At 45.7% G+C, this 72,089-nt stretch overlaps 1 protein-coding gene across 1 annotated transcript; it reads left to right on the top strand.

Annotated features, from left to right (window-relative positions):
- The first annotated feature begins 13,035 nt into the window (after window positions 1-13,035).
- LOC120841457 (palmitoyltransferase ZDHHC17) lies at window positions 13,036-70,661 on the top strand. Its single transcript, XM_040212349.3, has 16 exons — window positions 13,036-13,142; window positions 19,395-19,537; window positions 20,703-20,906; window positions 26,370-26,440; window positions 29,544-29,682; window positions 31,549-31,711; window positions 33,738-33,863; window positions 37,527-37,666; window positions 40,601-40,701; window positions 42,550-42,674; window positions 46,483-46,639; window positions 49,581-49,664; window positions 56,026-56,177; window positions 65,454-65,551; window positions 67,038-67,223; window positions 67,933-70,661. Exons 1-15 carry the CDS (start codon window positions 13,083-13,085, stop codon window positions 67,165-67,167), a joined length of 1,893 nt encoding a protein of 630 aa, XP_040068283.2. The 5' UTR covers window positions 13,036-13,082; the 3' UTR covers window positions 67,168-67,223; window positions 67,933-70,661.
- The last annotated feature ends 1,428 nt before the right edge of the window (window positions 70,662-72,089 follow it).

Here is a 72,089-nt window from a genome sequence, read left to right as displayed (position 1 = left end):
ATAAAAAGCCACGTCTACAAAGAGTGAAGTCCGAATGGCGGGTGCGTCGTCGTCGACTGGTGCAGAAAAGTGCAGGGCGGTGCACTTCTGCTCGTATAATAATAATAATAATAATAATAATAATTTGCATAACGAAAGTACACTGCAGAACACTTTTCTGCATCGGTGCAGGAAACGATTCAGGTAAATCGAACGAATCAACTGTCAAAACTTCAAAAAACTCGTATAATATTATAACGTGATAATTTTATTCTAGCACTTGACTCTATTAATTGCGCACTTTAAGCATATTTTTTTTCTTCATACATTTTTTTTGTTGTTATGTGGTAAGTACCGAATCCACAACGGTGCCCACATCGCGGCAGTTTGATCGTTTCGTATTCCATATGTATGGTCACTGTGCATCTTATTGTCGTGCCGCAGCCAATGAGAGCGCGGCATTAGCCGATAAGATTCCTCAAGAACCAATCACAGAGCAGGAACATGATCCCGGAAACAAGGTAAAGGTGAAGTTGCACCTTTGACATATTTTCTCGATTAAACGAAACACATAGAAGGATCAAAGTCGGCGCGCGATGCCCCACTGACTTTTCTGTGTCACCTAACATTGCGACTAAAAAAAAAAAAAAAAAAAAAAAAAAAAAAAGGCCATATTTACAACAAGGAAAAGAAAACATTATAAAGAAAGAAAAAGAATGTCCCCTCAGAGCAGCCCCGTAAGATAGGCCGATAAGACGTACAGGTAAAGAATTAAAAAAAAAAAAAAAAAAATAGTTCGCCTATTCCCGTGAGAAGGCGAAGTATATCTTTCCTCATACCGGTCATGATTCGCGGTGGGCGTACATTCTATAATGTTTGCTATTCGAATTCGAGTGCAGTTCGGCTTCTAGCAGGTGCGGTGGTAAGTGTCGTAAGACTTCTAACAGGACGAAACGTTTTCGCGCTGAATCCGCCGCAACGCCGTCTCCCATTGGCGCACCTTGCGGTTCGTCTGCTATCGTTAGCTCCGATTGGGCAGCGACGCGCGCAAGTGATCCAATAAACGGGCGGCAGAACACAAGTCGTTAACGGTTATTGGCGCGACGATAAAATTCCTCGGTCTTGCTGGACCCTTATCTCCAATCGTAAACTCAAGGTTACGACGCTTGCGCACAGCTTCGACGCTCCATCCCTGAAAACCGTCTCGCAGAAATTGCGTGGGAGTAACGGAGCAAGTGCGCAAATAAACGTCTTTATAAAAACAAATGCCGAGTGTGAAAACCGGAGGCCATATGCGAATGTTTCTTCCATTCGCGGCTATCATAACTAATCGGGTGGCCTTCAACTCCGAGATACGACCAAATAACAGCGAGGGCAAAATGTAAAACGACGGAGCGATGCGCGACAATGCGCGCGAAACATTCTCCTAGCAAGGTAGCCAAAACCAAACGGCGTTATATTGATCGCCTTCTGGCGGTTTAGAGTAGAATGAAAATGACGCAGTTTCGACGACGTTGCGCGAGACGTACTTTTTCCAATGCGTAATGAAAACCTATCGAAACGAGATCGACTACGGTTCTCTCGTATGTTGCGATTTAAAATCTGGGTGATGACTCGCGGCGACAACGACCATTGACCGCACCGTGTTCTTGTGTTTGGAGAAGCAAGCGGTCCTGAAGTCAGTTGGCGATGAAGAGCAAACAGAGAAGACGTCTGTACTCACCCGCTTCGTGTGGGGCTCTGTCAGACAGCGAAGCGCAGGAGATGTTGCTCGTCTCGACAGCTCTAGCGCACTTCCCACACATTTGCCGCCGCGCGTACACAGACGAGGCGAGCGACCGTTTCTCTCGCGGGCGTTCTTTTTCTTGTTTTGTTTTCGTTTGATAAATGGATCGGATTGGATTGAGTCGTTGTGTAAAAATAACTTCGGCTTAGATGAATGAATGGATAAATGTTAACTTTTTTCTTTGTCATGGGGCGTAGCTTGCGCCATCTACCCTAAACTTTTTTTTCGCTATTTTTAGGTTGTTGTACAGCGTGGCTAGCATATACCACATTTTCGCCAATTTTAGCGAAACAATTGAAACAATCACATTTTGCGTAGGTATCGGTCGCATTTGACAACGTTACTGTAGTCATTGAGAGCTTGAGAAACGCAGGGCATGGTTTATTATGATCAGGCTTCTTGTTGCGTGATTTGCCCCTCATCGTTCTTGACGGGGCCCTGCAAGGACTTCTTCGCTGGTTTTTAATTTGCACCAAACCTGAGCGCACTCCACGCAATAACTTAATGAAACTCTTCTTTTCTCGGATTTCACTTTACTTTAAAAGTCATCAACAAATAAAAATTACAAAAAGAAGCAAAAAATAACCTCCTTCATGACGTCCTTGGTCGCTTGAGTGGCCGTGAACTAGAGGAGGAGGGGTAGTGAGCTCACCGTGCGCTCACGGCTGCCACACTCTGTGTTGACGGCTCGAGAGGGCGCCACTAAAGCATGTTCTGGATAGGCTGTATGAAGCGGGCAGCCAGGGCGGCTCGCATTGCATTTGCTGCAGTCATTGGCCACAAACGACAGCAAACACAAGGTAAAGATCAATTCAGAACGGGAGCCACTTCGTGCTGCCATACTGCCAAACGGCCAAACCGCAAGCCAAACTTTCTCGCTAGAGGCCTTCGGAACACTCGGAACCGGTCGGATCCTTGAGGTCGTATACGACTGCAGCGCCGCCGCGTACATCCGGGACCTTTCTACGCTTGCCACTCGTCGGTGCCCGATCCCACTACACCTTTCTAGTATACGCCGCCTTTTCTACCGCTTGGTGGCGGGTACGTCGACGGGTACTTTCTTGTTTCCGTACTTTATAAACTGCATTTTTTTTTTTGGATCTAAAATACTGAACAAAATCTACTTTCATAAATAATTGAAATGGTTTGCACCACTTATATTTTGTATTTCAACTAAAAAGAAGCTTTTAGCGGCTCTGACCAGTAGTAAGCCCAGGACCAAAGACTTCACATATTGCGTGCTTTTGGCAACGTAGGTCGCCCCCGTACGTGGATCAGGTTTCCGCATCATCCGGTTAAAATATGACGCACTGATATTTACCCAAGCGGCACAAGAATATTAGGTATCTACACAATATTGTTGGCAAGTACTCCAAATATACGGTTCTTCCCATCCACACGATGTCCAGACAATATTATTTCAAAAGCGGGGCCGTAACAGCACAATATCACTGGGGTACTGCCAGCGTCAGCTGAGCATCTGCCAGGCATTGCGCGTCAATTGAGTGCCGTCAGTGTCGTCCGTGTAGCTGTCAGATATTCTTTGTGTATCCACAGAGTACTAAGAGAGTCGGCTGAGTATCCGCCGGGTATCGCGTATGTCAATCGAGTACTGGCAGTGTCGTCTGAGCACCCGCAGGATATCGCACGTATATCTACAGAGTACTTGGAGCGTCGGCGATATAGTCCGTTGCAACTCAAGCTGGTAGGGCGAGGGTAAGACGGGCCGGAAAGAAGGAAGCAGACAGAATGCTGGGGAAGCAAGGGGGAAACCTCCTTCTCTCTTTAACGTTTCATCTGCTTCCTCCTCCCCGGCCCTTCTTACGATCGCCCTACCTTTTCGAGTTGTAACGGACTATAGATACCGCTCAATTTATGTGCAACAAAAATATTTTTATGTGCTCACACCATCATTACGCTTCGGGCTTTTTTGGCACCTTTATTATATATACACACCAGATAAATTACGCATACCACACGTATCAGCTGATCATATACATTGAGTGCATACACATACACGGCACATACAAACATCAGTCCAACAGCACACTAACCAACACCTCCGAGAAATAAAGCCGTAGCGCTCTTATGACGTCGCAATGGAATGCCATCAAGAGTGTGCGTCGAAGCGAATGCAACGTGTGTGGATTGAAAGTCGTAACACGCTTTTAGTCACATATGCGTGTCTTATTAGCTAAAATGAAAGCTGCACATAGCAACGGGTTTAGAAAACATTTCATTGCACGGGCAAAACATTACACCGCTAAATAATTGTATGAAATGGCAAGAGGTATGCGTATAAGACGTCTATAGAGAAATGTGATTGTGTTGAGTCGAAAACATTGAGTCACGCAATTATTACTGTAGAAATGCATGATTTATACAGAAATATACTTCGGCAAAATGGCGAAACACGCAGTGATTTGACAAAGCAAAACAGATCACAGCTAAAAATCAGGTAGACATAGTCAACGCGGACACGGCTAGACAAGTGTCACTCACGATCATGTATAGTGACTGTTATCGCGTGCAGTCACTGAATTCTTGCATTATACCCAGACCACATGGCAAAATAATGTAATTTTGAACGAATTACATTTTGGGGTCGACAAATCAGCTTGCGGTGCTCGTATAATCACTCAAGACCGCGAACTGGTTAAATCTCATATCATTTAATGAAAATATATTAACTTTCCCGTGTGGCAGGGGTGCTAAATTTAGAATCTAGTCAACTAATTTACACCTCCCTATGGGCTCGAGCTGCCTTAAAGCAAAATATAACTTATTTTTTATACAATAATACTATTATCTTAATACCGTTAAGAGTCTAGTATAAATGCGGTAAAGACAATAAAATAACATTGGTATAAATAAACACATAAGTACCAACAACTCACTTTCAATAATCACAAACTTGTTATTCACCTTCCAGTAAAAGCTAGAATATTACCACACATATTTACAAATGTTGACACAACAGCACGTGGATAACAATGCAGACCAACACTCCATTCTATCACGAGATTTAAAAACAAAAAATCGACTGCAGCACTTTACTCGCATTCTACATGACCAAGAAAACTCATAAATAAGTTGTTTCTCGCCTTTCAATCATATCCATACGTCCCGCTCTATTCGTCACGAAAACATTTGAACACGAACTCCAAGAAGTCTCTTGGTCCAGACTTCTTGGAGTTTGTGTTCAAATGTTTTTGTGTTTTCGTCAATAATGACCAGTGTCATCGTTGACTAGTTACCACACGTCACTCGAACCGTAGCAGGACTTGTTCCACGAATGCACGTAAATGCCGTAGTATCAAGCAAAAAAAAAAAAAAAACTAACCGAGACTTTGGTGACGATGGAAGAACTACAGAAAGGAAACAAGTCTCAAAACAACCACACACGAGAGCGCCAAGCACTGATACTGGCACGTCGGGGACCGAAGACAAAAGGAAGACCATTGGGACAGGTTAGTCAGCGTGCGGACGAAACTCGTAAACAACACGTGATCACTCTCTGTCTTATTATGCCTTCTTTCTCGCTCGAGTTGTCCCGTCTCTCCCCTCTCCCTTTCCAAGTTCTCTATTTGGGAGGAAGAAAAATAAACAATATTCGTGTCAATCGTGGTTACTGTGGAGACCGGTTATAACGAAGTCAACGAGAATCGGAGATCGCTTCGCTATATCCGCTATTTCGTTATAACCGAATTCGGTTATAATGAAGTGCAAAAAGGGAATGGGAAATCGTGATTGCTTCGCTGTAGCCGCTATTTCGTTATAACCGGGTTCGTTATAACCGGTCTCGACAGCACCCGGTTTGCGTAAACTATATATCAGGATTGCGTCGGTGCAATAAAACAGATATTCCGTGGACATCGGCCATGTCAAAATGGTACCGGTTTTCTTTCAATCTCATTTCCGAATCGGCCGAAAATGCCTAATACTGCGCAGTTATTGCCGTTTCAGAAACGATATTCAGGAAAAAACATGGTTCGTGTATCATATATATCATGGTTGCGTCGCCACAATATAACAGATATTCCGTCGACATCGGCTGAATCAAAATGGTACAGGCCCAATTTTTCCGATACAACGGAAAAATCGGCAATACTCGCACGACTTTCCCGACCCGACGCGAATATCGCCTCAATATTGTGTGCTGCCTGGGTACCTACTCCCTCCGTGCCCATTGGCTTGCCCGAACCCCAAAAAAGGTGGAAACGGCAAAAAAGGTAGACGCTTAAATATGATCTCAAGGCCCCTTTAATGGCTGATGACACAACCCGATTGGTTGTAGAGCGATAATAAGATGTTAGAAACTCGCCACACCCAGAGTTTCTGAAGTTGTCGGTATGGTGCCTGGAATGCGTCCGACTGTTGTGTTTAGCGTACTATGCTGCCCATGCATCAAAAGTGGTTCAAAGTGGCAACAAATGACGTCACAGAAGCCGGAGAGTCATGACGTCAGATGTCGCGATCCTGGCGGTTGGTTGTAAAAACGCAGGAGGCGTCCGCCATCAAATTTGAAACACATGGTGTGAGATGGACCCTCTCTTCAATCTAGGCTCCATTTAGCTTACGAAGCTCCGCCACGAAGCAGACTCGCAGAGTAGTGCGCATGACGGTCGAGAGTGAAATTTTATGGTAACAAGGATGAGGTGATAGTGTTGGTCATTGTCTACAGCCCTGCAGTCTAGTCTTGCTCCTAGGGAGACTCGAACCATGGAGAGCATGTGCTTGCAATTTAATGGTGGACAAGTTCTGTACAATGCATGCATGTGTGCATTGTCACATTGCAAGAGGGAATACAGCAAGGAGAGAAGCTGTTCACCGTTTGCAGGCATTTAATGCTCTCCTCACACATGGTATTGCAAACACATTCATCTTGTATGTAGTGTGTCGCTTACCTAGCACTCTTCGAGGCAAACAATGTTTCCTTTTGTTTTCCATGGGCCAGTTTTATTAAACCAAGCCCCTCAGCCTCATCAAAATGTTAACTCAAGGAGACACATATTAGTGGGGGGTGTCACATATACTTTTAGCAAACCTTCAAACTTTTAGCAAAGTTTATCGAAGCTCGACTTGTGGACAGTGTTGTCAGACTTCTATGCAAAAATTTTGAATTATTTCTATATAAGTAATTTATAAAGTAGCTAATTTTATATTTAAAAAAATAAACAATCTTCAGAGAGCAGAAAAGTAAATGTGTTTTTAGTATAATGCTCTAATGAGTTTGTTCACATCAACGAATATTGCACTTACCCCTAAACTAAGTGGTGTCAGCTCGTTCTCAAATTTGCACACATGTGCACAAAAGTAGAACTTTTGACGAACCTTTGTCAAACTTCCGTGTTGAAAGTTTGGAAAAGCTGAATCTATTCAAACTGGAACTTTGGCGGGTTCGTGACATCCCTACACATAAGTATGAAGTGCGACCAGAAAGTTCAGACACCAGTTTCATAGTGCAAAATAAGAGGGCAACAAGGTGATGAGTGTGGCAGAGCCATATATTGGACTGCGGCAGTGACCTTCCTATGTCATTGTGCCAAGGGGTTTCGTTCTGTGAACATTGGGAGCTGCTCTACACAGGTTTTTGTGATCATGTGCACGAGCAGACTGGCGATTTCAGCAAGAACTGGAAACAAGAGCAAACATCAAACTTTGCATCAAACTAGGCAAAAATGAAATGGGGACCTTTCAAATGATTCGGCAAGCTTATGGAGAAGCAACGAGTCATGTGAGGTGTTTAGACTAGCATGACAAAACTTCACTGGAAGACGAAGAGACCTTTCACGAGCACAACCGCCAAAAATGTTTCCAGAATTAAAAAACTTCACAGCGAGGAACGTCGGGGAACCATTCAATACATTGTTAACAATGAAGATTAAGCTGAAGGATGATCATTTTAAAACAGTTTGGCGCAAATTGCAGGTGCTTGACACGCTCCAAGACTAGAAGCTTTTCAAAAGCGGCTGAAGCACTGTATCGCTCCACAGGATAACTACTCCAAGGGAGACAAGGGTTAACCTTACATAAATTAACTATTTTGTTGTACCCAGAACTTATGGAACTTTTTTGAGCTCACCTCGTATATCATCAAAAAGAGAAGAGATACACTTTTGATAGCATGCATGGAACGAAGCAACAATTCACCATTATAGAAATAACTGGAGCCACCTGGCTTTGAGGATTCTAAGGATGAAACCATCAGCAGATTAGGAAGGAGAGGGAAGAAGAATCTTAGAACTAACTTGGGGCTAAATAGATAAGCCACAATAGGTATAAAAAAGACTTTAGGGGAGCTCAATCTAGGTAAAGCAGCTCAATAGAGCCAGCAGGACCTTAATTCGTTGGAAAAGGGAGTGCCAGCACTACCTTGATTGCATGTTGACATAATTTTAAACCAGAGCCTCCCAAACCGGCAAATTTTTTAAAATGGTTCATTATGCCATTGTCATTTCGTGAGCCTCTCCGTTCCTATTGAATGCCTCATCTTTTATTTGATGTCACTGAATAGTTCTTGCACCTACGGTGAAGCTATCGTCTACTACAGCAATAAGGGTTTCCCTGCAAGGCGTACACTTGTGCCACGACAAAGCAAGGTTTCTTTGCAGGTGGTACTGCGGTTCTAGGAGAATTCCACACTCTGAGGGATGACGATTTAGTGATACACTTATAGGGCAGATGGCATTTCCTCACCTAAAAAAGAAAAAGCAACCAGAAAGCCTGGGAACATGACGAATGTGCTCAAATACTGTGGTTGAACAGGTCAGACAAGCCATGTGAATGTGGTTTTCTAGCCACTAGGGGAGAAACCTGGTCACATACCAGTTGTGCAGATGTCCCCTATAAGAGCCAGCGCTTATTTGTAAATAGATGGATGGACTGTGCCACACCTCGCTCACTAGGCAGAGTTTGGCGACTCGGCATGTCTCAAACTTCGTTGGCCAGTTTAATAAACTTCTGGGTGGAGTATTTGATACTAAAGAGAACTGCATTCTTTTCTCTATATCTAAAATTAAATAGTGTTACCCTTTAATATCCGTGTCAAACGAATCGTCCAAGGCAGTGGCAGCATTTTGAGACCATTTAGCAGCTTGCGATTCCGAAAAGCATGAAGTGGAGCAAACCACTCTGCACTGCAAGACAGTAAAGAGATGGAAGGCCACCTAAATATTTCTCAATGCAAGCCACTGGTGACTTCTGGTGTTTCTTCTTCAGGTCCAACACCACTTCCTTCTTTTTCTTGGGAGCCACCACAGCTCGGAGCAACAAAACTGTTTTCAGGTTGCTCCAGCTTCCAGGCATTCCTCCTTTTGTTTGATGGCAGTGCTTGCCACAATTTTCAAAGCAATTTCAGGTTACAAGGATAGATTTTCTGCGCCGACAGAACCAATTAATCTTCAAGGTGTGCTTGCACTTAGCACAAGTGGTCTGTGTTAACGGCTTTACATATTTTCAGTTTGTCCACCTGCTTCAGTACGCCTTCGACTTCAACAGCACCTTTCACGATACACAACACTTCGTGCAAAGCTTGTCGTAACCATTCATAAAAAAGTCTAAGTGTTCGTCAAAAACTAGTCTTCTGGACGAGTAAGTGACCATGAACCACGCGACGAGTGTGATATATCCCGCAACTCTTGCCCGTTGCCTCAACAAAACTTTCAAATGTTCACAGCCCTGACAGTAATGTGACGGCGGAGGCATGCTGTTTAAAGAAGCTCATTTTAGCGAATGCTGTTTTACCAGCTTGTTTATCGAATCCCTTTATAGAGAAACCCAGTGTAAAGAAAATGGTGACAAGCGTCCTTTTATCGAAATCGGCTGCCGCGAAGCGGCGTGTACGGATGGGCCAGATGTGTTAACATTTCTTTGAGTAAAGCTATACGCACTTTGAAATGCGCTTCGGACAGAAATGGCTATACGCACTCCGCTAAACTCGTATAAAACAAATGGTCACTAGTTTTCTCAGCGATGGCATAGCATAGGGGTTAAAGTGTCCGCTTTATATGCAAGTGGACGAAGGTTCGATCCGCGGTAAGCCTACTTTTTTTTTTTTCTCAAACATTTTGTTTTGTCGAGGCATTTGGCGATGTTTACGACATTTCTTTTTTGCGATGAACACTAAAAAAACCGAATGTTGTCGACGAAACTTTGCAGAACTAAATGGTATGGGACTCCCTTTCCGGAGGTGCGATCGGGGACAGCGGGGCTTGGGTTGCCGGCTGGATGCCGCGAAGCGGCGTGTACTGGTTAAGCTTTGTAGTTAGCAGCCGCATACTGTCGCCGCGAAGGGGCTGTGTTAACAAGCTCCCCAGTGATACACGCGCCGTTCGAAAAGGGTGGCCCGAGCGGCATGACCTCTCCGCGGAGTGCGTATAGGCCTCCTGCACTGAAGCTTTGAACGTATTGTGGCACCCTCCGGTGGCGGACAATAAATGTCTGAGTAGTACAAGCCTGCCAAGGCCTGTACAATAACAAACCTGTTCGGGCGGCTTTTTGCCTCTGTGCGCTGCTATTTGTGCGTTCTCGTGGTAGCGATTTAAAATATGTAACCAGTAGTCGTCACCGCACAACGTTACCGCGGGGACCCGCTCGCCCCAAGCTAGTAATTTCTCCTTCGTCCAAGCACGTCGAAACCTATGCACGGCCTCGATGCGTTCAAAACGTCGCCGTCGACGGTACTGTTGCGTCGTCAACTGTCAAGAACAGAAAGAGCCCCGGAGTGAACTTTTACAGATTCCCATCGAAACTGTGCGAAGTTGAGTGAAGGGAACGATACTAGCCGCCCAGCGCACTGAGTAAGCGAGACAATTGTTTTTCTCGCCCTCCAGGTGCTAAGGCGCGGCCACCCGATCAAGCGGCCGTGGCATGCATCGAAACGTGCGTCATGCGAATTTTACGAACAGGAACACACTATACTGTCCGATCAGTTGAGCGATCCGATTGAACTATACTTTGTTTCAGCAGCCGATGCTACAAATGCGAGCTGCAGGCTTTCAGTGACCCTGTCAAGCACTGTTCAGGGCCACATGCTCGCACTTGTAGCGTCGGAAACGAAGTATACATCGAGCATGCGCGCGCACCAACACACCACAGAAATCAACAAGCATGTGCTGGAGGCGGAGCTCCTACTGCTGATCTTATGTTGCGTGAAGCTTACATCGCAGATAAGAAAAGCTGCAACAGCTCGAAAGGCAGCTTACAGTCCTTCGTTTTTCTCCTGCCCCGGGTGGTTGGCTAGCAGACGCACAAGCGTACGGGCTTTCGCCTTTCTGTCCTAGCCGAGCAAGCCACTCGGGGTAAAACTTCTGTGCAAATAAAGATTATTATTATTATTGTGTTCGATGCTGCGCTGGCCTCCCTCCCTTCTTATTTATTTATTTACGTGTGCGAGTGTGTGGTGCCACAGATCTACGAGTACGTGCCACTGGCCTTTTGGTGTGATCAAACTCTTCTCAAGAGTTAAATAAAAAAATATCAACGATGTGATCGGCCGACAGACAGCCGGTCGACGCTCGATCGCTTCCGTCTGCTTTCGCGCATTTTCAAGGTTGGTCATCAGCTGATAGCGTTGGCTGTACGGAGGGGCTGCAGTTTGGGAGTTTTTGCTTAAAAGATGCGTTAATGTATCTCGTAATGCTCACCTCAAGCTCGATATCATAAGAAGCTCGCTGTTTTTGCGAGTGACAGAACGCCGACACCAAATTTGCGGCTTCTTGTACAGCGTAGACGTAACTTGCATCGCTGAGTTTATTCTCTTTGCGAGGTGGTTAGAAATTGGCTCGATTCCTTGCCGTAAGACAATTGCACGGAAGGAATTCATACCACCGGCTACAATTGCACGCGGGACAAATTGGAATGAGCAAGTTTGTACTACCCAATACCGATAACCAAATCGTAGGGGGCGCTGCCAGCCGGTTTTTCTGCAGCGCCTCCTGGGCAAAGCAGAAGGCCTATAGCCATTTCCGTCCGAAGTGCACTCGGGAGTGCGTATAGCTTTACTCTTTCGATAAACGGCGTTTATCTAAATTGAAGCTCCGTTCTCTCTAAACCAAGCTTCAATAAAACGTGCCCGTTCTCTAAAACGTGTTTCCATGAAATGGTGTTCGATCAGCGTCGACAGCGTAGAAAACATGCGGTATCACACCCGGTGCCAATAGTGCCACTAAATAAGCTACGCTTCGACACTTGCCTATATTGTCTTATAATCATGGTTGCCGGTTATCTGAAATCGCAGCAAACACTTTTCTGTCCTTCACGTATGTGTAAACAGTTCGCAACAGAGGAAAGCAATATTACATGAGCTTCCTAACACCGAATATAATGCTGCGGAAGTCGCACTTTTGAATCATGACGATTGGCAGTGGCGTCTGCTCTGCACAAGCACCAAAATGGCGGCTCATTTAGGTGCCAACATCCACCTGCCACGGGGAACTAACACCTCTTTGCCGCCGACAGCGAGACTGTAGTGCTTGATGTCGTCGTACTCGAAGTGCACGTCGCACACTTTACTCTGTGTGGTGAGCTTGAGGTCTCTTCTGCGCAGGGTACGCTTCCACTTTTTAAAGATGGCAGGGTCTTTCGGCGGCCCGAAAAAGTGGCGCCTTGGGCACGTAGCTGAGGCATCGTGGGGTAGCCGCTCCTGCATCCCGGTGCAACACAGCTGGGCATGGCACGCCCAAGCAGAGAGCTCAAACTAGGCTACACAGAGCACATCATTCGGAAAACTCGCAAGACGAAATTAAGCGACAACACCTGCTAACACAGAGCACAAAATGAGCAAGCGAAGAACTAGAGGAGCAGAGGCGGCAGAGGAGCAAAGCAGACGTCCCCACCAAACACTCAAAAGGGGGCAAAACGTTACGCAGGGGGCTATCAGGCTATGCCTCAGCTGATCGACTCGACAAATCCTTGGCAAATCCAGAGCTTGGGCAAACAAATAAACAGTGTTACAACAAGCAACGTTCTTTACAAGTAAAGCAAAGTGGAGCCAACCGCGACAACGTTGGAAACGTGAACGCCGCCGGAAACGGAAAAAGAAGGATCGTAAATATTTCAAGGCTAGGTGCTAGGTAGCGCAAGTTGCCGCCCCATACAAGGATTATAACCAATACCATATATCCACGTTTTTCTTTGGTATTTGTTTTCACCATGGTTTTGCTATTCTTGAAACCTTCTTGAAAGTATTTTATGTGTTTCGGGTAATTCGTATACAAGACTACGTGACAAAACCAAAAAATTAAAACGTATTAAAAAAGTCAGAACATTACTGTGGTGACGCACTGCGGCCGCTTGGTGCATTAGTTTTCTCATCATGGACGGCGAAGCGGATCCGTCCTGTGCACCGGTGTATTACACAGCGACCGCCGGACAGGTAGTCCTTTCCATTTGCATTTCACGCGCTTTGAAACGCGACGCAACATTCGTTCTTGTGTCTCTCCAACTTTGCAACACACCCCCGTCGTGTCAAGACGCGTAAAACTGCCATCGATTTTGCGTATACCTCGACAAACATCACGTCGGGAAAACCTTTAAAAATCGAGCGAGAAAAAAATAAAAACAAACAAACGACAAACTAGCTTTCTAATCAATTGCTACCTTCGATTACGTTCGGATCAACCAGGGGCGTTTTATTTCCTTTTTGACCGCCCATCGAAAACTGCGTCTCGTACGTTTTGCATTCATAATTATTGAAGGTGGCTTGCATACTTGATTACTCACACACACACACACACACACCTTAGTCCCTGTCGAAACCGTATTTGTCGCGTTTTTTTTTGTTTGTTTGTTTTGTTTGTAATTAAGTAGTCAGGATGTTCGGCGTCACTTTGTTTTCACCTTCTGCAGGAGTGCCCGAATAATTTATAGTAATTAATAACACTCGCATTGCATCCTCGTCAACCCCCAAATGAGCCCGGGATATTTAAGTTCATAAATGAAAACATTACAAATAAAAATGAGCAATGGAATCACTATAGTTTCTATCTTTAGTCTTTCAATCTTGGTGATCGCACACATAATTTCTTTTTAGAGGAAATTGAAACAGGATATCAGGAGAAACGTCTGAAAGTCAAGGTTTTTGCCTCTAAGGAAAAAGAAAGGGGGTGGAGGGGGGAGGCATTGTAGGAATCTTGTTTCGAAAATGGGCTAGGAGACGAAGTGATTATTTAGTGTTAAGTTGGCTTTGGTTAGTTCAGGCTAGGTTAGGTTCGGTTTACCGCCGTCATTTTATCTTGGGAAAGGTTCGCATCCTACACTTGAGAAAAGATGCTCTGATATGTGTCTATCTTCACTATTAGAAGAAAATTATCCAATGCCTAAGTGAACCCAAGAATGAAGTTCCTCCTGCAGTTTGTACTTGAAGCGCGACATGGCCAAAACAAGAACTCCTGCACATCTTATTTTGTGGGCGGCTCCACCAAAATTGCTGCTACGTAGCAGCAACGTTGAGAACCCCCAGAGAAGGTCGTTTTGCCTCAGTCGTCTGCTTTTGCTACTTGATTCTCGTAGGCAGCACAGCTTTACGCGCTTGTTTATTGGGATAAACTAAATAATTGCGATTCATCAGCGCTGCAACAAAATTAGGAATGAACAAGGACGTAAAAACGTGATGCGTTTTTCTTTTCTTTTTTTTCCTCTTTTTTGTTCTTGTCCTTGTTTTCGCAGGAAAACGCGAGGATGCAAAGATTGCACAAAAGTCAAAAGAGAAAAAATTTAAATGAATGTTTAGAAACCATTTAGCTCTTTCTGTTTTTTTTATTTATTAATCAAAAATAATGTTAGGATCATCCTGATTTAAAACATCTGCAGCCAATTCAAGTGTCTTAGCACACATTACCAAATTTGATGATGGCATGTTGATGGGTACACTCCTGCCAGATACTAATTTACACAAAGACTTAGTACTAGTTTCCACTAATCACCCACCTCTCGAAAAAATTTGGTCATGCTAACAATTGTCAGGCAAAATGTGAATATTCTGCGAGCAATATTGCGGTTTCGTTCTTCATCAGTTTATATCGCACAAATGCGGAACCATAGGATTTCCGCGTAGGTTCTCTATCAACAGTATCTTCAACAATAAATTGTAAGTCATAATTGGCGCCTATCTGAACAGCTGTATTTCAACCTTCGTCGCGATTTCTTGCTGAAGTGTAGTGGCGTCGTATTTCGTCTTCACGCTCTTGAGACTCCTCGACATAGCTGCTACAATCTCGCTTTCACTTTGTGGGGATTCCTGTGGTCTCCCTTCCCCAATGGCTGCGATAACGGCCGCGGGTTGGAACACTCGGCTTTCTTTGCCGTGAGCTCCGATCTGTTCGTGAGGCGGAGGGTCCCCTGTCTTGGGGGGGGCCCTCCTCTCACTCTCTCTCGGGGGGACCGATTTCCATTCCCCCGCTCGGATGCGGATCACTGCTGACAGGCGAGGAGGAGCCTCTTGTTTTCCCGCTTTCGGGAAAGGGAGTCGGGGACTTGTCCGGTGACCACGAAAGAGATAGGACGTGTATCGGCGAGTTCTCCAACGCTTCTCCCGTCTTGGCTCTCCGGAACCCCGCGTCTGGCAGGTAAGGACCTTTTCTTACCTTGCCGGCGCGGGGGGCATTTTGGATGGGGACATCGTAGTTCTTTCAGAAGAGCATTCTAATAAATGCTCTTGGACTCTGTACTTACTCTGGTACATGTGTCTTCTCTTCTGCTATATTCGAGAGAGTGAGACAAGGTAGTCGATCATTGGCACTGACGGAAGTAATTTATCGAACCGACCCGCCGTAATTTAGCCCTAAACATCGTCTATATTGCCGCGAATATGTGGGGACCGCGCTACTAGGTTTGACGTCTTCTTTGAGATTGCTGCCGCTGTTGAGATAACCTTTTGGTTACTCTATCGGTACCTGTGTTGGTAGCTAGCAAATCCCACAACTTCACCTGTCGTAGGGTGCAAAGTAACATTCCTCGTGAACTCGTAATCGTGTGGATCTGGTATGTGGCGGTATGATCGCAACCAGCCGCAACGCCCGGATTCTCTGTCTCTAAGAGGTGTTGAGCTGAAGGTTACAAGAAGTTTGTATCCTAAAATCAATTTTACCTGGCTTCAAAATTTTACTAACCTTTTGAGGTCATTCATTGTTTTCTTCAAACATAAATTCGAGGATGACGTTCGAAACACTTAGAATAAGAGCCAACGTGAACCCTTATCCGCACTTTGACGACCTTCCGGAGGACAATGCTTAGTTGTGTTACGATAGCTTGTCCCCCTTCGAAGAGGCTTTGCAATTTCCAACATCTTACACCTGGCAAAGTTTAGTACTGCAAAAAATAATCCAGATGTCTGGCTTTGGCTAAGTGTGCAAATCAAGCTAGTGAGAAAAAAACCAACAACATTATTTTCAGCTATTATTTTTATGCTTCCACCGTGTCACTCTTGCAGAATATTTAGACAAAGGTTTTTACGATCCGAAAAGCACCTTGCTTTCATATGTTATACTGATTCTGAGCTGCGACACAAGTGTTTCGCTTGCTGAACTATGAAAACGACCTTCTTTTGTCTGCCAATTTGCCTAACCGGCGTGCCCCGCATTGTTTGTTGCAGTCCCCAGTGGAGTTAACAAATGAAAACAACTTTTTGATTGTGGATTTCGTCAAAAATGAATGTGGAAAGCCATGGAATTTTTGCATTGGAGAGAGAGATAGGTACAGTCGAACCGAGCAGTGGCTCGCACAACCCACGCATTGTTTCACTTTAACTTGGCAAACTCTGGAAGCTGTGTCTGTAACAGCACTCCACTTGAGTGCACATACGACTGCAGCAGTTGTTGAGCTAGCCGTCGTCTGCTAGTCTGGAGTCTTTTGCGAAATCAACAAACTTCAGAAGAACCTCTACCCTGGCTAAGGTACTCTGCTTGTATAGACAATTCCAAGCATGGCACCTGACTGGTGCCCCTTGCACGCAAGCACGTGAAGCTTACACCTGAATGTAGCTTTGGCAAGCTTGCACTTGTCTGGGCTTGTCCGCACGAAAAGAAACATGGCGGCGGCCAGTCGCCTTGCTTGCAATTGTCTATAGTGATATTAAATCATTTTAAAGGATGCTCCATGCATCTGTGGTACCATAGATCTTGTGTAATCTAAACTGTAGGTTCTGACTATCCCGCTCCAATTTCTCAATTCTGCTCTTGGAGTTTTTGCTGAACGGAACCAAAATCCTTCAATGTGTTACTGGTCAGGAAAGTTTGGCCATAGTTTGTTACAGGGTCAAGAACAGCCACTAGGTGTGCCACTGTCCCGGAGAAAACATTTTCGTTTGGCCACCTCATTCTCTGTGAGCCACCCCAAATCCATGATTACATGTCGATTTAAAAAAAACAGTTTCTCATACACTGCCATCTTTTAACGCGAAAGCCTTACTTGGGGTGCTAATGAGCAAAAGAGTGTTGAAAAGGCTGATAAACATATGATTGAGTGGCACGCGCCGCTCAATGGGCGATCCTATTTGGCCTATTACCTTGGCGTCGTCCTTGCGTCGTCCTAGACCTCTAGGATGACCTCACTTGTCACATTACGTGAAAAACAAGTGTCGCCGTTGTGTGCTCAAAATACGACCATAAAAATATGTCATCAAGCGTCATCAGTGTGTTGTCATCAACCGTCATCATACGTCATCAGCGTTATGTCACCACCAGAGTGCCGTGTGCAAAAGGTGTGCTTCGGACTTCATTTGTGCTCATTGTGTGCTTTGTGCGATAGACTGTGAGGCAACTGCGTCTGCGTATACGGCCTCGACATCGGCAGCAGCGTCTACATCTATGGTGGCTTTCACAGGCAAACGTGGCCACCCACGCAAATGCGCCACAGCCTCCTTAACTGTCGTCCTCTAGGCGTCGTGCCTGACATTGTCCTAGAGGTCGTCATAGGCGCCATATTTGGCGTCGATCTGCAGGACATTGTTCTATATGTCATCCTAAAGTTTAATACGTGTAGAAACATTACTCAAAAACATTTCTCCCACAGGACTATAATGCTCTATAACGCTTTTGCCTTCCTACACATAAGCTGTCTTAAATGTACTCCTCTAATTTTTTACACGCCTGCAATTGATCACTGTATGCAAGCACGAATAATTTTTTATTGATCTCTAATAACAAAAGCTAGAAATAAGCTTATTTGGTTTTTGTTTTAAAACAAAATGGTGTTTAACGACCTAAAAAGAGCCGAACCATTGATTGTATGGGTTTGCAGTGCCTCTGCTTGATGGTGTTATTTGTGGTGCTGAAGTTTGACAGCGATAGCGGCTAGAGAATGGGGCAGAAAAGAGTTTGATCAGTTGACTGAGTATACAGAGCTGAAGACAGATACATTAGTGAGAAACACTGTCGGTGCAATGATGCGTCACCACATTCTGTCGGTGGCTCAATCAGAGTGGGTTTGAAATTTTTAAACTCCAAGACCGCTTCCTGGCCAGCAGTGCCTGCTGATTGGCAGTTCCTAGCTCTCTTGTTGACGCCAGTGCCGCACATGGTCGTGTACCAAGCTCTCCCATGGTGTGACGGAGAAGTTTCGTGACAAGTAGCATGTTGAAAGACTGAGAGAACTGAAGCACATATCAACCAAACGTGCCTACCTTTTCTCACTATTGTATTTTTTGAATGGCATTTGGGAAAGTTTGCGTTAAATGGGAAAGACCAAAAAGCAAGAATAACTTATGACATTGCGATGCAGTGGAACAGCCAGGGCAGCAAATGCATATGTGACATCATTACTTAAAAGTTAATGTGAATTTAGGGGTATCTTTGGTAAAAGTAAAAAAAAAGTTGATTATAAGGGTCCAGTTACTTTTTAAAGATAAGCGATAAATGTACGGACTACTTTTGGTCCTAGAACACTTTTTGCTACAGTGGTGATGATGTCCAGTTGCTTTTTACATTTTCCCAGCTATGCAAAATCCCACTGCAATGGATGGATGAATACGGCTGAACCCTCGAATTGGGCGGTGGCTTGTGCCACCTGGGCGGTGGCTTGTGCCACCTAATGACTGTTGCGCAAGCCGCCATGCTTGCTGTGTTTTCCCTACGCTCCGATGTCGACCGGCGGCAAACACGCTAGGCGAAGAAAGTTGTGCCGATTCATATGTGGAACAAGAACTGGGGCACCCTTGTGGCAAAAATGGGAAACGGGGAGACGTGCATCAGCAAAATACTTTGTTGAAATCGCAAATGTCTTTTTTTATTTTTTATGTGTTAATTTTGGACTTGGTGTGCCATCAGGCATTATTGTAGGGAACAAACAAACATGAAAAAATGCTCACATTTTTGCTCACATAATTTGTGGATGTGGTGTTTGCATTGTGAAATACAGTTGGGAGGTACGAAGTGTGACAAACTATTAACACCAGTGGTTTTGTAATATAAAAACTTTAATCATAAAATTGTTTGTCGGAGTGCCAATGAACTCTTTCCTAATGGTTTAGTCTCTTCGCTCCTCATAAAAGTCAAAGTCCCAGAAAGCACTGTGACAAACAGCTACGAATGATGAAGCAGTGGTGAGTTTTAATTTGATAGGTGGATAGAGAATGCAAGCTGGTTTTGTGTCAGACAACCAGTTTAAGCTGTCCAATGTTTTGCGACTGCAGGGTTCTTGCGGCGGCGGCTCGTCCGGCGGTGGTGACGCAAACGCGGGCCCGCGTCGTGCCCCGAGCTCGACCTCGCAACATGTTGGCCCGGTCTCTCAGCCCGGGGAAGACTACTCTTCCTACGACATCGTCAAGGCTACGCAGTGAGCGGATGCCCACGGGCTGTCTTGTTTTCGTCGTCGTCATTCGAAACCCAACCTTGTGCATCCTCGGAGAAGTTGCAGTAAAAGAATGAGCATGCGTCTGCACCTCCGAGCACATTGGAGTGCGTATAAGCGTATAAGGTCGAGAGTGCATATAAGCCGTATTATATTCAGTCTATGTAACCGAACTAACTTCATTAGCAGTTACATACAAAATACCGCCAATATTAACATTTAGCCAAATCCCTTGACTCGATGCTTAGTGGCAAGACTGTCATTTTATTCTTTCACGATAAACATGGTGTTTATCAGGTGGCTGTGGAACACTTGCGGTTTCCTTATGTTTCCTATTCTTTTTATGCATTATTATTTATTTGTAGACCCTTTTCGAAATTTAGTTTTACAACTTTGGTTACTATTATCTTCTTAGTGCATGGCATCTGTGCCAAACTCATGCCGGCCTTCTTGAGGCTGATGAAGTAAGTTGAAAGTACTGCCAAGCGGAAGATATACCGGTGTAACACTACGCACGAATTAGATACGACGGCTCCAGAAGCGTTTGTTTCTGAGTGGGGTTTAATCAATCTCTTGGCACAAGTTTGATTTCAAAGCCTTTATGATGGTGCAAATTTAATCGAGGAGCTTAACGGGTCACCACTTTGTATTGGTTACCGTAAAATCCCGTAAGGGCGCCCATCCAAAATGAAAGGATAAATGGAAAAAAAACATGAGGTGGGCTACCTGTGGGGATGGGACAGCAAAACTTCATCAATAATGGTCAACACAGGGCCACCCGCTACAAATCCACGTGACACGAAGTTTGATACCGCAGACCGCGGACACGTAAAGTTTGCGTTTTACAGCGCAATAAACACGCTGGAATTTGCTACAAACTCCTGTGTGACGAGAAAAGATACCTCAGACTGTGGATGCAGCAGATTTGTGTTTCAGGGTGCGAACAAAAATGCGGGAACCTGCTGCGAATTCGCTTGTCACACATATCGGTACCGCAGATCGAGTGGTTGGTGCGATTCCCGCCAAACGCCGCGTGATGTCCGACGAAAATTGGGGGGTGGGTCCCCTCAATGGCCACAAGCTTATTCATTGATTTACTTAATTTTACGAACCTACGCTACATTTTTTTGTTGCTGTTGTTTTTTCTCAGATATGGAGTTTTTGAACGCTGCCGCTACCTGGTGGAGGTGGAAGGCTATGACGTGAACAAGCCTGACGCTGAAGACGTCACGCTGCTTCACTGGGCGGCCATCAACAACCGCCGGGAGATCGTCAACTTCTACGTCTCCAAGGGGGCCGTGGTGGACGCCATTGGCGGAGAACTGCGCTCCACCCCGCTCCACTGGGCCACTAGGTGATGCTGCTGTCTGTCGTTTTAAATGTGCAGAATTTATGTTGAGCAATGTGATATTGGGGTAAGCCTGCGGTCACAAAGATAGAAGCAATACAAAATCAAAGTGCTGGATTCGTTTTAAATGACTATCATCTCAGTCAAAATGTTTAAAAAATGAAACAAACTAAATTGGCCATTACTAGCTATCCAACAAAAAACCTCAGGCTAAAACTTTTCTATACCCTTTCGACGACCGGACTATTATCCAGAAGGAATCCGATGACATCGTACTATCTGCTCCAGAGACTAGATCAACCGAGTTGAAACTCTGTCACACTGTCACTCATCAGTTTTCGTTTGTACTGCGGGAGACTGGAGCTTGTTGCCATCGTTGAGGTGCGATAGCCTTATTAACATAATTAATTGAGAGCGCCACTGTCACGCTGTCATCGTTGTCTACGGTGGAATACATAGAGTGTTCGTTCTCTCGGCAAAACTTGACGCATGAACTTCGTGTGCTCCTTCACATCGGGGGTCTCTACATGGTGTCAGAAGTGGACAGCTAAACGTCTGCCGCGGGGAAGACCGCCGTGTCGGAGGAAACGAAAGCAATGGTGCCGGCGGTCAGTGCTCTTAACCTGCGAGCACTGCCCCAGTTCGACTTTGCCAACCCGGACAAATGGCGGCAATGGAACCGTCAGTTCCAAGACTATGTCTGTAATCTTGAAACTGCGCATAGTTTCACATTGGTAGTCTATACAGCCATCTTGATGATTTCCTGTATCATATTTCCCATGTTTATTCTTCGACTCTTTATGTACCCCTCCCTGCTACGATGCCCCAAGGGTCATGGTGGGACCGAGAGGAAATAAATAATTGAGCACCATTTGCCCCAGACCATCCTCGTCAGTTTAGTGGCAGCGACTCATAAACAATGAACAGAGTGTTCTCGAGTGCTATTCGGGCATAAAAATTGAATTTCTATGAATGAGCCATCGAGCAGAGTGCAACAAAACCACAAAGGCGTCTTTAAAAGGCAATTTCGGTTCATTTTACATATTAAGAAAACTATTCAATTCTCTTTAGTATCGCCTAAAAAGACCACACACCAAATATTTCGATCCAATTCCGCCTAAAAGGTAATAAACCGGCAAACAAAGTTTGAGCTGCTCGAAATCACCAAAATTTGCTAATCCTAGTGGGCGAAGTGCAGCGTAGGCAACAGCAAAGGTCAATACCACCGTGTCGGCGCAGTCTGACCTGTGCTGCCTAAGTCATGCACGGGGCCCTCGGGGAGGTCTGTTTGCTTGTTTTGTACTTTTTTTGAGCAGAGCCTGCAGGCGGCGCTAGCAGTGCGCCCATCGTTGGCCACGTGATTTGCGGAACACGCATGCGCCAGTGTGCTCCCATGCGAGCATGCGTCGTTGCCAGCAGCGTCCGTCGCGAGCAGGAAAGCCATTTTGCGACATTGAGCACGGCATACCTCTACAGTCGAACTCGTTTATAGCGAACCTGAATACAGCGAATTATTGTCTGTATCAAACACCCAAATATTTAGAACAAAATTGCATGTAAAAAAGTACCTTTATAACAAACAACCCATTGGCTTTATCGCACTAAGAAAAACGTGGGCTTCGAAAACGTGCGAGCACCCATCTTGTATAAAAAGAAAATTGAAAATACACGGGTGCTCAGTTTCACTTTAAAGAGAAACGAAAATGGAATGCATAAAGTTAAAGCCTCCCTAACAACAAACAAAGAGCGATCGCAAACAGCACAAAGGAACACACACAGACAAAAATAAACGAGCAAAAAGAAAAGTTTAGGTCGGGACACGCTGTTGGGAGCAGTCTCCACCCGAAGTCCGTTTTTCTCCTCAATTGTGAAATTTCAGAGACCACGTCGGCTGCTTTCTAACCATCGCTTGCTTATGTTTTGTTTGTTAGCTCTCTTTTCGTGTGACTTTCGCGTGCTAATCCGGTTCGCACAGGAAATGGCAACTGTCTTTGTCGTTCTTTGAGAAGCTAGAAATGATTCCTTGGTACAAAGTACAGTAAAACCTCGTTATAACAAAATGGGATATAACAAACTAATGGATATAACAAAGCAATCCTAATTCCCCTTGCTTGCTAATAATGGGAAGAAATAGACATTGGCTATAACAAACTAATAGTTATGACGAAATAATTACGACCGCTCCTTCAACTTTGTTATAACGAGGTTTTACTGTACAGATTTGGGCGATCATCCAACCTCTTCCTGCTATCATGGGGCATTTGCAGTTGGATAGGCGAAGGCATTCGCGTGCAAACAGCAATCCTCGCTGCGGCACGGCTGCTCTGCGTGGCTCTCTTTTTTGTCTGTACGATTCCGCTGGGTTCCGTTTAGATTCTGGCTTCACGGGAGAAAAATCACATTTTTTTAAGGACACGATTGCCATACTGTACATCGCGAATCTAAGCCCAGACGAAAAGGCTTTGCGGTCAGCTGAAATTGTAAAAGATTTTTCTTTCCACGCACGCCAAAGTTTTCCGATTCTGTAAACGTCCTCGCAGAATGAAGAGTTTGAAAGCTACTTTTTATTCCAGCTGTTAGCCCGCCTAGAGCATTATCGGTTACGTTTTCATGGATCATAAAAGTTTTCTGCAGTCCGCTGAAGAATGCATTAACGCGTGCTTACCCTATTGTAAAGAAAACAATTGTTCATTTTGAAGCCTCTGCCTCAAAGTTTGCAGTAGGCCCGGTTTTGATATAGGTAATTAATGGATATATATCAAACTAAAATGCATGTCTGACGGAGTTTGTTATAAACGGGTTCGACTGTACAATCCTGTTGTGACATATTTATGTGTGGTTTACTGCACTTCACTTTCTAGTAATGTTTTCAAAACAAGCCCTTGGGAAAACTCGCCTATTCTGCGCTAAAACACAAGCGTAGGTGTCGTCGGATGTAGCAGGCTGCCGATCTTAACAGACGACACTTCTGCCCTTGCTCCGAGCTGCGCCCGGCCACCCGCTATGCGAAGTCACAGTTTTTACCATGGGATTAGAGCATGCAGGTGACTACACAGGAGCAATGTTGCCCGCTGCAGGCAAGGTTTCAGTTTGTGGTGAGCTTTAAATAAAGATTGAATGAAACATATTACATCTTTTGGAAAGAAATGACCAAGAACCTTTAATTACTACCTTGGGATATATATAATAAACCATTAACTGAAATTGTTTTTGAATAAACTGGAGTTGCTCATTAAGTGGCTTTCTTAGTCGAATGTTATGAGCGTTATTTTCAGAGAAAAATTTGAACCGAAAAAATTCTATACAGCGAGGAAAACACAAACAAACTTTCTGGTTTGCTGCTGCCACCCAGAGGTGGCCCAACATGGAACAAAAACTTGAAAGCTTCTTTGAGATGAGCACCCGAAAACAGATCTGGCAGGTCCGATTTTGTGCGGTATCATCTGTCAGTAGCAGCGTCAGCCAGACAGTTTTTTTGTTCGTTTTAGTTCTTGTGCATTGGAATAACAGGAATTTTTGGGTTCCAATTTTTTTCCCGGAAACCTTAGTACACATGGGGAGTTTGAGTACGATAAATGCAACATGTAAAGAAATCTTTGCGAAAAGTTTTAGTGCACTCTGTTCATTGGCTTATTTATAGACCCACACGCGGGCTTGACGTCACGGCGCTGCGGCGGCGCTGCGATCGCGCCGGAGCCGAGGGGTGTGGGCAAAAGGGCGCACTTTTCGCATGGGCGTCATAGAATTTCAGCATGCCGCGAAGCTGTGTTGCCGTTAATCTCATCGAAATCTACAAGAAAAGTAGCGGAGTGAGCTTCTACAAGTTCCCGGCAGACTCTGAAAGGCATAGAAGGTGGATAATATCCGTGGATCGAAAATTATGGTCGCCTCGCGCGTTTGTGCGGCAAGCACTTTCTTGGAGGCAAGTGCGGCTTCCATTTCAATCTCCGTTCCAAAGCTCGCTTATGCACAGGGAAACCGTTTTCTGATCGAGACCACCCGGATTTCGTTCTCACGGTGTTCGCGCACAAAGCACCGGCCAAGCGCTCGTCGGATTCTCGATACGTCCGTGCTACCCAGCAGAAGGAGATCGGCGACCGAACGGCAGTGTTGTAGGCGTTACAAAAAAAAAAAAAAGTAACGAAATACGTTACTCGTTACTTGCAAATCAAAGGTACGCGTTGCTGAGCTACGTTCCCTAATAATAAAAGGAACGCGTTACCACCACCGATCAGAAGTAACGCACGTTACTTCTGCGTTACTTTTTAAATTATGATTTAACACGTTTTACAGTTTTGACGATACAGGTATGCATAAGCTCATATATAAAAAAAAAAACATTATGTTCATGCAGAAAAAGAACATAATTACTTTATTTCTTTTTACGGTTTCACCTAAATACTCACGAGAAAAAACGCGAAGAAAAACATGGCTTGACGCCTAAAAGCACGGAAAAAACTTGAAGTGTAATTGTAGTAACGAGTAACATAACTACGTCACTTGAAATAGTAACGTGAGTACGTTACCCGTTACTGTGTCGAACAAGTAACGATTAGGTTACTACGTTACTGAAAAAAGTAACGCGTTCCTGATAACGTCGTTACTTGTAACGTATTACCGCCAAGACTGCAGAACGGACAAAGCGTTACTGCTTGTCATGTCTTGTGGTCATGAGAGTAGGAAAAATAGCATACCTTGACTTGAAGACGCTGTGCGTATTTATTTAATTAATAAATACACTTCCGCAGACCCACAGTCTGCTGATGCCGCCGGCAGTGCGGAAACCGACTCGAAGTAATCGTAGGCCTCGAGAGACTTGTACGCCTGCACCGTGTCAACCGTGAACTGGCTTGGCGAAAAAACTAAATAAACGACGACGTGAGCCGTCGACTTCGGTGGCAGCAACTTCACGTCGGAAGTCCAGCAGGCCTTGTTTACGGCGTACGGATCGTCGTAGGCAACGCCGTCCACGCAGTTTGTTTCGATACCGCCGCCGTTCAGGCTCGGGTAGCGAGCTCTAATAGTCGGACATAGCATACGACATACGTTGCCAGGAAATACGACTCACAAATAAAGCTAGAAGCGTCCCTACAACGTCAACAACGAGCGCACGCCACACAACGCAATGGCGAAAACACGGAGGGCCCGGTTGCTTTTGCCCACATAGCTACCGCGCATGCGCGGCCTTCCGGCCGTGTTGGTAAACAGAGCCGCTCCGCGTGTCGGTCTATAAAACGCTTTTGATGTTTGAATAGCATTCAGGAACAAACTGTACATACAGTTGGCGTGATGGCCCTGGAGTGATCCGATACTCATTTGGCGGTAGTTCTGAGTACTCTCCGTCTGAAAGCGCGGTCATATAAGTATATTTGAATGGGATGTCAGCTTTCACGCACAGGGACTATCTGGAGGCTCGATCGAGTCTCTGACACGGATGGCCTACAAGCTTTTTCTGGTTTGCTCTCACAGGCAAGGCCACCTCAGCATGGTTGTGCTCCTGATGCGGCATGGCGCCGACCCTTCTTTAGTAGACGGCGAAGGTAAGCTCACGCCTCTTTCTTGTTTGTAAATGTGGCAGAACCTTTGAGGTATCTCTGAAACCCAGATTCTCCAGATTAATAGTGGCTCGATCGTCGAGACCTTAGCTGGGCAAAACTTGCTCGCTGCTTTTGTAAGTTTGACAAGTTCCCGAGTTTGATGACTTCATGAATTCAAGAGTGTGGTGACTTTGGGAGCTTGTGCGTTTGGTGAGTTCACGAGTTCTGGGCTTGTGAGGGAGGGATTGTAGGTGAGGGCGGCTGTGAAAGTCAGGGCGAGTGAGTTTTGAGTTTGTTTTGAGGGGATGGCTACTTTAATTTTGAACTGGTCGTTTGTTTGAGTGAGTTGAGCGTAAAGTACAATACGGTATACAATACAGTACAATCTTTATTTCCTTCTTAAAATACAGTTTAAATGTAAGTCCCACATAAGCCAATACTGGTTTGTGCATGCTGACCGCCAGCACTGTATTGAGGTATGTGAAGACAGACTGTACACTGAATGCAATTAGGCCGTAAAGAATGTGACTTGCTCGCATCCATTTGATGATGGAACCGGGTTATCAGAATTGCCGGCGTCTTAAAGGGAAATCTGGGAAAATACTTCTTTTTTTTTCATTCGTGACTCTGGTTGCAATTTAGTTGAAATCATGGGACATAGACCAATCATTCTCGCGATTAACTGGCCAAAGTTCAAAAATTATTGCACCACTGCTTTAAGTCACACACAATAACATTCTGAAAATTAAAAAACGGCACCATTTACGACAAGTTTGCCATGTCTGCTATATCGGTTCCTATATCACGGGAGTTTGCAGCCGGCGCTGACGTGTTATAAAATGGCGCTGCCTCATTTTGAAAGATGGGCCATTCCATACTGTTTGACGTTTATCCCTTTACCGGGGATGGGCGTTCTTTCGGAATTTTACAGTACGTGTTCAAAGTTCCTTTGAATCAATGCATTTAAATTTTTCCAGCAGTCATAAAAGTGATGTTTCCTGAATTGCAGAGGCCTCACACGACACATTGCTTCTTAAATATTCGGAGCTTTACATTCTCATTGCAGTGTCTGAAGAAAAGAGTGCCTTGTTTTCTTTCGACAAAAGAACAGATTTTGGATCCTAAATTTTTTGGTTCTATTGTTGGGCTTTGTTTTTTTAGAAAATCTAAACACGCTGAAAAGCCCCGTCGAAGGCCCTTTGACCTCCGGCTACTAATTATGAGTGTCACTCGTGCCCTCTGTTAGGGACCAGAAAGCCCGACTACGAGTCCGGTTCGTGTTTCAGTTACGGAGCTAGCTTAATGTGCTTTCCCGCAGATGGCAGCACTACCACTGTGGCTCCACCCCTTTAGGTTACTTTTTTTTTTTGTGAATTTTCACACATAGACAACTTTCTTGTCCCAGAAAAATTAACAATTTGACGTCTGCAAGTGCAGAGAAAGGCAACGTGGCTACTTGCCTCTACGCTGTAATGTGCTTTGTTTAAAAAAAAAAAAAAAAAAATTGAGAAATGTTTATTTTAAAATGACGAGTGCTGCACTATTCAGTATGGTGAGTCGTACCACTTCTCTGGTGACTCGGAAACTTCATCTAAAATCAACAATTTGCCGGAAAACTGAAGGAAATATTCACTCATCCTCCAGACTTTGTGTGTTGCTCTCGATCTTCTCGAAAGTTTCCAACAGTATCACAAAGTGTAGAAGTAGTGAATGGACAGATCAAATGGCTGAGGACTAATAGTGAGAGTAATAAACAAAATCTGGAAGCCAAGTAAATGCTTAATTTAATTTTTGTGGAAATTGCCGATTGAAATAAAATTTCCAAATATAACTTTAAAAAAAAAAAAAAAAGCTTGCATACAGTGGGGTTTTGGTTACCTAATATGTCAATTCAGTTGTTCCTTGCCATGTGGTACTGTTGGAGGCATTCAGGAAGGTGGAGGGCAAGAAACAATGTTTTAGACCTTGTAAACATTTTTGTTAATTTTCGCTCACATTGCAGATTTTAATGAAATTTCCCCGAGTAATCAGAGAGGTGGTATGACTCATTATCAAGAATAGTAGAGCACTCGTCGGTTTCCATATATTTAACTTAACCAAAGCGGACCACCGCATCGAGGCCGTGTCACCTTTCTCTGTGCCTCATAACGTCAAATGTTGTAACTCTTTTTTTTTCTTTTTCTGGGATAACAGAGCCTTTTTCTGGCGATAATTTGGAACAAACAAATGAACCTTGGGGGGGCGAATCAACAGTGGTAGTGCTGCCATCTGCCGAAGAGCCTCAAAACTGCAAGACGAGCCAGACTCGTGATCGGGCTTTCTGGTCGTTAAGGGACGACAGGAGCGATGCTCGTGTTTTACGTTTGCTGACAAGATGAGAACGGCGGGGAGGAGCTTGAGTCGTTCCGCCTCCGGCACCAACTTCCGCCCCTCAACGACGGTTGGTCGTCTCGCGCGCCTCGAGCCTGTGTACGCAGCCGGAGTGGAATGCATGCTGGAGGCCGGGTGTTTGAAACGCGTGCCCCGCTGTTCTCGTTCTGCGGCGACTGTGGGAGCGGTTATTATTGTAAAATACCGGGGGAGCGCCCACTCCACTTTCACTGGAAACTGGATCAGTCTAGACATGGGCGCTTGTCTGGTCGAATTGGGTGCTCAACATGTACTTTGCAGAATTCCCAAGTTCGAAACATGTTAACAAGGGGCGCTTGAATGAAGTCAGCAGTTCTGCGATATTTAGCGGACGTTTAGGCCGCGCGACACGACGGTTCCCGGAACACGTCTCTGACCGGTGCGCTTGCACCTCGTCCAAAAAGCAGTCCCCAAAGTTCTGCCCGACGGTGTAGTGGAAGCGTCGCATCGTCACCAGCTGCGCCCCCGGTTACCCTCGCACTTTTATCCGAAGCTCCTACACCCAACCGCCGGGATCGCAACGTCCGACAGCGGGATGGTCCAGCTTCGACGCCGTCGTTCGTTGCCGCTTTGGGGCTGCTTTTCGACGCGTGGGCGGAATGCAGTGTTGAGCGTGCCAGTCAGGTACACGTTGTAGGCGCCGTGGGGACGGTCGCCCGCGATGCGACGCCTTTCTGAGCGTGGTGGGTCCGTGCAGGCTGCAGCTGCATTCACCTGGCGGCCCAGTGCGGCCAGACGGCCATTGTGGCCTACCTGGTGGCCAAGGGCCAGCCGGTCAACCAGCCGGACAGCAACGGCATGACCGCCCTCATGTGGGCCGCCTACCGCGTCATGACGTGAGCTGCAGCCCCTCTCTTTCTTTTCCTCTTACAAAGCGGACCGAGTCTACTTTTGAGAGATGCACCTAGGATGCTTCTGAACCTGTCTTTTAAGGCATGATATGTTCATGGCCGGTTCCTAGACATTTTTACGATGCTCCTAGTCTCAAACTCAGTTCCGAAGAACCCAGGGGCTCCCCAGAGTATCCTTGTGGGTTCCTTGAGCACCCAAATTTTTTCTATGATCTCTGCCCCAACGTAAAGCATTTCTTTTTGTCTGAGCGCTATTTCAGAAGGTCTGAGCCACCCATTGATGCATAACTCCCTAGCATGTGAATTATTGCTTTAAGGGCTCGTAGGCTTCAGCACTGCTTCATCGTATCAATGTCAAGACTCGGAAGGGTTCCTCGGCCATCACCCACGATCTAGATTGGGTCTCGGATGGTGGTCTGCAGACCCTTCAGGGTTCCCGAAGGCCTTCTTGGGTCCCCAAAGCCCTCGATGACCAGTAAAGCCGAGCAATAAAACTTTTCCTTTTATTGATGCTGGGTGTCTCACACGGCTAAATGGACCAAACCATGTGCGCCCAGCGAGCAGGGTTTAATATTTTTAGTTTCAGAGCTTTAAAGTTGGTTTTGGCACGCTTTTAGTTTCCATCATTTGCCATTTTGTCATTGTAATCCTCCAACACCCCCCCGCTTCACCGATGGATGGGGTCCCCTATCCCTTCTGCCTATCCAAAAGGGATCCCCTAAGGGTTCGTTATTGAGGACCTCTAGTCTAGAGCATCACGGAAGGTTTTGATGAAAGGCCTAATAATGTGGCTCGGTGTCTTTGCAAAAAATGCTTTGTCCCTTCGCAGGAATGGAACCAACAAACTCCCGCTCGGTAATTCGATGCTCCACCCCTTGTGCTACCAAAGCGGCTTGGAAATGAGTTATTTCAACCGCCATGCAAGATATATGTAATTGTGTTGTTGTGTATCATGGTACCTAAGAAGGCAGCGGCTTGTGAACGTCTCAAAGCTTGCTGGGATCGTAGGAAGAATGAGAAAAAGAAAATAGCGCCAGGCGGTGGGTGACCACCAGACCACAAGGCATTGCACAATGGAGCCAGCACCGAATTTCATCCTCGTCGCCAATTGTTATGAGTAACAAAACATGTTTATTAGAACTAGGGTGCCTACATGTTTCCACCGCTCCGCTGTTTAGGGTGGCGACAACGTTTGTGATACCTGCTGCCAACAAACCAGTGTTGCCTACCTTGTTACCATGGCAACCTCCGCTGTTTTCGTCGACCATTTTGTCACACTCGCCGGTCGTGCGCTCGGACTACGCCGCTCTCGTTCCGACGGCGAGGTATCGGCGTTCAATGCCGGTCTGTTGCGTTCCATTTCGTCGGTGGGAACTCGCGTTTCGATAAAAGCAACGCACACTTCTTGCTCGCCACTTCAAAATATGAAACACCCGAATAAAAAGAGCGACAGTCACGACAACCGCCATCCCGCTGAACCTCCGACCCCTCTTATGAACGGAAACGGAAGTGGCCTCACAGTGTTGCCGGCGTGTCGAGACTACAGAAACTCAACGTTGTTTACGTTTAGCAAAATAAAAGTGGAAAAAAATGGCGGTGGGAGAAGATCTGGGAGAGGGTAACAAGAAGTTGGCGCCACCCTAAAGCGGAGCGGAAACATGTAGGCACCCTAATTAGAACTGTACGTGCAGGCCGGCTTGGCCCCTACCGAAGAAGAACCAGAAGCAGTGCGTTGCGCCGCTTATATAAGAAATGCGATTGATGTGCCCCCTGGTGTCGGCCCAGGCGCGTGGTGGTAACTGGCCAGCTGCAGCAAAGGGTAGTAAACTAACACCCCATTCTGCATTCCAGAAACGACCCTGCACGCCTACTAGTCACCCTGGGTGCCAGCCTAACGATGGCCGACACCTTCCACCGCAACACCCCACTCCACTGGGCGGTGTACGTCCGCAACAGCACCGCCGTGTCGCTGCTTGTCAAGGCTGGCTCCGACGTCTTCTCCAAGAACTCCCAGGTGAGGCTCAGCATTTTTTTCTGGTGGTGCCTTTTTTTGCACCCTAAGCTGTTGGGGCTCTTGCCGTGGTTTTGATGCTTGCAGTTTTTATGTTAGGTTTATGCCTTTTTAACTGCTGTACTGGAGGGCCCTGTTAACTTTTATTGTCATCATTATGTCAATGGAAATCATCAATGTGGCAGCAGAAACTTGTATAGCGCTTTTGCCATCTTTTTCTCTTCTGTAGTAGTGGTTTTTATTCTGCATAAATTGTTATTTCTTTAACTATTGTATCGAAATACATAGTTAGGCTGTATTTCTATCAGTGTATCAGGAGGAATCTAATGTCTGCGGGACAAAGGCTACAAGTATGTGCTCGTCACTTTGGAAAGTGTGGCTAAGCAGATTATGAGTTGTTTATAGGCAATCCTTTCTTTTTTTGTTTCGTTGAAGGGTGGTGTTGTGTTGTATATAGAGGGCGCTGAATTCGTGAAATATCAATTGTATATAAGAGCATCACCATCAACATAAAGAGGGGTCAGCGTGCAGCTCCGCCACGTTGTGGTTTTTATTCTGCATAAATTGTTATTTCTTTAACTATTGTATCGAAATACATAGTTAGGCTGTATTTCTATCAGTGTATCAGGAGGAATCTAATGTCTGCGGGACAAAGGCTACAAGTATGTGCTCGTCACTTTGGAAAGTGTGGCTAAGCAGATTATGAGTTGTTTATAGGCAATCCTTTCTTTTTTTGTTTCGTTGAAGGGTGGTGTTGTGTTGTATATAGAGGGCGCTGAATTCGTGAAATATCAATTGTATATAAGAGCATCACCATCAACATAAAGAGGGGTCAGCGTGCAGCTCCGCCACGTTGTGGTTTTTATTCTGCATAAATTGTTATTTCTTTAACTATTGTATCGAAATACATAGTTAGGCTGTATTTCTATCAGTGTATCAGGAGGAATCTAATGTCTGCGGGACAAAGGCTACAAGTATGTGCTCGTCACTTTGGAAAGTGTGGCTAAGCAGATTATGAGTTGTTTATAGGCAATCCTTTCTTTTTTTGTTTCGTTGAAGGGTGGTGTTGTGTTGTATATAGAGGGCGCTGAATTCGTGAAATATCAATTGTATATAAGAGCATCACCATCAACATAAAGAGGGGTCAGCGTGCAGCTCCGCCACGTTCATCGGCCCACACCACAGGTGGGATGGGGCTATTTTGAAGGGGTGGGGGGGGGGGGGTGGGGGGTTGATTGATTGATTGATTGATTGATTGTTGATTGATTGATTGATCGAAAATACATTTTTATATGATTGAACTATGCTTTTATCTGGGGGGAAAACCAGTTAGTTGTGGGGGAAAGGGAATAAGAGACTCGAGCATTAAATTTTTCTTTTCCCCAAAAACTAGCACGTGTAACAGGAACTGATTCTTTATACATATAAATACCTTTCTCTGAGAACTGGATAGCCAAAGTGAAAAAAGGCACCCTTTTAGGCCGACAGTGTGCGAAGAAGTAAAAACAATTACTGTAGCATGTTCGTACAATGCAGGCAAAATGGTGTCGTCTTGTACTGTGGAGTACGAAGGAGATGCAAACAGTAGAGCATTTTGCCTACGACACATGCTGCACTACCTAGAGGCAACTAGGAACTGATAAAACTGCAAAGCGGGAAGGAGGCTGCAAGGGTGCATGCCTACTCCGATGTGCATACCCTCGTAGTCCCTCTCTCCACTCTGCAGTTTTATCAGTTCCTAGTTGCCTCTAGGTTGCACAGCATGTATCGAAGGCCGCGCACTCCGCTGTTCACATTTTATTTGTACCCGATAGTACCTGGGGACAGAGGTGCTAAGTGATTAAGGCGCATCGCTGTCGTGGATATTTAAGGTTTTCGAATATTCAAGATTTCGAATACGAATTGAATATTTTTCTTTCAATTCAAAAATCCCGTATTGGAAATTTCAGAATATTCGATTTTGCCATTCCAGGCAACATAATTGAATGCAGACATTGTGAGCCATCCGATGTTGTGCCACGTTCCACAGGGCGACACTCCGCGGATGATGGCCGAGAAGCTCAAGTCGGTCTGGATAACGGATCAGCTCCTTGAGGCGGAAAAGAAGCGGGAGGTGCGGCAGCGGAACTTCCTCGTGCGGATCATCAGAGACAAGGTGAGGCGTCCCTTTCATGCGACGGTGAAACCTTCCCGATTTGGGAGGAATTCCGCCGGTGGACTCGGAGCGATGGAAAAGTGCTCCACGTTTGCGCCTTTAGACTGCTAAAGATATTAACCAAAGAGAATTCTAAGACCACTCTAGATCAGCCAGCAGAATTCTCCGTCAGACGCTTGCGGTATTCAACTATTGAAGCGTCGTGCCAGTGTACAGCCAGGGAGACTACCGAGTCTCCGACAGCCTTCCTCAAAGAAGAGAGAATGCAGTCTAATTCTGTCGATACCCGTCGTTTTGACAGTGTTAGAGATGTACGAGTGTCATACCATATTGATTTATTACCTCTTTTTTTTTTTTGCCGTAGATACCTGTCATTTACAGGTCTGCGCATATGTCCACCTTCTCGACAGGCTCCCGATGTAGCCAAATGTCCTTACACCACCTGTATGGCAGCTTCCCAATCGTCTGCTGGCACCACCTTTCCGGAATGCCTCACACCCACGCCTGGGCAGCTTCTTCCAGCTTAATAATCACCACGAAACGGCGTCCTCGCGGGAGTTTTTTTATTGCACCCAACAGATGATAATCACGGGGGGCCCAGTCAGGCCACACCTATGCGCGACCAAACGCCTGACTGGTCGTACGACGTGCCAAAAAGATGCTCAAAAACTGGTTTGTGTTGGCCATGCGAATGCACTCGATGCAGTGATTGACCGGAGCCTGTTGGGTTTGGCCGCCTTTGTGAAACATCGTACTACCGGTCGGGAATTTGGACGTGCATGGGTATGACCAGACTGGGCCTCCTGTGGTTTTCGTATGTTGGGTGCAATGAAAAAACCCCTGCATGGACGCCTTTTTGCAGTCACTGCTAAGCTGAAAGCAGCCGTCCAGGTGTGGAAGTGAGGCGCTCCAGGTGTGGAAGTGAAGCAGGCCGTGGAAAGTCTGCCACACAGGTGGTGCAAGGGCATTTCACCACAGGGGGAAGCTGTAGTACAGACCTCTAAGGGACTGGTATCTGCAGAAAAATAATGAATTGTTTTTTCAGCATGGTACGCCCCTTGTAGATGCACAAAAAATATTCCACCAATATGTTAAAAAAAAAAAAAAAAAAAAAATGTTTTTTGTCGGTTGTGTTTGGATAAAGTTTCAAAATTTCGAGGCACATTTTTTTGTCTCGTTATCTCTCTGGAGTGGGTTTAGGTTTTTGTTTCGAGAAAACTCATATCTAGTTTAATGAAATTGCAGGAAACTGTCATAATTACAGGTTTTAAAAGGCATTTATTAGTAGGGCTGGGCGTCGATTAAAACTTTTAACCCGATTAATCGCCAGCCTTTAATCGATTAATTAATCGATTAATCGGTCTCGTTTATTTCCATGCATATAATATTGCTCAAAAGTAAAAATTGCATCTATTTTATTTCTTTTTTCTGAATATGTGTTTAAGGACGCAATAATTTCAATTATGAATCAGCTTCGATATACGGTTGAGAACCGTTAAAAAACACTCACTCTCACATATTATTACTTCTGCTCCATGAGGCAAAAATGTTCGTTGATATTTTCCGAAAAGGGCAGCCTCCTTTGATTGCTCACAGCAGTCTCTGCTGCGCTAAACAGACACTCGCACGGTGTTGAAGTCTCTGGGACATGTGTAACCTTCTGGACTTGTCTGAAGTTACAAATCTCCCCCTTCCAGTTTACCTTAAGTTAATACTTCACCTAAATTTTTCACTTCATATAGGTGTGCTGGTCCGTGTCTACATGGTGAAAACATTTCTTCTTTATTTAATTTTGGTTCGTCAAAATTTTACCGATTAACCGGTTAAACAATTTAATCGCGATTAAAGCATTAATCGATTAATCGGTAGGTTAATCTATCAATTGCCCAGCCCTATTTATTAGTCATGTGCAAATAGTGGATTTTGAACTTGAAGTGAGTACAGTAGTGGTTTTGGCTGGATATTTTAGAATAGAATATTGAATAGTTTCCCCAAGCCTTTTACTACAGTTGCACCATGCTCAAACGAAAACACAGCTAAACTCATGAAGGTTGTTCCCAAGCTTTCACTTGTCCATTTATAAGCACCCTTAGTGTGATTACTTGTTTTGACAATATTAAGCTTAGCTGGATGTTTGCTCATAAAGAAATTTAGTCTTTCTTGATTAACTTTTGATACAGGTAACGTCATGTTCTCAAACTTTTAGGTTCTGTTCCAACTGCTGGTGTCACATTCTCACAGAGTTGGAGCTTTTTGCGCTGCATACCGTAATATACTGGGCAAGTGCCCACTCAAACTTTAGAGATAATCGCGAGAAAATGGGGGATGGGCGCTTCTCCGGTCATCAGTTTTACATATAAATGTAGTGTGCATATTTTCTCATATCTCACAAATTTGGTAATATGCGCTTAATGTGGAATTTGCGGATACACGGTATTTTACGGTAGTTTATGTACCCGGGCCGAAACACGCAATTCTTTTTTCTTGAGAATACCCTGTACTTTACCCAATGCTGCCATTACGAAATCTGTAAAACATACTTGGGAGGACAATGTGTATAAGAGTGGTAAATTGGGAACAAAGAATGGAATTCTAAACACGCCCCGTGGGAAATCGACCCAATGACCCCTCGATTGTGAGCTCGACCTGATACCACAGTGCCAAGTAGCGAGTAGACGAAAAGCTAGCTTTCTTTGTCTCTACCACGCTAGTCTTTACTAAATATTCGAACGCCGATTGTTGGACGCCGGCGTTCAGCATTCGCGGTCGGTGTTCGGCTTTGGCCGTTCACATTTAAACAGATTAAGGTGCACTAAAGACGTCTCTGAAATCGTCTATTGATAACTCATTCTACAAGATTTTAGCATCCCAGATATAAAAAAACTACGCTCATGCGACATCTATTTCTCTGCTAAAAATGGGATCTAATTTCGTGCCACGCCCCTTTCTGAGTAGAAAAATCTCGAGTACAGAATTCAGTGGTGGCACTGGCAGCGTGACGACGGGTATGTTAGTGGAGGAGGTGCTTTAATGTCTTGAGTGCACCGTTAAGGGAAGAAACAAGGAATTCAAGATGTGATCACCATCACAGGAAAGGACAGAGTTTGGAATAAAAGGACATGTTATAATCATAGGGGGAAAACTCCAGTATCCACCAGAAACCCCAAAGAATTCCGCAGAAACATATTCTGCGTATGCCGACCTTATCAGAAGGATCAAGATGAATCGTGTATCTCTACTTTATCATTACCTCTCTTGGCTTAAGCTTTGCTTATGGTGATTGTTTATTTTTGTAGCATGAGGTACACTGGCCGAGGTTGAGCAGTTTCGCGTGGCTCGCATAATGAACCGTGCTCCGTGCTGCGCAAGCGCGAGGAGCAGTGACGTCACACGGCGCACAGCTGGCGGGGCGGAGCCACCGCCGCCGCCGGGCTCCTTCGCCATTGCGCGCGCCTCGTCGGTCTTCGCATTCCAGAGGAGTGACTTCATAGCCGCGGTAGACGCACTGGTGCCGCCGCGTGTCCAGCTGTGTGCCTCTGTTGCACAGTAGCCAAGTCTGATGCTGCACCGGAGCTGCTTGATAGCGCCTCTCCGTGCGCATAAGCTCACGCTACGTATATCCTGGCATAGCCGAGCTAAGCCACCTCAATTTTTGTCTCACAGACGCTCAAGTACTGGGCCATGTTCTCCTCGCCGTTTGTGGTCTTCTATGTGATTGGTCTGGTGCTCGACAGCCAGGAAACCCATCTAGTCAAGTTTGGCCTCCTCTTTATAATGGGCTGCGTCACTGCCTTCCTGTCCAGGTACTTTTTCTCTATCCTTGAAGTTCCAGCGGTTTTCTACCTACCAAAACTAAACATGTTTTCGGAATATATTTAGTCTTTACTTTTTCCGGCACGCTATTTGTTTTATTTAAATTCAAATATGCTATCGAGAAAACAGCAAATAGAGGTGATGCCAAAACCAACATTTCAATTTTCCCGCACTCTCCATTGAAGTGACGCCATATGTTATGTAACTTGCAAATCGAGCAAGCGGTCTAAAAAACACGGTATATTTTGCGCATGTTTTATTGTTTTGCTGGTGTGAGAGCTTAACCAGCATTCATTCTGCAGCATCATACTTCTTATAATTGATCGGGAACAAGCTGAACTGCCCTCATATTCCCCCATATTACAACATTTGACGTCACATTTTCAGTAGGGCTAATAGAGTCTTGGCGCCCCAGACTGAACTGGAAAGTTCAATAACTTTGCGAAGAAACATTATTGTGATTTGTAATATGGGTTGACAGTTCAGGTGTGTCTATCACTGTGTTGAACCAATATTGCAGCAAATCAGGGATAGTAAAAATTTCTAGGGATGGGCGAATATTCGGTTATTACGAATAGCCAATCGGAATTCTGTTCTATTAGGCATTCGCTTCGAATCAAATTTAAGTATTCGACAATATTGAATTATTCAACAATATATGATTATTCGACCTTTCTAAATACAGTCAAACCCGACTATATTGAACCTGTTTACATCGAATTATACCTTATATTGAGAAATTTTTGTGCACAGTAATGTTACAGTGATAATATATAGCAAAAACAGCCGCTACCGATATGTCGAACTGCCAAGAGCGCTGTTTTGTTCTGTAAGCTGGCTTTCCCCCAACGAAACGGCCGCAATGGGGGAAAACCAGCTTACAGATCACGCTGGCTTTTTTTTTTTTTTTTGGGCGGTTGCATTGATTGCAGGGAAGAAAAGAAAATATAGCTTTTGCGGAGGGAGCGGAGAGATGGTGCTCCGTGCTCCCTCTCCCTGCTCCGTCCGCAAAAGAGAATATTATTTTTTCTTCCAAGCGGCTGCCGCTGCCGCCCGAAAATTAAAAAAAAAAAAAAAAAAAAAGAAGCCAGTTTGTTTTGCTAGCTGGCTTCCCCCAACGCATCCACCTGTTGTAGGGGAAAGCCAACTTGCAGAGCAAAACGGCGCTCTGCAGGAGAGGGTGCTCCCGCTCGGACGTGCTCCGTGCTCTCGGCATAGTTGGGCGCTAATGCACGAATGTAGAAGGCAGCGGCCTCGGCATTTTGGAGTTCGTCGATAGCGTAGAAAAATATCTGTTTCCTGGATGCAATGAAGAAAAAGCAGCAGAAGATGCAAGACTACTTCTTTGTGTAATATTTCAGCGGAAAGTGGATTTTTGAGAGTCAAATTCATTAAAACGTTTATATCAAATTACCCGCTATATGGAACTGGTAGACATTTTTTTGCGAGTTCAATATAAACGGGTTTTACTTCTTCTGGCTTGGATTTCCAACCAGGTGGAGCAAGGTTCCGACCATTTTGACCATTTCGTGCTCTAGAACTCAATACGCTTGAAATTGACAGTTACAGTACTTCTAATACCGAATAAGGACAAATATAAAACTATAGTTTAAACATATCTTGTGGTATTTGTTGCTTGTGCTATTCGAACTATTCAATTCAAAATTATTCGGCCAAAATCACTATTGGATTCGGACCCAAAATCCTCTATTCGCCCATGCCTAAAAATTTCTCCTCTTCTTCATTCCAGTGTTTTCATGATAATAGGTGATTTTACATTGAAAGGTGCTGGCAAATGACTGCATTATATGTTTGCTGAAAAGTTGAATACTTTTCGTGCACACTTGCTTTAGACAATGACCAGAAAACTGACACTTTGGCTTCGTGCTGCGAAATGGTGCAATCACGTGGCAGATGAGATGAGCCTTCCATTTTGACCTGTTGCTACATGCTTTCAAAGCTGTAGCAACAGGTCATGCTTTAAAGGAGCAGATGATGACAGCAGCTAGCATTGGTGGGCTCCCCCTATCTGCTCTATATGAACAAGTTCTGACTAGCTAGCGCTAGTTTGAACGTAAGCCACCAGTCCAGCGCTCCTTAGAAAAAAACAACTCCTGCTCGCGTGGAGCTATTTAGTGCCTGCATGACTGTACGACACGCATATTCAATGTACGATGATATTGTCAAGTATTACCAAAGTATTTTGGTGAGCAGTTCTTGGGCCCCTGAATTGGGGCCCAAGAACTGCGTTGCAATAATGCAACGCAATTATTTCTTATTACTCTTGGGCAGGCAGTTCTTGGGCCTGTACGTTGATCCTGTACTGGGGAGTTCTCCAGTACAAGGTCAACCTATATTTGGGCTAGCATAGGGTAGTATCTATAGAATAAAGTTTCGCTCACAATGTGCGAAGAAACGGGAGCGATAGCTGTAGCACGGTCGTGCAATGCGGTTGGATTGGTGCCGTCACATACCCGAGGACGGAGGTGCGACTTGGTTCATTTTCATAGCCGTCATGGTTGGTGTCGTCGATGCCACTGATGACTGCCACCAGTGACCCGTGAAGTAAATGGGTAAGAGGGGTGGAAGTTTCCAAATCATTCAACATTACGCATAGCAACTGGATAGCTGCCAAAGTGGGATTTCACATAACACGAGGAATGTTGGAAAACAAGTCTTTCAAGCAGACGACGCGAAGATTCTCCTTTCGTCGCGCCATTCTAAGCGGGACACCAGGGCTGCCCCTCACTCTCTTCACTCTCTTTGCGAGGCATGGCTGACGGGAAGTCTTGACTTCTCTCTCCTCGTGGCAAGAGGGGAGAGAAAAATAATTTTTCCATTCTTTGGCAAAGTTTTCGCTAAGTGTTGCCCGTAAAGCTTTTGCTTTAAAACTAAGCTGCCATTGTGTCTCGTGTGCTGCGCAGGTTTCTCTTTGACGAGCGGGTGATGAATGTGCTCCCTATGTCCGTGTACATGGCCACCAAGTTCTGGATGTACGTCACCTGGATCACCGACTTGTGGTCCTGTATCCTTTTTTCCAAGTTTCTAAGCTAAAGTTTTTGCCATTTTCTTCCAGAATTGAAGGTGTGCAAACTCGCTCACTATGTCAAAAGCATGGCAGGCTTTATTTTTAGCCTTGGTCAAAGGCTGCGAAAGTAGTGCCCATACACTAGACGAAAAGTCATAAGGGCTCGGTCGGGGTTGCATTGAATAAGTGAAGCTGGCAACGGGTGTGTTGCATAATTTTATCTACATATATCGACTCATTAAACAGTAAAGAAAACAAGAATTGGCTCCATGTTTGGTGATTTTGCCAAACCTGTTTAAACGCAGTAGCTTTATGGCATGGGTGGGGCTCTTAGATCAGGTGGTGCCCAGGCCAGGATTTTGTATGGAAACAGATTATGTCGTGCCATTGTCTCTGTCACTGCGTGTGCTTCCCTCCAGCACCACCCGGATACAAAGTCTTTGTGCCGAATTTTCTGGGTCACCAAGAGAGGGGAAACACACTTTCTTGCCCTTTCCACTCCTCGTTCGGCACACTCTTTCTATACCACCTGTTTCTGCTCCTTTCTTTCTTACCCTTTCCACCCCTCAACACTCCACATGCTTTCTCACACCATCTGCTTCTGCTCCTCCCGTTCCTGTGTGCTTAATCCGTAGCTCAGTCAGCAGCACATTCGGCTTCCACGCCGATGACTGGGATTCGATCCCTGGCACCGGTTGCCGTTTTAACACAAAACATTTTATATGGCTGGCAGCTAACCATACTCACTTAAGTGTCAGCAACGGAAGTTGGCAGTCCGACTGTCAGTGCCGACGCAGTGCTCGTTTCCACACTAGTGCCAGCCAAACCTCTTCCTAGAGTGCTTCCGTGTTACTCCCGGCAGAGGTGAAGCATAGCGTGTTCAGACATACAGCATGGCTCTGCTCCGTGAAACTAGCATGCTCCAGGCTTCCCCAGAGAAAGAGTGCAAAAAGAAGTGACAGAAAAGCGGAGAAAAATGAAAGCAGACTCCTTTGTCGCAAGGGGTTGAGGTAGTGCCGGGTGTTTGGATCTTTTCCCGCAAGGGGTTGAAGTAGTGCCGGGTGTTCCAATCTTTTGCCGCAAGGAGTCGAGGTAGTGCTGAGTGTTCGGCTCTTTCGCCGCGAGCTGGTGCCAAGGCTCTGCTCGGCGCTGCCACGTTCAAGTTCTGTTTTCCGCACGCTCCGTCTACTTCGTCTCAAACTGCAGCAGCCTATGAGAAAGTCGCATTTACACTGCAAACGCAGAAGATGCCACCCACGGAGCACTCGTGCGCTTACCTTGTACAACCCAGGGCCGCTTCGTGCCATCCAGTCTCCGCATGTGTACGCAGTTTCTCCACCCTAACGTATCACATTCTGTGTTACCACTGCCTTGGTCACGCTAGTATAGCAAAGGGGCGAGTTTTTTTTCCAAGATAGTTTGGCGGTTACGGACTGACCGACCAACACACTTTGTGCTTATGCGGCTCCCGAGGTTGGTTAAACCTATAAATCTACCGCTTTAAAAAGAACAAAAACAACCAAGATAGAATATGTAAAGCCGTATTTTGGTTGGTTACAATAGTGATCATGAAAGGGGATAAAAAAAGTAACAAACAAAGTGAGAACACACACACACAAAAAAGAATTATCAAACTGGTGCTACAGTGATGCTGTGAAATACAATTCAGGGTCAGCACTTATGTAATTGCTTGCGCCGACCTTTAAATAGAATGGCATCCAGCGACCGTAAGCTTGCATGATATTCTTGCCCCCTACCCGTCCCATGAAAAAATGCCATCCTTGGGGCAACGTTTGTGGGAAGAAGCGCTCTGAATGGTGTGAGCCTTGACGACAGGTTTCAAAGACGTGGGTGGCTTCTGGGCAAATGCTGGCTTTGCGGTCTCCTCGGTGCCACTTTTCTACTCCTTCTACAAATCCTGGAGGTCTGATCCGGGCATCATTAGTGCCAACACTCAGCAGAAGTACCGGGTGAGCTGCCATTTATTCATTAAACTGATGCATGCGGCACGACACTGTTACAGCAAGACGTCGCCACTCTTAAACTAAGTGGCATTTCTTTCGGCAGCCCCTCTAGGGGCGAATTGCTGGTGAATACGAGTACCGTAATATCTCGCATCGACGTTTGTACCATAAAATTCATGGCTAAAAATGTTTATCGCACCGTGACACCTGAATCTGCTGCACCCGCAATCTGCAATATCTGTTCCTGTGACATGTGAGCTCTCAGCTGGTTCCCGCTTATTTTTTTGTCAGTGATCTGCGCATGCGATATCAATTCCAGTGAAACGCAAGTTTGTAACAGTTTTCCGCTTATTTATTGCACCGCAAAGAGTGAATTTGCTGTGTCCACATTCTGCAGTATCCGTTCCCACGACAAGGGAGTTCGTAGCAAATTCTCGTGTGTTCTTCACACTGAAGAATCCGAATTTGCGGTGTCCGCGATCTGCAGTATCAGTTCTAGGGGCCTCTGTGTTTATCGCTGATTCTTTATAAAATCTTGCTCTGGCGTCCCCAAACATGGGCCATCCCAAATTTCTAGCCATTCATCTCTTCATTTTTTTTGGCCGGCGGCTGGAATCCCTGCTAGAGAGATTTTCGGGTCGCATGACCGGCTTCGTGGGGACAAGGTACCTATAAAAAACTCGTCAGCTACTTTCTGCTGCATTGTAGAGGCTAGCATAGCTTCCACAGGGCTGTAACTCAGCACTGCTGCGAGAAAATGTGAGTCTTATGTCTTGTTCGCATGCGTTCTCGTCTAACGAAGATGCCAAACGGAGCGACGCGCTTGCACAAGTAGCTTTGACAGCTTAGAGCACTGTGGACGCCCGCGCCAGCCTCGACTATGCAGCACAAAAATAGTTTACGCCGAGACAGACAAACGGCTGTGGTAATTTTGCCCTACCTTTGATGATTAAGATCTGATTTCACACGCAGAAAAAGTATGGAGAGGCTCGAAATGTAAGTTAGATTAAGGGGGGACATAACCTCAGAATTCAAAATTTTCAGAAAAAAATGTTTTTTTCAAAGCTGATATGTTTATGCTTATTAACTTCCAAAGAATGGTTTCAGAAACTTTTATTTATAAACATGCAGGATTTATCTCAGAATAAATTATTTTCAACATGTTGGCAGCCCTCCGAGTCGGCAGGGAGCAAGTTTTTTGCGTTTTTTATTTAGCACTGTTTCATACTTGTTTAACCTAGCCAGAACATATCACCCTCATTGGAAGTCCCATTTACTTTAGTTTAGCCTGTAGAAGCTTTCAAAGTTTACAAGTATCAATGGCCAGGAGGACCCAATACACCCAAGCAGAAAAAATTCTGAAAATTTGGTATGAGCAATCTTATTGGTCGAGACCTGAAACAGGGTTTACGATTGGTCCTTCCTGGTGACGTGATATTGTGTCATCTTCAGTAACGCCCCTTTACAGTATCTTCCAATTCAGATCCTATTCCTGCTTTGCTGCTCTTCCTCAGTGTGATTTGCCTCTTAGTTCTTGCCAGTTTATCTGTCAGGGAATGCCTGCTACAAAAGTTAGTGTGCCTACAAACAAAACAAACTGGTAGCTATTGCCAGGGGAACAGGGAAGTCTTAAAAAGGAAGGTGCTAACAATGCGCCAGGTGAATTTCGCCTACCTCGGACATCGCAGAAAAGAAAGAAACCTAAAGTTGAAACTTCAGATGCATTTTTCTCAGTTTCACATTTTGGCAGGAAATGTGGTATGAGGAAATGTATCATTGGACATTTTGAATGTGTAAAGATTTCATTCAGTGGTGACTTTGACTGAAATTTCCTGAGGAACAAGTTAAGGTACTCATAATCTGAAAACGCTAAATCCTTCATGACAAAGGCTGTGTATTTTAGAACTCAGAAATTTGTTAAAGTCGTTTGCTCTTTTAAGGTGTTATTGTTTTTCTTTAGAATTGACATTTTCTACAATTAATTTTTACCTTAGCTTGCACTATGGGTATTCTACTTCACATTGAACCAAACATTTTGTGGATTGCAATTATTATTTTTCTTAAATACATTTCCTAATAAAGTAACTTTTTTCTGGAGCTTGTTAAGCATAGTATGTTGTAGAATTCGAATATAAGACTGAAACTTTAGATGTCATCAATCCTAATGGGGTTCTTCACCCTGAAAGTTTGAATCAATTTGAGACAATGGTTCAAAAGTGGACTCTCTCAGGCCATGTCCCCCCTTAACCGCATTTGTGTACTTTAGGAGCGGCTTGTAAAGCAATTTCTGGGGAATATCGTGATAAGCGAGAACAAAAAGAAAAAATCGTGAGCCATTCCACTCTGAGAAGGTGGATGACCAGCGAGGCTGTTTAGCACACGACACAGTTGTGACACACAATGTTGAACAAATCTACGAACCATCACTGCCCCGAGGAGCCAGAGGAAACTAACGCGCGACGGGACTGCCACCCTGGAAGAGCGGAAGGAAAGGAAACTAGGCACACAAACACTTGGGACGACGACAAAGAGAGGGTGGTGCAAGCGTAGACAAGCCGACGAGGGTCGCACAGCGGCAAATTTTTGAGAAACCTTCACTATCTACCTGAGTCTACTGATCTTGAAAATGGTGCCTATTGTTAGCTAATCTACTTAAAATGCATATTCAAGTGATGTGACATATAAGCTTTTGCATAGAATGAAGCGATTTTGTATCCAATATGGGATCTGAGGTTTTTGTTGATGCACACGAAAAATTCACGGAACCCTAGCCATAAACAGCTTCGCTGTAAAACAACAAGCAAGGCTCGTATCTTCCGAGTGGAACCGGCTGGAATGCTAAATGCTCTCTGTCCTCCGAGCGGGCCATCTGGCCGAAAAGTGCCTCTCGTGGCTATTTTAGACACCGGGAGAGATAGCCGTATTATTGAGAAAACCACTTCCTGCAAGCGTACAGATTCTACCATAGACTCCTTTCAAAAGCATGCCTTCCGTCAGAAGCTGTGGATTATCCCCACATTGGCGTACACAAGTGCAAACTCCTTGCATTCGATTTCATCTCGGCTGCGCAAGCCCTCATGCGGCGATAGCAGAAGTCGAAGCTACCCACTTGCATGTTTCGTGGTGTCGGGTGGAGAAAGAAATGTTGTTGCATTTAGTAACCGTCACCTCGCAAGTCTTCTCCTTGGCATGGCTGATGAGTGTTAGGCTTTCAGTGTTGAGTTCTTGCACTCAATTCCACTGGGGGGATGTTTGGAATTTTGTTGTCTTTCTGTCGTCTTCTCAGTTTGTCCACTTACCACTCTTTTGGACATGCGTGTTTGTTTCATGTCACAGATATGAATTTTCCCGTGGGGGGGGGGGCTGGCAAATGTGCTATGCAATTAAAAGTGAAATCACACAAGTCACAGTGGCTTTAGCCAATACCACCCGGGAGATGTGGCCTGCTCATTACGTCATTGTTAGCGGCAGACGCAAGTGTGAACTGGACTGCCCGAATACGTGGGTATGCTTGTTTCCGACGCCCTTTGGTGGCGGGGAGGCACTTTTAGAAATCGCCTAGGACGGCATAACATTACCTAGGTCCATCATCGGGCAGACGCATGCGTCTCGGTGTCGCCGCTTGCTAGCTTCGCATTTGTTGCGGGACGCTGCAAGACACACTCGCAGCAATGGGCGTGTGAGCTAGGTGGTGCTGCATGGATCCACCAGCGATGGCATTAGAGGAGGAAAGACACGCAGGCCCCGCCTGCTAGGTGGTACTGCTCCGGCTTAGCGCTGACACACGATGCCTCCGTTGCCTTACCCACCGCAGACGATAGTGGAGCTGGCGGAGCGCGACGGCTTCGACCCGGCGCTGTTCTGCAGCACCTGCCTGGTGAGGCGCCCCATGCGGTCCAAGCACTGCTCCGTCTGCAACCACTGCGTGGCGCGCTTCGACCACCACTGCCCCTGGGTTGGCAACTGCGTCGGTAAGCACACTTCTTTCTGAATTAACAATTATCAAAATAATAATAATATTTTATTTTTCCGTGTTTTCATTACAAGAAGTCGAGTATGTCAAAGCCTGTAAGGCTTGTATGAAGTGGGTTGGCAGCTGCAAAAAATATAACTTCTACCAAAATCTGCACTTAAGCAAAAAACAAAGGCACACACACAAAGGCACATGACAAGCAAATTTACATTTCTTTTTTACGATTAACACTGAGGAAGAAAAAAAACTAATGTCGTCGACGAAACTTTGCTGAACTAAATAGTATGGGACTCCCTTTCGGCGGCTTGGGTTAGCTTGGTTTGCTGGTTGTACGGTGGGGCCAAGCGGGTTAATAGTTTTTAATGTACAGCCACAAACTATCGTCAATGAGCGGCGTGAACGCAGGCGGGAGGGAGATATTTACCCAGAGAGTAAAATTTAGTGCAATATGATGACGTTTTGAAATACAGTCGACTCTCGTTAATTCAAAATCTCTTAATTCAAACTTTCGGATAATTCAAACTAACGTGCAGGTCCCATCCTGTGCGTCTCTATGGGAAGAAACTCCTGATAATTCAAACTTTGCTTTATTCAAACAAATTTTCGGCCCCCCTCGAGTTTGAATTAATGAGAGTCGACTGTAACAGCAGTTATTTCCATTAAATTGTTTCTTCCAATCTCAATCTCCAAAACAATCAACCCCCCCCCCCCCCCTCCTCCCCCCCTATTGGGATGTCCCATTTTCTACCTTGAGGAATATGGTCACCCTATTTATATTGGTTATTTACTTTTAATCTTGAACAGAAAAGGCGAGCGCATGCAGCGCATGTACCTACATTCCCAGCATCCTTTTCGATTCCTGGGTAACGTGCAATGTCTGATATATGTAGTAATCTAACTAGTATAACAAAGAATATGAACTTTATTGTCACTATAATGAAAATATTATGAGATACTCTGTTTAAAGTACATACAATTTGCAGAAATATTGACAGTATGCTGTTGTCACAACACGACATGAAATTACACTTGTCTCTTGAAAGATTTCGTACAAAAAGATGACACAGAGGACAGCTCACTCAATTCTGCATGTATTGAAAACCACTTCCCAAAGATAGTTTTTGTAACCAAAAGCAATATTTGTAGCTGAAAAAACATCTAGCAACCATAATGTACAACAAGAATCTCAAGCATCAGTGGCTGTAGTGGACATTGACTTTTCTGCGCCACATTCTCGAGGCCAGCTTAGTTTCCGTAATGCTGCAATCCCGCACTGCTGCGAGAGCACGGGGCATCATCTCAGATCTCATTTGCACATGTTGTGGTGCGAAGGAGACTCCAAACAAAGACATGGGCTCGCACAAGTAGCTTTGACAGCTGTGGAGGGCTGTGGATACCATCTATCCTTGACAACGTGATGCATACGTCTTGACGCCAAACATTGGTAATGGATGTGTTGGTGAACGTATACTTTACGAACGTGTTCGTATGCATTGTACAATTCGAGTTGCACCCGCTTCATTATTATTCTTTGAATTCTAAAGGTACACGTGTGTCTTGAATCCGATAGCATTTCTGGACGAACCTTCATACTTTTTGTGTCCGTCTGCATGCTGTAGCCAATGAAGCTGGCAGCACGCGTCTGTTATACATCCACTTCAATTACCGTTATATCCCCGAAAGATAACCCGCCTCTATTTTTGACATGATTCGCAACTTTTTTAAAAAACGCAGAAAGATAGCCCACTTAAAGGAGTAACACACAGAATGAATCTGATAGGATATATTAGCTTCTGAATGGTAAATACACTTACCAAGGGTCTTATTATGTATTGATACATAATATGTTTCCCTGTAGGAAGAAAGAAACATTTGAATTTCAGTAATGGTACAGAAAAAGTTGTTGGTTGGTCGCTGGAGGCCCGTCCGCAAGAAGTAGACAGTAACGTAAGAAAATTATCTGATTTGCTTTTAAATGTGAAGGAAAATTTTGTGGGCGTCGAGTTCAAGCAGTTTAATAAATAAATGTTGACGAAGTACAAGACGTTGCAAAGTTTGATCACATTTCAACTACAATCTGTAGCGATTAGGCAACTTTCAGGAAAATCTAAAATAATAATGCAAAGGTGGAGACCCAGAAAACATGTTTTTTTCTAGATCATGAGTTTCTAGGCTGGGTTCCTAGGAACCTGGGGGTTGCCCTGGTACATTGGAGGTTCCTCAGCCATCCAAGTTTGCTCGCTCCTATATACTTTGTTTTACCATAACTTGGCAAACGGCAAAGGCTACGACCCCAATGGGCCAGCCAGTGCGTCGGAGCTAGGCACACAATAGCGTATCATCGGAGAGGTCTCTTCCTCTGGAGAGGTGTCGCATGCTTTGTCCTGTAGCTGTGGTTGGCTCAAGGGGCCCATGACAATTGCTCTTTGCCAAGTTACGGTGAAACAAAATGTGCTCCTAAATGAGTGTTTTCTATGTTTAAGCATCATTTTAGCATTCCTGAGCCAACTGTGAGTGAAGCATTCCCCTACAGAGTGAGTTATTGATAACAAAGTCAGTAGGGCTTCTGAACTGCCTAGAGAACAACAATGCCGATGGGGAGGTGGAGTTCCCTGGTTGCCAATCATAGCAGTTCCTTGAGGTTGAAAAGTTAAAGGATTCCTGTTCTAAATTACTCTCAGTTGCAGCATCATGGGATAACTGATCCAACCTAGATGCAATTTGTAGTGTGCTTGTTCTAGAAAGTGTCTACAAAAGTTTGGGGATTTTTTTTGTCCCCTCTGGGTTTGTTGAGTGATTGCTAGTTCTGATCCCCTAATTCTTATTGTTTGCTTTCCACTTAGAATTTGTTCTGTGTGGATTGTCCTCACGTCAGAAGAAGTGGGTGTTTCAAGGTGGCTGCTCACACTGTCGCCTCCTGCTCTCTCCCCTCGCCACAGGATCCGGCAACCACGTCTACTTTGTTAACTACCTATTCTTCCTGCTCATCATGCTATGTTGGGCCTGGTTCGGCTGCTTTGCATGTAAGTTTTTTGTTTTTGTTAGTTGCATAATAGTGATGTGTTTTATTTTGTAAAACAGTAAGAGCAGCCTTAACCAGTAGTAGACACGTTACTACGCCTGGTATGCCATGACCAAATGCTTTAAACAAAGCAATTAAGCATGATGCGCGCAAGTGCACATCGCTTTATTGCCAGCTATAGAGGATTTTCAATCCTGTGAGGATGCAGCCTCATGACAGAAGGCATGGGCCATGCATTTATGCCATGCGTCATACGGCTGTGAAAAGAAAATTGTTGTTATGTTTTGAACAAATGTTTGAAAAGTTTAGGTATTGAAAACGTTCTGAAAAAGCGGCTGTGACCTAGTTGACATTTCTAAGTTTTTTCTCTTCAGCTTTATACTCCTACCTCATGTGTGTCATAACGAAAAATCAAGTCTGTTTTGATGACTGCAATTTCTATTTGCAGAGAGGTCATCATCTTATGTCAGTCTAGTATTGTTACTATGTTCAGCAGCTGCTTTGATTTTAGATAGGAAAAGGAATTTGCGTGGAGTTTTAAGCTATGAATTTCCTACATTATGAGGGGAGCCTTCTGTAACCCGCAGAAATGACACTGTTAAAACTTTAGGAGCTAGGCAACACTTTCATCGCTTCATGGAGACTGGCTAAAATATTACTGCGCAGTTCAACTGTCAGTTTTTTTAGTAATACTTCTGATATTCTATTTATACTTTTACTTTTTATGTACAGCTTTTCTTGTATTTTTGCAAGAAGTAAACATAGTAAAAGTCAGATATGGCACAGAAAATAAATTTTTGACCTTGCACACTAAAACTTAAGAACATTCCCAATTTCAAATCAGAGCAAGTTAAATCTCTAAAAGTACTCTTTAAATTAATTTAGAAATGTAGAGAGCACCGATCATGAGTTCTATTCTCTTATCAGCCTCTTTTATTTTATTACTGCACACAATACGAGAGCACTCTCTAAATTAATGTAAAATTAAAAGTACTAGCCATGAGTCCTATTCTCTTATCTTTTTTTTTTTTTAATTTTATTACAGCTCTCAATTTACAGGAGCAAAAAAAAAAAAAAAAACAGTGTATAATACACCAGTATGTTTACCTTATTATATTAAATGCCTCTTACATGTATTCTGTACTTACCAAAACTTTGCTGAGAAAAAAAAAAAAATTGATTTAAGGTTGAATTGCCTGGCGCACGCATATCGAACTCCTCCTACAAGTAGTGCATATCAGCAATATTTTGCGGGGCAGAAAAAGTTTGTGCAAAATTTTCATGCAAATGCAGTAGAGGCCTCAGTACGTTTTTAGGAGAACCCATTGTAAAAGGCACGATCTGAGAAAATGTCACAGCCGATAACCAACTTTTTAAAAGGCTATTAAAAGGACCGTGAAATGACCTTTTTACTTTTTTCAGATAACTTTTACATTAAACCGTCAATGTTCACTGAATGCCGAACAGGCATCCGTTTTCGTCTCGGTTTATTAACTTCTACAGAAAAAATTAATGAAATATCGACTTTTTCTTTCTCTCCAACTGACCGCAAAACCATAGAGATCATACATACTAACTCTAGAGGAAAAGGTCCGCCATTTTCCCATGCATTCTGGCTGCCGCAAGCGGCGGAGTATGCAGGCAGACCCTCGGGGTCCCACATGGTTACCAACTGCCTTCGATTTCACAAATATATCATCAGAGCAGTGTCATGAACTTCAACAATCCACAAACTTACCGGTGGAAAGATATTCACGTTCCTTTCAAAGCTTTCTTTTTGCATAGCACGCAAATGTACGGCCTCCCGTCAACACTAAACTAAACCAGATAACCGGCTTCAGTGATCTGGTTCAGTTTCGTATTTCCGGCCGGGGGTGGCCGCGCTCGGAAATCCGAAACCGCGCAACTACCAGATTTTGGAGATTTCGACAGAAGGGAAGTTAATGCAGCGTAATGAGTATGCTGCTTTTTATAAACCTTAGAATAGCTCAGAATTTAGTTTGCAACGTTAAATTATCACTGTTTATATTGCTGAGAGTTTTCAGTCTTCGCGATTACCATTGCGACTGTCGTCCTTCAGCTGGCAACATTGGTTTTTTTCTCTCGTGTTCTGTCGCTCTCTTTCGCGATCTTTCAGTCGGGACCCAGGATGTCGGCGCGCGGGATTCGCCACTCCTCCTCACCCACCTTTACCCCCCTGCGCAAAACAAGCCGTGACGTACGCTGTTTCCGGAACCGAAAGTTTTCTCGGCAGTAGGAGAATGGGAGCGTTAGCGACGACGAGTTGGGGTGCGCCAGTAGGTTTTACTGCGCTGATGTCACCGACGTATTTTCTGAATCGGCGCCTCTCATCGCCGCATCGCAGCTGAGCGAAATTCAATGAGATATGTTGCGCTACAGCGACAGCATGGGACTAGTCCCATACGCCGGTATGCCTGTTGGGAAGTCCAGCGAGTCTTCCGGTGAAGACTCCAGAAGTCAACCCAACTGTCATTGTTGGTAAAAGGCAGCCCGTGCCAGTCGTTTGCAAAGCGACGTAGATGGAAACAAATTGCCGCGGCGTTTTTTGCGGCCTTGGAGATGCAGGAGCGAGCCGACGTTAAAAAAAGATACGTTTGAACTACGAGTGTCCAGCAAGAGCCACGTAAATACCTGTTCACACTCGGAGCGGACGCGTGCGTTTGATGGAAGTGCTGTATTCGCGCTGTTGGTAAGCGCTTCGGGACCGATCTTTTACGATTGCAACTCGATACCGACGCGACACTCGGCAAAGAAAGGTTGGACCGGCATTGCACGTATACCTCCCACGGACTGTTATAGCTCGACAGTGACGTGCAGTCTGTCAGAATAAAAATGGCATACCAATAACAAAGTGTACATACCGTGTTACGAAGGTAATCCATACGGCGTTTATTTCAGCTCTATATCGCACAAAACAAGAAAATAGAATCGACGAGAGTCCCTTTTCGACGAGTGTTCGTCAACACTGCCTCGGAAAACAAGGGGAAGAGATTGACCTCGCCTCTTAATCTAAAATTGAGGTCAGCGATCAAACTATAATACGGGAAGGGTCCACAAGGGTAGCGCGGGCATATTCCATTTAGCACGCTAGCCGGTCGTAGGCAGACGGTCTTGCGACGAAGCAACGCTGCGCCGAGTCGGAGTGCCTGCTAGGCCTATATTCTGAGCAGCTCGCTTCGTCGGAGTCGGTGGACTCGTCGCCGTTGTCACTTTTCTCGGGTGTTCGTGGATCCAGCGTTCTTGTTCGTCGTGGTCTTTTTTAAGTACTTTTTTTCTTGCTGCTTGAAGTCGGCACGCGCAAGAAGAACACGTAGAAAAATAAACGTTCAGTCAGTCAGAGTTTCGAGAGGAAGGAAATCAAGGGAAATAACCGTTCGATGGTCGTCGCGACCCAAGTAACTGAAGTCGGCCCTGCCCTACTGCGCACGCGCAGTAGTTGCTTCGTTTACCACATGATAGATGGCGTTTGGCTCCCAGCATTATCAAATTTGGCAATTTTCGCCACACATCTCTAATTATGCTACAAAATGTGGATCTGAATATTATTTAACAAAACTTTTAGGAAACATTCGCCAGCTATTTATTGTTTACGATCGCGGTGCTGGTGAGGTGGGCTCTTACCCAATAGGCGACGTGGATTCGGCTGACGTGCTCCGTTTCCGCGGATGCATCGTAGTGAAAAGGCAGCGAGCTTTCGAAGGAAAGAAGGTGCAAAAGAGTCCAGTTGTCTTTTGAAAGTTCTATAGCAAATAATTTTTTTTGGCTCCCTATTTTTGTGTTTTTGTGTTTCTTTTCATACCTTTTACGACGTGCGGTGGATGAAATTCGATTTTAAAATCATTTCATGGTCCCTTTAAAGGGATACTTAAACGAAATTTGAAATATACCAGTCGTGTTCAGAAGTACCGTAATATCCCGAGTCATCGCCCATCCCCCAACCGCCTGAAATTCTTTAAAAAAGTGGGGTGGGCCATGTCTCGGTGGGTGAGCACAAACACTCGAAAAAAAGCGGAAAAAACCGCCTATTTTTCTCTGCGTATCTAGCGCTGATGCACAAGAGATACATCAAACTCAAAACTCGATTTAGTTTCATTGTTTTATAGAAAAAAATGCTCACGAAAGAATATTTTACTATAGCGAAGTCCGATGCTTGCATACGCGCTAGAAACACCGCCGATCTGCATATAGCACGAACGTTTGTTCCGTGAAAGAATGTCACCATTATGTTTTCCTAGTTAGTAAAAAAAAAAAAAGAGAAAGAAAAGTCTACGAGAAAATAGAAAAACCGACCAGGCGCAACGAGCGAGCGAGCGGACCAAAGAAGCGACCGAGCAATGCTGGGAAAGCGGGAAAGCCGGCGGTCGCGTTGGCAAATACTTTGGCGTCGGGCCAAGTCGGGCGCCTTGTCAATTGCAAGCTCTTGCGCAACTTTCTTGTTTGGTGCGTACATACGTGCGTCCGTGCACGGCGGGCTATCAATGCACGGTTGGGACGCTCTGCAAACGTCTGTGTAGGACGTTCCAGCAAAGCTTTATTTACGCTTTGGCTTTGCCTAAAATATTGCACAACCGCGGTCGCGACGGGCGGGAAGAGGAGAGGGTTCGCGGTGACCTTACTTCGGCGGAGACAGACTTTGACCTAACACTCCGCGGTTACGTTAACAAACTTATTTTGTCATCTCCATCGTTTTCTTTTCGCACGGATACACGACCACTTTGGGGTCGCTCACGGAGGAAATGCGTAAACAAAAAGAAGTGTCTTTCCCTCCTTCGTTTTACTTTGTCACGGACGTCCTTCAACTGTAAGGTCCCCGGCCGCGTCATTCGGGTAGGATGAGTGTTCGCGGATCGGATCGCAGAGTCCGCGCTGGGGTATTTGAAGGGGTGGGCGATGACTCGGTGTTTTTTCGGAAATCGATATTGGCCCAAAAAATGGGGTGGGCGATGGCTCGGGGATGGGCGATGACTCGGGATATTACGGTAGGTTGATTATGATCCACAATATCCTTAAATGACAATCACACATTTCTATTTTGAGCCTGATGGCTGTATTTTTCATTATAAACAGCCCACTCTGGCAAACGTTTGGAGAGCAGCCAGTGAAAAGCATGTCACATCCACAGCAATCGTGACATAGTTTGTCTCGGGACCTTACGTCTGGGCGCAGCGGACGCCTTCGAGCTATCCCAGCCAATCCCGCTCTGTGGACGTAGCCGGTGATACGCTTTCTGCGCATCGCTGTGCCCCCTCTCTAAGGTCACGTGACATTCACACGGCCTTGGATAGGCCCCGATGGCTCGTAGCATCCGCTGAAAGCAGCCAAAGTAACCCCAAAGCTGCCTTTGTACGAATTTTGAGTGACTGGTTAATCTTCTATAATCTTGTGGAGCGAGAACAGCGACTTCTGGGACACACAAAAGAGAGTCTTGGTGAGGGGAGAGTATCTCCTTCAGCTCTTCTCTCGTCGTGGCCGGAGGCGGGATAGTTACTGTCACTACCTGTCAAGATTCCTAGATGGGCACTGCGAACGAGGCATTAGTGGCATCCACCAGGTGCTGTTTGCTAATTTTTTAATTTGTTTTAAAATTTCTTTTCGAGACTTTTTCATCAAGAGATTGGTGTGTCTGATGTGATAATGCTTCCTTGAACACGAATAGAGCAAGAAATATGCGTAGAGATTTCATTGTAATGTCCCTTTAAAGCAGCCGTCTGAGTCTGACAAGGTGTTTGGAGACCCCAACAATATTTGTTTGCTTCTGTCACAAACAGTGCTAGGAGCAGGAGAACAGAGAGTGCCTCCTGCGTGTTTTTTGGGGCACGTTGGCGAGAGCTGGGAACAGCCGGCAACATTAATGCAATGCAACAAATGGCCAAACCGACGTCACTCCGAGACTTATTACTGGCACTGCATTTTGTCTCGGCATAACTTTGCAATGGGCTAAAGCTACGGCCTCCTCAGCCTATCGGAGCAACGGAGTGGAGCATGCGACGGCCCAATAACATTGGAGCGAGGCAATGTGATGTGCCTCGCTCCGACGCTCCGATTGGCTCGCTGGGGCCCAGGTTTCCCTGCGTGCATGATGTGTGGTGTTTGCATGGTGCGTAGTGTGGTGTGTCTGCGCGACGTGTGATGTGTTTGCGTCATGTGTGGTGTTTGGGTGGTGTGTAGTGTGTGGTGTTTGAGTGATGCGAGGTGTGTTTGCTCGATTTGTGGTGTTTGCGTGATGTGCAGCGCGTATGATGCCTGGTGTTCGGGTAATGTATGACCTGTGTTTTTATTTGATTGTGCAATGGATGCAATGCTGTGCCCTTTCCACATGCGTGCTCTCTTTCTGCGTGCAGTCTGGAGACACAAACTAAGCGAGTTGAGCGATCCACGCGACCGGACCCTGTGGACTGCTCTGTCCCAGAGCGGGTGGATTGCCTGGATCGCCTTCAACTGCCTCCTGCACAGCACCTGGGTCACCTGCCTCCTCCTGTGCCAACTCTACCAGGTCAGCTTTTTCTTTTAGGGCTGCCACGTTAGAAGGGCACCCCCAAAGAATAACCATATCAGAAAGTCAGCAGCTGACTCGGGATCCAGTTTCCTATCTTTTGACGCTTACTGCCACTACAGTTTTCGTGATGTCGGCTATTGGCGACTTCAGTGAACAATAGGGGACTCACTGGCGCGACAAAATGGCAGACGAAAGGAGGTATTTTCTTTCATTCAGCACGTGAAACACCATAGACCTCTCGCGTTGCAGCGTAGAGTCAGTGTTAAAGAAAGGACTAGAACCGCTCCGTACCGTTTGCGTCCATTTTATCTACAAGAAGAACTCGATCGCCGGTGCGCCGGCTCGCGAGCCCGCGCTGTAGCCGGGCTCTCCTCTTCTTCTAATATTCAACATCCTCCTCCCGGCGGCGTTGCGGATGGTGTTCCCGCCTCGAGGAGATAGAGGCGCTGAACAGGGCGGCGCAGTTGCGAGTCGTTAGAAAGGCGTAGCGCGCATGCTCGAGTTACGCCGTCCCTGCCCGGGAACGTAGTCGTCACCCGACCAAGTTTCCATAGCAGAGGAGGTGTGTTGTCGTCCTCTACGATGACCACGTCGCCGATCTGTAGTCGAGGCGGTGATGTTGTGGTGCTGATGTGGGCGGAGCGTAACTGCAGCAGATATTCTTTTCTCCACCGCTTCCAAAGGTGTTCCAACGTCCGCTTCCACACTTGAGCACGGCGGCGAAGGTCCACAGGTGTCGAGCTCAGCGATGTAGGCTCTACTTCCAACGGTAGACTGATAGCGCGTTTTCCTAGGAGGAAGTGCGAAGGTGTCAATGCCTGAAGATCGTCGGGTTCGGAACTTAGATAAGTCAGTGGGCGGGAATTTAAAACGGCTTCAACTTCAAGGAGCACGGTGGTCAGTTCCTCGTATGGCAGACTGTTGCGACCCAGACATCGTTCAAGCAGTCCTTTACAGAGCGGATGACGCGCTCCCACCATCCTCCCCACCAAGGGGCTCGCTCCACGTTGAAGCGCCATTGAATTCGGAGTTCGCTTGTGTAGTCTTGTACTTCAGGAGGCGAGGTTGAGGAGTTTCGCGGATTGGTGGAATGTTCGAGCGTTGTCCGAGTAGACTATAGATGGCAGACCTCTGCGAGAGACAAAACGACGAAAGGCGAACAAAAAGGCTTGAGACATCGTGCGCGAAGTAAGTTCGAGGTGTATGGCTCGGGTGACCGTGCAAGAAAAAACTGCGATGTAGGCCTTCGTATCAACCGCGGTGTTACGAACATATAGGGGTCCACAGAAATCGATGCCGACGACATTAAACGGACCTGTTTCTGTGATTCTCTCACGCGGGAGAGGAGCCATGGGTGCAGTTTCTGGTACGAGCCTCCGGCGCTTGCATGGTAAGCAGGTGTGCAAGACCCTTTTTACGATCTGCTGTCCCCTCGGTACCCAAAATCTTTCCCGTACCTCAGTCAGGGTATCTTGTATTCCACCATGAAGCAGTCGGTTGTGTGCGTCCAACACTAATAGGTGTGTAAATCTGTGCTTGGGCGGTAACAAATAAGGGTGCTTCAAATCTTGTGATGCATTCAGCTCCTGTAGGCGGCCTCCAACACGCATTGTACCTTGTGGTCCGATGAACGGAAGTAGACGACGGATGCCTGAGCTGGAAGGCAGGGGTCGATTCTCTTGTAGCGCTGCGACTTCAAGTGGAAAGGCTTCGATTTGGACGACGCGAATCCAGTAAGTCTCAGCAGATATCAGTTCTGTCGAAGTTAAGGGTCCCGAGACAGAAATACGACTGGGCGACGCATTGTTCATGAAGCGCCGAATCCACGCAGTGAGACGGATGACGCGAGATAGCGATCCGTAATTAGACAACTCGAGTAACGGGCTCGTGTTGTTTGACGTCGTGACCGGAGTGATCGTGCTCGATGATGCTACCGTCTCTGGAAGAATGGTGAGTTGTTTGCGAGTTTCTTTGACGGGCCAATCTGTCGACGACTGGGTTAACCAGAGGGGTCCATTCCACCATTTCTGACTTTTGAGTAGAAAGGTAGCTGATACCCCTTGTGTGAGTAGATCTGCGGGGTTATCGTGACTCGGGCAGTGGGACCAAGGGAATCCTTCGGTGAGACGCTGGATTTCAGTCACGCGGTTGCGGACGAACTGTTGCCATCTTGCTGCGTCACCGGCGATCCAGCATAAAGCAATCTCGGAGTCCGTCCAAAATTGGACTTCCAGGTGGGCAATTCTTGTTGTCTTCTTTACGTAGTCGAAGAGGCGAGCTCCTAACAAGCAAGCTAACAATTCCAAACGGGGTAGCGTCACTGGTTTAATGGGCGCGATGCGGGAGCGGCTGATTACGATGTTTGTCGTGAATGAGCCCTGCTTGACGGGTGTTCGCAGATAGATTGCTGCACCGTAAGCGTGGGGGCTAGCATCGACAAAGATGTGCATCTCCACCGGCGTATCTCTCTCGATTGCTAAGGGTAGGGCGTTTCGTGGTAGACGCAGAGAGGAGAGCAACGGAAGCTCGGAATACCAAGATTCCCATTCCCCTTGTTCCTTGGGGGCAAGGGCCTTGTCCCATGCGTGGTTGATAATCCAAAGGGTTTGAAACAGAAGTCGTGCACGGATCACGAATGGCGCGAGGTATCCTAGAGGATCGAAAATTTGCGAAAATGCCTGAAGGAGTGTGCGTTTTGTCGCTCGATGCGGTGGGAAGGAGGCTCCATTTGTGCTGATAAGGACCTCGTCAGCTGTGCGGTCCCATTCCAGACCTAGCACCTTTATCGTGTCTGTTTCCGTTGTCGCATTGTCGTACGAAACACCATCCTGCAGGAACAAACTCTGGAGGCGAGAAGAATTCGATGACCACTTACAGAGTTTCATCCCAGCCTTCGCCAGGATGGACGTGGCATCGCGGTAAATGTGAAGGGCCTCCGTTTCTGACGCAGCACCCACAGCGAGGTCGTCGACGTAGAATGAGTTCTGTAGCTCGGAAGCGACTGAGGGGTAGTGATTCTTCATTGATTCAAGGTGATAACGGAGCGTTGCTGTCAGAAGGAACGGACTTGATGACGCTCCAAATGGAACACGAGTCATCCGCCATTCGACAATGGGAGGTGGAAGCCCATCTTCTGGTGGCAAGTGTTCGATCCAAAGAAATCTAAGGGCGTCACGGTCTTGTGCTCGGATGCCGATTTGAAGAAAGGCCTTGTGAATGTCAGCGGTCAGGATGACTGGACTGCTGCGGAACGTGAGGAGGAGTTGTACCAGGTCCGTGTCCAGTTTGGGGCCTTTGTCCAGAACACTATTCAATGACGGCATGTTCGGAGCGTGGGACGAAGCGTCAAAGACTACGCGAAGCTTAGTTGTGACTGCCCCCTTGCGCACCACGGCGTGATGGGGTAAGTAGTATACACTTTCAGAAGGAGTGGAAGAGGCTGGAATTCGCTCAGCGTGCCCTTCGCGAAAATACTGTCGGATAGCGTCGTCGTACTGTATCAGAAGTTCTGGATTGTGCTGAAATCGCCGAAGTTGAGCATGTAATCGAGTGACAGCTGTCAGGCGATTGTTGTCACTGATACCAAGTTCTGGGTGCTTGAACATCAGAGGTACTTGATAGCGGTCCCCCTTTTTAATGATCTGTTCTCTGAATTGAAGCAACGCTGGGTGAGTTGCCGGGTCGGTGGAGGGAAGGTCAGAGATTCCGATTGCATCCAGTCGCCACATCTCGGATGGATCAGGAAACGGTCCGGTGTTCGCTATTTCGTAGCTGATTAATGAAAGGGCTGTTGTGTTACTCCGGCAATCAGTTGAGCAATTGTAGCGACCTTGTACCATCCACCCAAAAAGGGTATGGACTGCTGTCAGTTGTTCGGTTAGACGACGGATTTGTCCAGTTACTACCTTCCAGTAGAGGTCGGAGCCGACAAGTACACTTATCTCTGTGTCGGCCTGTAAACTCGGGGGAGCGACGTCACCCACAATCAGCCCTTCGGAATGTAGCTGATTCAAGATATCATTGTCGAGGCGAGGTGTTCGTATGGTACAGAGGTCGGGTACTTCGAGCGCCTCCATGGTAACCTTGCTCGTACTGTACTGACTCTGTAGCGTCAAGCTCACACGGCGGCAACGATAATTTGTCGGGTGTCTAGTGTTTCCGAATGTGTAGACTGTGAGCTCTTCGGTACCGAGGACTTCGCATTGAAGCCTCTTGGCGGTGTCTCGCTTTATGAATGTCCGTTGGCTTCCGGTGTCCAGGAGAACTCTTACCAGGGTACTGTCAGTGGTACCCGTAGCTCATGCCTTCGCGGTTTGGAGCAAAACCGATGAAGCTCCCGTGCTGCTAGTGGGAGCGCTGGTCACGTGGTTATCGGAGTCTCCTCTGTTCTCGTCTCTACGTGATTCGCTGAGCGGCGCAGCGAGGTTTGGTCTGGACTCGTCTTGAGGGAAGCGCCATATGTCGCAGAGGATAGTTATATGACGTCCGTTGCAAGTACCGCAAACCAGTCGTGTCGATGTACGGCAGTTATGGGCTACGTGGTTAATCTTGCCGCATTTGAAGCAACACCTTGCAGCCCTCAGTCGGTTCCGTTTCATATCTGGCGATATATTAGAATCGCAGTCCTGGAGTTGGTGTCCCAGGTTGCCACAAAGTAAGCACGACCCAGGCCCTGGCGTTATCGACGCAGTCGGCAGGGCGAGAGCCGATGGAGAACTGGGATGGGCGATTGAAGGTCGTGTCCCCCTTCGGTCTTCTTGTGGTGGCACAGACGAAGACCACTGACTCCCTCCTTGACTCTCCTTGCGACTTTCTATTTGTATTCGAAGAAACTTCAAAATCGTGGCAACTTCGGTTGTATCTGGGATGCTGATACCGGTCTGGTAATTGCCCGAGTCGTTCGGTGACTCCCTTTCCTTCAGGTTCAGTCTAAAGAGAATAGCGAGGTCATTGGGGAGCGATCTCATAAGAACGCGCTTGAGGACGACTGCGTACTGAGTAGATGGGACGCCTAAGCCTTCAAGACAGCTTGTGCGGAACTGTACAGAGTCATACAGATGTCGCAGCTGCGCGATGTTGTTGGAGCTGTGGACGGGTGCCAACGCTAGCAGTTGGTCGATATGCTCGTCTACCAGAATGCTGTTCCGTCCAAATCTTTCAAAAAGGCTTTTGATAGCGAGCTCGTACCCTTCTTCCGATAGCCTCACCCATTCAATTGCCTGTTTTGCTGGCCCAGTCAGATAAGTCTGTAAATATTTGAATTTTTCTATGCGTGGAAGGTCGACGTTGTCGTGAATCGTCGCTCGAAAATGATCCCAAAACCCTTGCCAGTCCCGGAGGTTCCCCGAAAAAGGAGGTATTTGCAGCTTCGGTAGAGCGACGGTACGCGGTGTTCGTTGAACGGGTGTGTGAGAGGGGCCTCCTGTTCCGGCAGAAACTTGACCCTGGTCGCCGATGACGGTAGCGTTGTCCGTGACTTGGGATGGATCGCTGGCGATATGGTTTCGAGCTAGAGCACAACGAACTCGGGTGACGGTGTGGCTGATGTTCATGTTGTACTCTTGCGTGCCGGCAACCTCATTCTCCAGGCCGTCGCCGTCCACCAGATCGCTGATCTGCTTGTCCAGGTCTATCAGCTGCGCTACTTTTTGGAGGAGGAAATCGAGGTGTACTTGCAGATCGGTGGAGTCGGGATCAGGGCCTCGTAGTAGATCGGTGAGCATGTTCAGGGTACGGGTAACGGACGACGGCGCGTGTCCTCTTCATGCGGTCCATGAACGTCGGTGTTCGCGGTGAGGCCGAAGCGGTCCTTCAAAGCCTTCCCGGGTTTCGGCACCAGATGTTAAAGAAAGGACTAGAACCGCTCCGTACCGTTTGCGTCCGTTTTATCTACAAGAAGAACTCGATCGCCGGTGCGCCGGCTCGCGAGCCCGCGCTGTAGCCGGGCTCTCCTCTTCTTCTAATATTCAACAATCAGTGTTACATACGAAAGGGAAGTGCTTTTTGGACAGATGATGATGATGTGAGGCCAGAGAAGAATAAATAAAAATAACATGCCTCTGTCCGCTCTCGCCGTTAAGCACCGCAGACTTTTTGCTTTTTTTAACAGTAAAAACTTTCCTCTAGTCCGTGCGTAAAGGTGACATGGTAGAAGCATAAAAAAAACAACTGAAAACAGCATTTTATTTTTTTTTTCGCCAGCTCGATTTGCGCATTTGGCTGAAGCTAAGGTTTTGGATTATTGGCTTTGTCCGACGCGGTTCGAACGTCATCCTCGGGATCACGTTTGAAGAAATGCTGAATGACCTCGATAGGTTGGTAAACCTTTGTCACCAAGTACAGTGTCTTTGGGGCTTAAACTACCTGCGACCTCCGTCACAAACTCTCACTCCTAAAAAAAAAAATGCAAGCATGATCATGCTGACAAAGACTGGCGAGGACAAAATGTGTGATAGGTCTTCCAGGGAAGAAATGACGGGCAACTGAATGGCAGCGCTTAAAAGAGGACACTACCTTGAATTGCACCTTTGTTTTTCCAAAAAAATGCATATTCAGAACTCCAGAGTTTTGGCATGTATGGATAACAAGGAATACTCTCACAAAGTCTTGTCAATGTGCACTGACAAACAATGTCAAAAATAATTATTCTTTATATGTTGGTGAGGTGTGCTGCACTGCGTAGCACTCGTCATCCACAAGTGAAAATAGCTGAAAGCAATGTCAGTATATCAGAAGAAGTTTGAGGAAGACATCACCTACACTGGAGGAGAGAATTTCTGTTATTTAAGATGCAAAAAGAAATTTTTAAAATGTCATCTTGAAACTTCAAGTGCATCTATCTCAGCTTCACTTTTGGGCAGCAAATCAAAACTATAGTTTCAGTATGGAACTACCGAGAGACTTAATATTTGCAGACTATATGCTGAAATTTTATCGAGCCAGTTGCTATGAACTTATATTTTGCATTTTCATGTTCCTTTATTATGAATAATGGACCTTTTCCAAATACCGACGGCACCAGGAGGTGGCTGCACGAACTAAAAATCGAGGAAGTGACCTACCTGCGCTACCAATCAATAATGGGAGCTACGCTACCAGTTCCTTCGCTCTCCGAGCTGCGTCGCGTGCCCAACGCGACTTTAAAGAGGGAAATTCGTAGCGTCCACCCAAACGTCGTGTTTTTCTTTCCGTCCACTTTCTTTTTTTGTGTAACACAATTATATATATGCTGCAATTACGTGTTCTACTCGTCGATCTACAGCCTCATTCCGAATTTCCACGATTTTTTGTGCCAACTTCCACCGCTTGGCATCGGGCGCTCGCACGTGCGCAGAACGCTTCTCGGAAAAGGTCCATTGTAATTTGCAAAACTTGGCATATGTTAAAAAAATATATATACATATTTCATAAATTTATTCTTACCTGAAAAATGCATATTTTCTGAAATTTCTTTTCATAGTAACTGGCAATAAGTATTCCAGTATGCATTACACCAGAAAAATATCTGGTGATCAACACCATTTCTCAATGATAGATTCATTGAGCAGATTCTATGCAAGGGTATGCTTGACTTCGTTTGGGGGTATAGAACCTCATAAAATTGGCTCACAGGGCTGAAACTTTGCATGCCCTCCCTCTATATGGTTACAAACACCACCTGCAAATATGCCAATTGAGTGAGTGGTTCAAAAGTAGACATGCTCAGGTAGTGTCCCCCCTTAACGAAGATTCGCTCTCATTTCTGACACACGCTGTGAAATGGTGCTTCATGACTGGACGGGCCACGAAGTGCCCTAGCTCATTCACGCACTGCGCGAATGAGCTTTCTCTTGCGTGGTGGGCACCTCCAAGCCTGGATAGGTCAGTCAACAAAGCCCTTGCTTCACAATCTTAAATGGCAAGTTCAAATCCTGCAGGGGGACTGAGGTTCTTTTACATATTTCCCTATGGATGTGACGCTTTGTGTTGTCAATATTTTGGTACAGCTGGCCACTACAGCCGGCCTTACAGCCAGACGTTATAGCCAAGCATTACAGAACTCCACGAAAATCGGCTGATAAGAAACATTTTGTGTTAAAAAGAGTTTATGGGATGGGGCGTTGCGGCTGGTTGCGGTCAGACTTCTGTGCCCCAGTTGTACCGGATCTGCAAGACTGCAAATCTAAGGGTAACATTCTAACGCGTGATTGCAGCGCTTATGTCGAGAAGTCTAAAGAGCACGAAGGCGAAATACAACCCCGACCACACTTCACCGAGGAATCTCGGCGAAGGCGTGGAATAACGTTCAAGTAGGCGTGCGTTCTGACTGACGCCATGTTATATTTTTAAGATATTATTTGTAGGGAACCTACACGAAATTCCTATGCATGTGTGTTTGCACAATATCTACATTTTGTCTGATAATAAGTTTTTTTAGAGTGGTAGGTGATTCGTGAAAATGAGGTCTATGCATAATTTGGTATCTGGGTGGCAAGAGAATGGGCTTTTGCGCCCATCATTGTGATCAAATTTGATAACGTATGTTGTGACATTCGGATTGGCTGACATTTTAAATGCATAGGGTTCCAATATTCGTTTTTTATTAACAAATAGAAAAACAGAAATGTACGGTTTCAGAGTATTAATTTATGTTTTCTTTCGCCGAAGTGACTCGTGCGGAAATCTTTACGCTATCGATCCATTCCAGTCCCCTGGGTCTCCCTACAAGATTTCCACGGGAGCATGTTTCGTGCGAGGGCATTGCTTTTCGTCTTGCGGGTGGGGAAAATTGCACACCACTAAGACGCTTTCACGTTGTCATTCATCGCTCTTTTTATTCAGCGTCGAGGAATTGCGATTATTTAGTGAATATTAATAAACAAACGCTTAAAGTTGCGCTGCATACAAGAACCAAGCAGCGATAAGAAGGCGCAACGTTCGGCAAGGCCGCCACGTGGCGTCGACTTTGCCGGAGTCATCAACAGTCGCTGTTGATGACTCCGGCAAGGAGTCATCAACAGTGACTCCGGCAAGGAGTCATCAACAACGGAGAAAGACGGGGAGGAGTTTTCGGTTGTCCCGCCTCCAGGGTGAGTCGGGCATCTCGTGTGGCTCAAGCGTGCACGCGTGGCTGAGGCGCAGCCAATGTCAAAGAATGCGGGCTAGAGGCCGGGCGTTCAAAAAGAGAAGCCTTGCCGCTCCCACACTGTCGGTGACCGTGTTTGGTGTTTTTGCGAAAGCGACGTGCGAGTCGGGGCAAGCGATGAAATGTGTCTCTGCATGTGCTGTGCGCAGATGGTGTGGCTAGCAATGACGACGAACGAGCGCATGAACTGCAACCGCTACTCTCACTTCAAGAGGAGCAACTCTGGCCGCATCGTCAGTCCCTTCGAGTGAGTTCCTTAATTTTTTTGGACCTCCAACAGTTTCCGATTGAGCATTGCGACGTAAAGGGGCTTGTCACAAACGTCGTTTCTTGAAACCCCGCGTGTGGGCACGCGGATATTTCGTGGCTCGTGAACGACGCCGACCAGTCGCTGCCCTCGGGTACAAATTTTCGTCGGATTACTGTGACAGCATCGTAAAAAAGAAATAACAATGTTTTTAACGCTACAATTTTCTCAAGCTGACTTTGTTTCAAGGAGGGGGCGTTTCATGCCATATCACGCTGTAATGTTTTGTTTCCGCATCATACTAAAAAAAAACAATCTTTCCTCGCAGTGGCAGTTTTTTTGCAACAGCTCACAATCTTGTTCAACTGCATGAATGAAAGATTGACAGCATGCAAGTCGGGGCTCTGTCTGCTCGCGTGTGGGCGGCGCGTAGCTGGAACCTCGACCTCTCTCTCGTGCAAACCACCTGCCAGGATTAGCCTCGTCATTTCCTTACAAACACCTAACTATAATGCTTGTAGCCTAGCGGTTATTTGCCCGATTTGGGCGACAATTTCGCTCGCCGCGTCTTCGTTCGTCTGTTCAGAAATCGGCTGTCCGTGCGGAGCGTTGTTTGTCTTCCAGAGAGTTTTGAAACATTGGTCGCCGACCGAACATTTGTGTTACGCTCAAGCAGTCTTTGCCGTAATTTGTAGGTTTTCGTATGCTTCTACGGCAGTTCTTCCACAATTGACGCTCAAATTTGACGACGGTTTCCGTCATTTTGGCATACCGCACATGCCCACTATTACTTCGGCGGTTGCCAGACAAAAACTGCTGCACCAATCAAAAACTGCTGCACCAATCAAATGAATATGACGCACTTCAGTGGTCAAAACTACAAACATGTCTGTTCCTTTTTTTTTTCAACATGCTGTCGAACAAAGAATGAATCTTATTACTTAAGAACTTCTATTAAACGTTTTTTTTTAGGTTCTGAGACAGGACACATAAATAACAAGATAAACCCCCCGCCAAAAAAAAAAGAAGAAAAGAAGAAAAATTGTATGAGTGATTTTTATAACTGATATTTGCACTAAATTTTCAGCAGATTATTTTTGTGACATGCGTGTCCGGGCACTAAAGAATGTTTATGGGGAATTCAGTGTCCCTTTGAGGGGCATACTGTAAACAGGGTTACATTGTGATATTTCTTATAGTCACTGACAAGATGACAAAGGCAGGGAGGAGCTTCAGTCGTCCCGCCTCCAGCGCAAGCTTCTTACCTTCGACGACGCCTCGAGATCTTGCGCACCTCGAGCGCTCGCACGCGGCCTTAAGCACGGCAGAAGGCACGGAGCGCGTGCTGGACTCCAGGCATTCGAAGGACACACCCTGCCATTCTCATTTTGTCAACGACTACAGTTGCCCAATATCTATGCGTCAAGGTCGTTCAATGTCGTCAACGTAGACAGATGAATGCCGAAATGTTTTTTTTTCGCTTTAGCATGGGCCCCGTAAGGAACCTGGCGGACTTCTGCGAGTGGCGCTGCTTGGGTGCGAAGCCACGCGATTGGAAGAACGCCCACGAAGCCGACGAGGAGGACGAAAAGCAGACGCTGCTGCATTACGTCTGATTGGTCGGCCTTCTGTTTGCCGTGGCCAGCCTGACTCTCGGCGCGTTTCGTGCAGTGTGAGTAGACCTGTTCCTACTATTTCTTTTATAGCGAAGCTGTTATACGCTAGGGTCTGGGAAAAAAATGTGTTTTCACACGTCGACAGAAAACTCCCTATTGGTCCTAGCATGTATGAATAAATAAAAATAAAAAGAGGGGGCACCCAGCACGAGTCAGCCTTCCTTGGCATTATTAGATAGTGAGGTCCTGGTTCCTTGTTATCATCTCTAGACATCGTCCTCGAGGTCGTCCTTAAGGTCGTTCAAGAGGTCGTCCTAGGCGTCGTCCTCGAGGTCGTCCTAGACATCGTCCTTGAGATCATCCTGGAAGTTGTCCTCGAGGTCGTCCTTGAGATCGTTTAAGAGGTTGTCCTCTAGGCGTTGTCCTAGAAGTCATCCTTGAGGTCGTCCTAGATGTCATCCTTGAGGTCGTTCTAGACGTCGTCCTCCAGGTCGACCTAGAAGTCGTCTTTGAGGTCATCCTAGAAGTTGTCCTTGGGATCGTCTAGACGTCGTCCTCTAGGCGTCGTCCTCGAGGTCGTCCTAGACAATGTCCTCTAGGCATCATCCTCGAGGTCGCTCTTGAGGTCGTCCTTGAGGTCGTCCTAGACGTCGTCCTCTAGGCATCATCGTAGAGGTTGTAAAAATAACAGCTTCGCTGGTCCTTCATCTTTACTTGAAGTATAAGGGCTCTACAATTTTTTAAATATATATTTTGCTTTTATAGGCGCCGTACAGAACCCTCGGACCCGGTGGGACTCAACGTCGTCTCTGTGATCCAAATGCAGCGAGCCAAAAAACGAAAAATGAGCTTCAAGAAACAAGCTCCAGCACGGTTGTGCATGCGTCTAGGAAAGACCATCTTCGCATTCTTTTTCGCGTGGCCCAGTTGCTCCAGAATGAGCTGCTGGGAGTGTTCCTCGAACACTGTGAGGTGCTCGCATAGACATTTACTGCGAAAGCCGTTACGGGTGAACTGGAACTGTACATAACGCGAGATCCGAGCAGCCGGAGCACCAGCACATCTTGCGCCGACATCCCGACCGCTAGCTGTCCTGGAGACCTGCCTCGAGTTGCGTCGCAAGACGTCGTCTAGTGTTCCGTAGTTTAGAAGTGCTGCTATAATCAAAAGCGTGTTACCTTTTTGATTTTGGTGCTTGTTTTTATTGTGAAACAATGACGGGGTGTGTGCATGACGTATTGATCTCACCGGCCACGCGTGCTGGGAGGCGGTGCAGAAGTTCGACGAAGAAGCGTTCCGGTGAGTCGAAGCAAACTACCATGCTTGATTAGCTTTGAAGTTTGGTCTAGTGGATGTACGGACATAATAAAAACAAAAACGGTATGAAAACGAGGGCAAAGTACAAAGTAGCCGTCCTGTCGGTTAGCTTTTGCTTTGTCCTCATGTTTGCGCTGTTTTTTTGTTTTTACGACGCTTGCAATGCACGACACCGTGCTACAGAACTCTCAATCGTAACTACCTTTAGAGGAATAATATCCGTAACTCTTGCGGAACAAGTGTCCATAGATATTACGAAATGCTGGTTGTTGTGGGAACGGAAGAATGAGAGTTATAAACGTGTCTGTTGTGTGTACCAAAGTTGCGAACTTTGGCACGCGGGTAAGAACACTTTTGTCCCGAGTATTAACAATCCACAATTTTGGTCTCTTGTAAATACTGATAGCTTGCCGTGCTAGCAATGCGAGCTTTCACTTTGCATCACTAGGATAGGTTCCTATTGTGTTGTTGCAGTTCTGGCTTTGTTTCTGGGTTCTGGCAGCATACTCTGTCTGTGACATTAGAGTGGTTAGATTACAAGGGGTGTGACTCTTGGTGTCGTGTGATTTAGGAGGCAGTAAATGGAAATGGCACATTCCATGTATGGATGTTCTGTAGAGTGTCTATGTTGTGGCTGTGCGGTATGTGACTCAAGGATGATCTACTTTGGCTAATGAAAACATTAGAAACTGGAAACTTTGCAAATTGTACTTGCTCAGGATCATTGGGATGGTTGGTCTTGTGTTGCTTTTTGAGCAAGTCTCTATTGGTAGTTTAGTTTGATATTGAAATGTTTCTGCTAAATATAAGGGAACAATTATTCTCGTTTTAGGAGTATAAAGTGACAGACCTTATTGAGCAGTCAAAATTGGTGTTGTTACGGTGGCTAAGTTAGTCAAAACCAGTTTCAAGGCAAATGATAACTATTTGTGACCACCTCTGTGCTAGAAGACACTCCTATACATACCTGATTGCATTGCAAAAGCCATCTTGTTAGAACTTGTGCCTTGCGTTTATCAGTCATTGTGTCATGGTATTTAATGAAGGGACACTTCATTCCTAACTCCTTGCTAAGTTTATAAACATTTTTATTGCAGATCCACTCCACCAAACTAGTTGTCCCTGGTAACTTGTCTAATAAGACTTCAAAAGCTTGCTTATGAAATTCATCCAAATGTCTCTCGATTCGTTTCATGCACCCGGGATTAGCAAGTAGCGTTAGAGTTGGGAAGTGCAATCCATGTCGCGAGGCTTCGGGAAAACATGCTTTGTCTCGTGAGAGCTACTGCGGTTCATAAAACACATAAAATGTACATAAAATGTTTCGGCCTTCTTTCGAACTGTCATTTGCCTCTTAGTGTAGGCTCAGGGATGTTCACTTTTGCCATTTGCACCAAGTCTCGAGTTTGTGACGTGAACTGAAAGAGTGGGTCAGTCAGGACTATATTTGGTTTCACATTAAGTCCGGACACTGTCAAAGCCAAGGGTGTGCACAAGCCTACACGCCAACTGAAAGCACAAAGGTACACACTATGCGCTGGGCGAGCCGGTGGATGACCACACGCAGAAAGACATAGAACGGGATGACGTTGTACTTTCGGCACTTCTTCGTTGGCCCGCTGGCTCATAACATTGGCAGCACTCTGGCGTAAGGTGAAACGAAGTATACCGTTCGCTTGAACTTACCTTTGAATATTTTTATGCATATGAAGTGTTTATTCTGAGCTCCAGTTTGCCAAATTGCACAGGAAAAAGAAACGTGATATTGTTCTTTTAGCAGCAGTCTGCATCGGGAATGTGGGTGTTCTGGCCAGGTTTTTGGAAGACCATCAACATATCGTGTTACCCGCTGGCTGTGAAGGCGGGCAGAATTCAGGTCTGAAAATAAGTTAGCGGTCACAATTCCCCAATAGAGCATAATGCGTTTTCTGGAGTTAACATTTATGAACTGACCATGAAGCTTCTGTTACTTTTCATCATGTTTTTGTTTTGAGACTGTTTTGTTTACGTAGTCTAGCACTTCAAAATGTATGTACAGATTATGGAGAGTGATGGCCTTTTTATGTGCTTGTTTTCCTCTTCTGCAGATTGGTTTGTGTACTGGTAAAGAAAACTGCCCAATCTCAATGACTGATTAACGAGCATTTTGAAATAAATACATCATCCCTGTATGCCGATATTTATGCCTTTTACGTCTGATAAAGAAGACTGAAATTTGTATGTACTGATTGTATAAGCGTTTTGCATTCATTGAATATTGGAACTTCAGTCAAGTGACATGAAGGCAGCTGCCTGACCGAGAGTAAGGCTTGCCACCAGTTGGTGGTAAGTCACGCCTAGAGTCACTATTTGCATGCAATACACGCGAAGGCAATGCCAGGCGAGGCGAGAAAGGGAAAGCAGAAGGAGGGCTGGGGAGGAAAAGAGAAGCCTTCTTTCCTTTAGCGTTTCTAGTGCTCTTCCTTTCTTCCCTTGCCCTCCACTGCCCTCCTCTCCCATCCCGTGCTCCTAGTGCTCGCCCTTTCTCTTTTTGCCTAGCATTACCTTCGCCTGCACTGCACACAACTAGTGACACAGAGTATAGTCTAGGCTCCGTTAGAAAAGATCATGCTCACGATTCGAGACATATTTTTTGTTTTCATTTTTTTACATGTTACTCCTCAACATGTGTAAAAAACATAATAAAAAAGATACAAAAAATATTGAAGAGAAAAAATGCAGTGCACCAGAACGGCATATTTTATTTTTTTAAGTTTTCGCTTCTGTCATGTTTGGTGACACCTACTGTGCAAAATACAAATATCGGAAATGTAAAATATTTTGGGAACTATTGATGGAAATATTTACATCATTGTAGAGGTTATAAATCTCGCGTCAAAAATGCTCAAACTTGGTTCCTTTGACGTCACTAGATTTCTGAGTGGTTATTTAAAGAAATTGAATAGGTACAACATTAAACTTAATGTCATACATTCACATTAAAACATTCTTTCAAATGACATTTAAATCATTGCTTTATCTAAAAGGATGACTTCTTATGGCTCTCCAAACTTGTCCTAAAGTAAAAAAAAAAAAAAAAAAATCTTTATTTTTTTTATTTTGGTAAAGAAGGGAGAGCAGCGGAGCTGTAGCTTCTGTTCTCGGAGGTGGCTTTCCAGGCGAGCGATCTGCTCTTCTTTTGCAAGGGAATCCGAAGCGCTCGACGCAGTGGAACTTTAGGCGGTAGCGGCCTCGCGGCGGTTGCGAAACGAATCGCGCGCATCGCCGGCTTGCCGCTCGTTCCGTTCTCGCTCTTCTTCCGAATAGAGTTCCTGTATAGGCTCCCTACGGGAGCTACCGTAGGTAGCTATACAGGAACTCTACTCTCTACTTCCGGCGGCAAGCAGACAACCGGCAAACACAACACCACGCGGTCTTGGAAAACTCCCCATTGACGTGAACACTTCAGCGCAGACAAACCGAAAAACTAAATCCAAAAATCGCGCACAAAATTCCCGCGTAAAAAAAAAAAAAAAAAAAAAAAAAATTGCTTGCAACGAGTTTGATTTATCCCTAACTCTATCAACAAACGAGGGTCAAGAAGCAGGTGTACTTCTTGAGACACA

The sequence above is a fragment of the Ixodes scapularis genome, unplaced genomic scaffold (genome assembly GCF_016920785.2).
Source record: "Ixodes scapularis isolate PalLabHiFi unplaced genomic scaffold, ASM1692078v2 ptg000064l_1__unscaffolded, whole genome shotgun sequence".
Classification (NCBI taxonomy): Eukaryota; Metazoa; Arthropoda; class Arachnida; order Ixodida; family Ixodidae; genus Ixodes; species Ixodes scapularis.
This window is presented reverse-complemented; position numbering and strand designations above follow the sequence as displayed.

Coding starts and splice junctions, on each gene's coding strand:
- LOC120841457 (XM_040212349.3), top strand. CDS start 13,083: ATGGACGGCGAAGCGGATCCGTCCTGTGCACCGGTGTATTACACAGCG. Junction 20,907..26,369: donor CCGCTCCACTGGGCCACTAG/GTGATGCTGCTG, acceptor TTGCTCTCACAG/GCAAGGCCACCTCAGCATGG. Junction 56,178..65,453: donor TCCTGTGCCAACTCTACCAG/GTCAGCTTTTTC, acceptor TGCTGTGCGCAG/ATGGTGTGGCTAGCAATGAC.